Source organism: Barbus barbus, assembly GCF_936440315.1.
Source record: "Barbus barbus genome assembly, chromosome: 12".
In the NCBI taxonomy this organism is placed as follows: domain Eukaryota; kingdom Metazoa; phylum Chordata; class Actinopteri; order Cypriniformes; family Cyprinidae; genus Barbus; species Barbus barbus.
Window position 1 is genome coordinate 2,932,188 of NC_136740.1, and position 60,948 is coordinate 2,993,135.

At 37.9% G+C, this 60,948-nt stretch overlaps 1 protein-coding gene across 1 annotated transcript; it reads left to right on the plus strand.

Moving 5' to 3' along the window:
* Positions 1 to 34,219: 34,219 nt before the first annotated feature.
* Positions 34,220 to 44,070, plus strand: LOC306878037 (vascular endothelial growth factor A-A-like; the record flags this gene model as incomplete). Its single annotated transcript, XM_079430132.1, has 6 exons — positions 34,220 to 34,864; positions 36,631 to 36,673; positions 39,914 to 40,110; positions 40,421 to 40,497; positions 40,798 to 40,830; positions 43,923 to 44,070. Exons 1-6 carry the CDS (start codon positions 34,799 to 34,801, stop codon positions 44,068 to 44,070), a joined length of 564 nt encoding a protein of 187 aa, XP_079286258.1. The 5' UTR covers positions 34,220 to 34,798.
* Positions 44,071 to 60,948: the final 16,878 nt, after the last annotated feature.

Genomic DNA, 60,948 nt, shown 5'->3' on the forward strand with positions numbered 1-60,948 from the left:
ACACCGCAGGAGCAGGTCCTGATAAAGGCCTGGCCGGTATGACAGTTGAACTGTGTGCTCGCTTAAGATTTTGCTGTATCATTTACATGTGAGAGCAACAAAGAAATTTGCAGTAAACTGAAAATATACGTGTCGCAAATAAGCCAACATGAGGAAGATGCTATAGGGATGTAAAGAGAAGTTTAGTTATTTGTTGTTGTCGAGAAGTGTCACAACATGGCACATTAGGGGCAGTCGTGGCCTAATGGATAGAGAGTTGGACTCAAGGTTGCGGGTTCGAGTCTCAGGTCCGGCAGGGATTGTAGGTGTGGGAGTGAATAACCAACACTCTCTCCACCCTCAATACCACGACTGAGGTGAGACCCTTGAGCAAGGCACTGAACCCCCAACTGCTCCCCGGGCCCCGCAGCATTGGCTGCCCACTGCTCCAGGTGTGTGTTCACTACTGTGTGTGTACACTTGGATGGGTTCAATTCTGAGTATGAGTCACCATACCTGGCCACACACCACTTCCCTTTCCCCTATTAATACTGAAAACAACTGATGTGTGGTTACAGCTGTAAGTATATTGATTTAGTATAGATTTGGCAGTGGCTCATCCAATCAGAATTAAGTTTTAAGCTTTAAGTGTTTCATAATGTGAAACATTATATTTGTATTCATGCCAAATTTGTTGATTGGTCATTCATAAAAGTTCCATTAACAGATAATTGAGCACCTTTCAAAGTATTTAATACACTGATATATTCAAAAATAGGTATGTATCAATTGTGAAATGAATTGTTACATTTCTACACCTTCATTATTATTATTATTATTATTATTATTATTTTTTTTAATTAACAGTTTTATTTAACAAGGATTCAATAAACTGATCAAAAGTGACAGGAAATATATTTATGTTCCAAAATATTTATATTTCTCTGTCACTGTCAACTTTCATTTGTATATATAGATTAACGAATTCTGAAAAATAAAAATCAAAGTTTCACAAAAATATTAAAAAGCACAGCCTTCTTTTTCTAGAGCAGCAAATCAGCATAACAGAATGTGACACTGGAGACTGGAGTAGTGATGATGAAAATGCAGCTTTTGTCACAGCAATAAATTACATTTTACAATATATTCACATGGAAAACAGTTATTTTAAATTGTAATAATATTACTGTTTTTTTTTTTTTTTTAAATCAAATAAATGCAGTCTTAACATCAGAACATTAAAAAGACCCAAAACTTATGAACGGTAGTTCATATAAGACATGTATTGTTGAATTCCCAGCAAAGAAAAGTATATTGTGATATACACCATTACATTGACCTTTATTATTGTTTTAAAAATCAGAATTGCATAATATAACGGTTTTGTCTCTACAAGGAAAAAGTTGGCAAATGTGCTTTTGGACTAAATAAAACTTGTTTTAAGAATGTTTTACTATTTTAACCTTAATCAAGAAATATTATTTTGCTGTGCAAAAACCTAACCAGATTTTTTTTTTCACCATGACCTCAACATTTACTGCTTATGTTTCAAAAGATCTGTTGAACTCTGAGAGTATTTAATGTTTTTTTCCTCAGCATGGACTCCAATAACAAACTAGCTCTTTTTTCCTTCTTCATTTCCGACATGGAGGATATCTCTATAGGGCGTTCTCATAACTTCCCAACATATTTTCCATAATCCCCTCTCCCCTGTCAGTGGTCAGAGGGGAGGCTATAGGCTGTCGTATAATTAGCTGTAGCAGGCATGACCTCTCCTGACCCCTGCCCTGTTGACCCTGTCAGGAGCGGGTGGTCCTGTGTGGTCTGCTGAAAACACACACACACACACACACAGGTCTGGTTTTGTGACTGCCCTGAAAACCCACCGAGCTGCTAATCACAACCTCAAGAGCACCCCCTCATCTTTACAAAGCCTCACATTCTCTATTTACTTTCTTTCACACCTCATAGACGTCTTAAGTCTTCATGTACCCGCCTCTTTGTCTTCATGCATTCACAGAAGCACAAAGGCCCACATTAAATTGATTTACCTCATTAGACAGCATAAATTCAGCCTCACGATCCATTTCTTACAATTGACCAAAACTCCAGAAATACTGCATCATAAACTCTCTGCTGGCATCACATCAGCTGCGGAAAAATGGCATAAATGAGACTGCAGAAAGCTGAACTTACAGCTAGTGATCAATACTGCCTATTTTCAAGGTGTCATTGTGCCTAGTGTAGTGTTAGTTCCTATTTTTTTTTAATGCATAAAATATGTGTTTAATAACTTCAAACCATTGCTTGAGTACATAATCCATAATAACGCTTCCTCCAGTGAAAATTTCGGCTGGTCTGAATCTGGAGACAAACCTGCACAGATCAAGCACCATTTACTAGCCAAAACAGCTCTAAACAAATATACGTGGGTGGATTTTGATGGGACAATTTTTCACTGGAGGAAACATTATTGTGGATTATTATGGATTACTTATATTTTAGCAACAGTTTAGCTTTTTGTTGCTTTACAAGATGTTAACTGATGGACTGGAGTGGTGCGGATTACTTGTGGATTATTGTGATGTTTTTCATCAGCTGCAGAGCATCCACTGGTGAGCAAGTGATTCAATGCTACATTTATCCAATAAATCAATAATATGAAGAAACAAACTCATCATTTAGCAATTTTTCATTTTGGGTGAACTTTTCCTTTTTAAATTGTTCTATGAGGCACGTTTCTAAATACATCTTTACTGTTATTTTGGTGATGTTTGAAGATTCAACAAACCTTTTGAGTAAAAACACATCTACAAAATTTGAACTATATTAGCCTACATCTACAAAACTTGTCCAAAAAGAGATGCTGTCAAGGGATTTAGAAGACGAGGTTCTTGTCTAGTCAATTATAATCACTCTAACAATGAGTGATTATAATTGACTAGACAAGAACCTCGTCTTCTAAATATGACTTCCAGAGGCTTCAGGGTGAACTTCACTGGCATCACTCTAATCACAGATTCCCACTTCCCTTAATAAGCCCTGAGATGAGCACTGGCAGCTTCTCAAAACTCAGTCTGGCAAGATCAGTCTAAACAACATTTAATCAAAACGGAATTAACTTTTGCGAAATAGAACAATATAAAGACAGAAAAATAGTCATGTTTTTAATTGCTGTCACGGCTGACTCAAATCGGCTGATTTGAATTTGAGAATATTGTTTTCAAAATTAGTGACAGCCAACCAGCACAACATGTTTAAACAATATTACAAAGTCCCATCTCTACCCTACTTACAGTATATATAAGCACATATAAGTAATGCGGAAGCTGCTGTAACTAGTCACTTTAACTTTTTTTTAAATCAGTTTTGATTAAAATAGTATATTTTAAACACCATTGTGTTCTCTCAGTTAATATGAGACCATGAACTGCATGTTAATACAATTAGAATTAGAATTTGAGCACGTCATACCACTGGACATTTCCAAATGTACACGTACAGCTCAAAAAATTTGAATATCGTGAAAAAGTAGATTTTTTCTTGTAACTTATTTCAAAAAGTGAAACTTGCATATATTTTAGATTCATTACATATAAAGTAAAACATTTCAAAAGTTTTTTTGTTTTAATTTTGATGATTAGAGCTTACAGCTCATGAAAGTCAAAGTTGAGATCAGTATCTCAAAATATTAGAATATTTACATTTGAGTTTCAATTAATGACCATCCCTACAGTATAAATTCCGGGCATTCTTTGAAACCACAATAATGGAGAAGACTGCTGACTTGGCAATGATCCAGAAGACGAACATTGACGCCCTCCACAAAGAGGGTAAGTCACAGAGGGTCATTACTGAAAGGAGTAGCTGCTTACAGAGTGCTGTATCAAAGCATATTAAATGCAAAGTTGACTAGAAGGAAGAATTTGGGTAGGAAAAGGTGCACAAGCAACAGGGATGACCGCAAGCTTGAGAATACTGTCAAGAAAAGCTGATTCAAACACTTGTGAGAGCTTCACAAGGAGTGGACTGAAGCTGGAGTCAGTGCATCAAGAGTCTCCACGCTCAGACGTCTTCAGGAAAAGGGCTACCAAGCCACTTCTGAACAAGAGACAACGTCAGAAGTGTCTTAAGACCAATTCACACTGCACAGACAAACGCCAACAAACTCCAACAAACTAGTCTGTTGGAGTTTGTTGGATCAGTGTGTTACCCCTGTTGGCGTTGGTTGGAGTCAGGGCTTGAAAACTAAAAAAAAAGTCAATCGGTTCACTCCAAGCAGAATGGATATTTTAACGTTTCCGTTCCTGCATTCCTCTGTATTATTACAGTTCCGAAACCGGTTCGAGTAGGAAAAATAACGGTTAATACCGGACAAATATCTAAATATTTGCACAGACAAATATCAAACCATGGTTTTGGCCAACACAAAAATTGACATATTTTATAAAATGACCATAGAATGTTTTTTTTTTTTTAAGTTAATAATTTATACTTAAATGGCTAATTTAAACCAGTTTGAACTAGAATTTTGGGTCACACTTTATTTTAAGGTCCAATTCTCTCTATCAACAAACCATTAACTATGACTTTTGCCTCAATAAACTAATTTGCTTCTTATTAATAGTAAGGTAGCTGTTAAGTTTAGGTATTGGGTAGGGTTAGGGGTGTTCAATATTGTCATGCAGAATAAGGCATTTAAGTGTGACCCTGGACAACAAAACCAGTCATAAGTAGCACAGGTATATTTTTAGCAATAGCCAACAATACATTGCATGGGTCAAAATTATCGATTTTTCTTTTATGCCAAAAATCATTACGATATTAAGTAAAGATCATGTTCCATGGAGATATTTTGTAAATTTCCTACCATAAATATTTCAAAATGTAATTTTCTCGGCCAAATATTGTCATATCCTAACAAACCATCCCTAAATGGAACACTTATTTATTCAGCTTTCAGATGATGTATAAATCTCAATTTAAAAAAAAAAATTACCCTTATGACTGGTTTTGTGGTCCAGGGTCCCATATGTGCTTTATAAGTACTAATAAACACCCAATATGCTAAAAGCAACTAGTTAATAGTGAGAATTTGTCCCTATACTAAAGTGTTACCGAAATCTGAAACCAAACTCTTTGATGCACTCATACTCGTCTCACACTTCACCATGTGACAACTAGCCCCAGGTTCCCGGTTAAAGGGACAAATCTGTCATGAAGACACTGTGAGCTGTAAAATAACGGGGTTTAGTCTGTAGTAAAAGACTGATTTGCGGGGGAAAGGACGTTTATAGGACAGCAGCTCCCAAGAGCGGCATCAGTCTCCTTTGTCTGTATCTTTACAGGGCTAGAGAGATTCATTCAGCCCGGCTCAAATGACATCCACACACATTACTCTTAAACCACACTCCACCACGTGTTTGTGTGGTGGAGCTGGGGTAAGATATGCCTTCTTTTCCATAAGGTTTCTAGAGAAGTCATACAGGTTTGGAAATGCATGTGCTGACTAAATGATGACAGATTTTTCTTTAAATGTTTTTTAGGTGACACTGTTTACCCACTGAAACATCTTAAGCTATTTTACAGAGTCTGTCTGATTAATTGCTTTAGTCATATATATTCACGTTTATTAAATGACCAGTTGCAAAATCTCAGAAATTACCCAGACTGCTGACAAATGCGAAGTCATGCTTTGCCCTATGAAGCACCAGTACTTTCTCTGTCTTAGGGTGTTTTCACACTTGAGTCCTCTTTGAAAGAACTGAACCCAGACCCCTTAAAGTGGACCAAGAGGTAGACCAAGTGGAAAAAGGACCCAGTTTTCTTTGTGTTCACACTATCGCAGTTCCTGAAAGAGGACTTGGATCCTTTTTTGGTCCACTTAAGCAGTACTGGTGCCTCAGACCTCTTTGTGTTCAGACTGTTGCTTTTTGGATCTAGTCCAGTTCAGTGTTTGATAGCTGACATTATGGCCTCCAAAATATATTTGAATATTTGTATCTTTTGCACAAAAATATAAGTTTCGTACACCTTTGTAATATTTATTTTGAATTGTTTTCCTTGTTTATGTAATCATGTTTATTTTATAGCACACAGGATTTCTGCAGGAATTTTAAACTCCAATTTAAGAATTTAAGGCCCGGTTTCACAAACAGGGCTTAGATTAAGCCAGGACTAGGCCTTAGTTAAATTAAGATATTTAAGCAACATTTACAAAAATGCCTTGGAAGAAAACATTAAAGTGTGCATCTTGACACAGAACAATGACACTGACCTATTTTAAGATATGTCAGAGCAAGATATTTTCAATTGAGACAGCTCAAACATGCATTTTAGTCTGGGACTTGCTTAAGCCTTGTCTGTGAAACTGGGGGTAAGACTTTTTTAAAAGCATAATTTACAGTGCAGATACAGTTTTTCACAATATATATATATATATATATATATATATATATATATATATATATATATATATTGTATATAAAATAATAAAACTAAATAAAATTTCAGCCTTTCAAATTTCAAACCATTTTTTAAGAAAAGAGTCAAAAATCTAATGAATTTGTTATTATATTAATGGTTTAATTGCTGGTTTAATATCACTTATTATTATACCAGCAGAAGGGCTGTCAAAAATGCAAATTCATTCTCTGCCAGCAGGTGGCGCTTTCAGAGCTTCATAAAGATAGACTTTGAAACATACAGTGCTCATATTTATCCAATGAAATCATAGCCTTTTTCATTTTAATCATTACATTAAGCTGGCAATTGTCTTTCCATCCCCATTGTACTTTTTATGGCCTTAAATTTGATACAATTAAATTCAAGACTTTTTAAGGACCCGTGGAAAAGGCATGCTGACATTGAAATAAAACATTTAATTGGACAAATGAAATAAAAGAAAATATAATAAACTGATTTATTTTTTTTCCAGATACAGTACAGGTATCCTTTAAATGCAGCATTTAAGTAAGAAATGTACTAATAAAATGAAAAAATAATAATAAAATGAATAATTATTGTATAGATTCTAGGGCTGGGACAATAAATCGATGCAGAAACGATTCATGGATTCTACTGCCCTAATATTCAGCCCTAATAGATTCTACTGATTCTCATTAGGCTGCTGTACTAGAACTACACTAAGAAAAAATGGTGCTATATAGCACCAAAAGTGGTTCCTCTATGATTACGAGCCAAGAACCACTTTTAGTGCTATTTCACGAGTTCACACTTACATATATTTAGCATGAGTTACGTAATGCGTATTTGGCCAGTATGGTAATACGTAGTTGGCGTGCTGTCCTGGGGAAGGGTTCTGAGCTCGGGAATGGCCCAAACCCAGAGTATCCCCCATAGTGTGGTGAGAACTTAGTGATATTGGAGTGGAGAAGGGGTGGTGGAGGGATGCTGATAGACCATCAAATGAGTGGAGGTATGTCAGCTGTATTTATATCCGTGAGTTGATTGACTTGATTGCGTGCCACTTGTGTTTAATTAGGCTAAGTATCTGACGTGCTCCTCCCGGACTTTGTTAATAAAACACAATTTCTTTGCTTGCGTGATTACAAGACAAATCCAATAGCGGTTCCTGATAATGCGTCTGAAAATCTTGGTGCTGCTTGCGTCCGAAGGTTAAGCATACAACAAAATAGAATTCCCTGTGCTGGCGTACCCCGAATTAGTGCAATGAATCTGGATGGATAGGCATGGCTTGGAGGCTGAGGTGATGTCGACTTTTGCCAGCCAGGTGCTAAGCCCTATGATTTTCTCATATGGATTGCATGATCAATGTCCTACTATAAGGAGAGAATTCATCGAGGGGAATCGAGGTGTTTATGCTTGAAACGGGTAGTTATGCAAAGCTGACAAGTCGATTAGAAGGCGTTTCTTACCCCAGAATTTCCCAGCAGCCACTCCAATGGGCTAATGCTGAGACGGTGGTCAATGAAAGATCTGATCATGAACCCTCGTTAAATTTGCACTGCCTATAGGGGAAAGCTGAACAGATTGTTTCAGTGGAACGGCTGAACGTAATGACGAATTTGGAAAAATGGCAACTTTTGATGTCCATTATTCAATGATTTACGACGTTTCTGTCGTAAAGAAATGGCCAAATGTTAGAGATTAAGTGGACATTTCAATTGGATGTTTAGCCAAACTAGGATTAGATCGCACGCCGGCATATAGACCAGCGGTTCCCAAACCTGTCCCGGGGACCCCCAGCCACAGCACGCCCTGCATGCCTCCCCCATTTAACACACCCGATCCAACTCATCAGCTCATTGGTAGAGTCTGCAAGACCTGAAACGGGTGCGGCCCATGAGAGAGACACACAAAACGCATGGCAGCCGAGGGCCCCCAGGACAGGCCCGAGAACCACTGATACAGACGTTTGTCGAGCCATTGGAGCCCTCAGTAGGCTTTGATGTAATGCGTATGTACATAATATTGTATAATACATTATATTAAGTTTCAACAGAACCATGTGTTACTTACTTTTGATACTTTATTCAAAACGATTATTTTGGCCTATGTGGCCTGCAATTGCATCTGTTACCCTATTGATCATTGGTGACAGCCTTGGGTAAGGGATCTATGTCTGCTCCTGCAAGGATCCGCGCTAGGATGTTGTAAGCCACTAGCGCTGGCACCGAGGCAACAGCATTTGGTGGGACGAGCAGTGATGTTGCTGTAAAAGAAGGATATTCTGACGTGAAATTAAGTAGAAAGCTGTGAGGGAGAGGAGCAGGGGCCGCAATTTCTAGCGGAGGCAGCCTCACGCTGAACAATGGCCCCTGGGGCTTGAGATGGGAAACTGATAGAAGCGTAAGAGAAAAAGCAGTAAAAGAAAGATGTGTGGGTCTGTGTTGTGAGCAGAGGCAGCATCGAGCTTGTTTCGCCTGTTGTAGCTGTAGGCCACAGGAAGGGAGTCCTGAAGAGCTATCGTAGCCTGCTCTGCTAAGGGAGGTAGCCTCACGCTAGTGTCTGCTATGGGAGCTGGAGGCCACTGTAAAGGAAAAAGAGGGTTACTCGTAGCGGAAGGAAAAAGACTGAGAGGTGTGGGCCTGAGTTGCAAGCGGAGGCAGCCTCGTGCTTGCTCCTGCTGCTGTAGCTGTAGGTCACGGAAAAATGGTTTGTGACATTTAGCGGGGCATGCTGGAATGACCAGGTAGCCTGCAGTGTTGCCGATTTAGCAATTTGTAGCTAGATTAGCCATTCTTACACTAGCATAGCAACTAGCAACAAATGCCGCGCTCTTCAATTTTTTTTTTTTTTAAATACCTATGATTGTGATCTGAAATTATCCACAAAACAAATTAATCTTATCCATCTTATCTATCCTTTTAAGGAATGCCATGTGTAAATTAAATACTGGTAAGAAATGCTGGTGAAAAATACGGAAAGTTTAAGTAATTCCAGTGTGTATTCTAGGCACTGTGTCGTGGTTACATAGTAACATTAACATCCAATGATGTCGCAACGTCCTTTAACAACTTATCAGCAATTACCTGCCTTAGCGATTTTACCTGAGAATTATTTATATAATGAGTGTACGTTGTGAGTAGCGAATAATTTGAAGAGATCTGCCAGAAGCAGCAGCCACCATGAGCAGCTGATTTGTATGGGAACATCTGAAAGCCAAACTACATCGAAATTCACAAAAGGAAAAATCAAGTGAGCCCGGGCAGATTTGTGTTCACAATGCACATTTTTAGCGAACCGTATCATTAGCTGAAAGAGAACCATACTCAGAGAACCTCCCGAGATGGTCTCGGTTCGGTTAGCTTCTGAGGGGTCTGAGATCGTTCGGAGTGTTCACATATGGGCCAAAAATAATGCGAACCGCGCACAGACCCCTGAAAAGGACCAAGTATGAAAACACTCTTAATTCACTTTCATTATGAACGCAGATGGTGGCTTCATGCCTATTTGACAAGATTTGTGGTCAAACAGCAACTAAGACTCTCCCCTCTGCTTATTTTTTTGTCCTGAGTGCAGGCAACAAAGCAGTGACACGCCATTAAAACTTGAATGTTTTCCAATTCAAGACAAATGAGCATAATTCACATATTGTCTCGTGGCATACATGACTTCTTCCCAATGTCAGATCAAATAAACACATGCTTGGAAAACTGATGCCCATTACGCACCACGGAACATCCATCCCATTAATCACCCTTAAGATGCGTCTCAAGTGTTTCTCTTAATAAAAAATCTATTAAAATATCTTACAATAATAAGTAACACCTATTCTCAGCAGATTTGGGTGTTTTGAAATAGTAGTGAGTGTGCGGGCCATGGACCATGACGCATATACTGTGTGATACTCTTGATTCGGTTTTCACCTCAGATGTGGAATAAGCTGGTCCTTAGGTGAACGGATAGGAGCCTGCTTTACGGTAAAACAGCAGGATGACCGATTGACTTAAATGAGCTATAAAGTACTGGAAAGTATTGCTTTTGGAGGGCAACTAGGATCTTTCTGATTTGTTATAGTTGGCCTCTTTTTCTTAGAGTAATGCAAAATAAACTTTAACCCAAACTACATCATATAGATTATATTGCAATGAGAATAAACATGGTTTGCATTGACCAAAATGTTTTTTTATGCAGTGAATAACCATCAAAATTCAGATGTTTGACATGCTTTATCAAACACTCAAACTATGTAATATATGTTAATAGTTATTGCATATGCAGTTCATGGTAACAGTATTTCTGCCATTTTTGATTACTCAGGGTGGGCCCAGATAATGTGAACCTCCTAATTACTTCAAAAGAAGCACTATTCTGCAGGGACTGCTTACACAACAGAAGGGAGAGTACGACATGGAGCAGCTCTTATGTAAGAGACGTTTTTCTAAAGTAAAAATGTTTTTCTGCGCTGACATTTTGACACTCGTGACTTTTATCGGACTTTTATCAGCAGATTTGCTTTTTCGCACCACAAACAGCTGCTCTGACATGCTGAGAGCAGCTATGGGGAAGAGTTTTATTGCCGTTGAGTACCGTGACGGTACACAAATAGGGCCCTTTTGACTCATGTCCTGTTGGCACTGCTGTCCGACAACAGGTTGCAAATTTATATGAAACACTCAAAGCTCTGATGGATTGGTTTAGACAAATCAGGGAAGTGGTTGTGTTTATCCAGTTATATTTTCCAATCCAGGCTCATTTGGGTAAATGTGCCTCTAATTACATTTTTACAAAACTTTAGTAACATACCTACACAATCAATTCAGTGTAGATTCCAGCTGAAATAAACACCAGTGACAAACAAACTCCATGTCTGTAGCACAAACAATGTGGGATTAGTTAGTTCCTAAGTTCAATACTTAGGGTTAGAGATTTGAACAAAACCCTAACCTTAAGTATGGACAAAGGTAATGGTGTTGCTTGGCTTAGTCAACACCGTTAATGAGCAAAGGATACGATGACCTTTGGAATCTTGACCACACACAGGCACACAAACACAAGTGGTTGTGTGTTTGCCCACTAAGACTGCTAGAAACCCAATTACTGGTGAAAGCAAGGTGAGAACTGGTCAGTAACCCTGGACAAAGCACATTGAGAACGGCACCACAACACACACTCTTTGCTTGTATTTGTATGCTATCAGTAGGGTGTTATTAATGTTGTTTAGTTCTACGAGGTTCCTTTTAAAGCAGTGAAGAATTAGCAGATGGCCTAAAATAAGGTCGCAAAACTCTGGACTTTTGGTAGTACCTAGGATAGCAAAGTCCACTAAAGGAGGTAGAGCTTTTTCACATTTGGCTCCCAAACTCTGGAATAGCCTTCCTGATAATGTTCGGGGTTCAGACACACTCTCTCTGTTCAAATCTAGATTAAAGACACATCTCTTTAGCCAAGCATTCACATAATGCATTTTATAATCTTGTACTGCAGTTATATCTGATCAAATGTACATTATTATTATTCTTTAGCTTGGGTTGAACAAATCATTTTTGCTTAGATGGAACAGCAGCTACGCTAATTATGTCTCTATTTGTTTCTCTGTTGATTAACATCCCGTGGTAACTAGGAATTACAGAAGCTTCAGTCTGGATCCAACCCTTAAATGATCTGAGATGACCGAACACCTGAGAAAAGATAATGCCAACCCCTCAGAGGATGCCAATGCTCAGACAACATACAGAATTACCAAATTTTGCCATAAATTAAATATATTAAGGTTCTGCAATATATAAATATATTGTGAAAACTTAATTTCCTGTAGAGCTGCTTTGCAACGTTTTGTTTTGTAAAAAGCGCTATACAAATAAACAGCCAAAATATATGTTTTTGAAGTTTAAATTGTTACATAACAGTGTAATTTTAAGCATCAGTTCCTGCCGCAGTAACATGATTGATGGAGGTCCCAGATTATCTAGGATTTGCTTCCATGTGCTCGAGTGAGGCTGTGTCAGCAGCATTGTTTACCAAACCACCATTTACAGAAAATCCCTCACTTCAGAGGCATGCTATTTGTGTTTTCAGAGCACAAACTATATTGAATTGAATTTAAAAGAGCGAAGCGGTTGCAGTTTTGGAGCTGTAATTGTGGTTCTTTAAAGGCCACATCGAGTGCATTAGAATCAAATCCTACAGTGAATCCCAAGAGGGCTTATGAAGGAGCTCTACTCTCTTCAAGATCTCGCAGTCTTTAACGCTCAGTCAACCAACAAACCAATACAGACAGATCGGGGAAAAAATCAGCTTTTTATGTTGCAGAAAAGGAAATAACATCATATGGGTTTGAACATGAGTAAGTTATTTGTTCACATTAATTTTTGGGTGAAGTATTACTTTAAGAGGAAATATGATGAAAAGTTACATAATACATCTGACATTACATGTCCTTCCTTTTCAAAAATGCAGTATATTATTGCAAGAGACTATCATGCGTGTAAAAAACCATACTCGTTTATTAATATGATAATTGTTGTTATTTACAACTTAATTTCACAAGGCTGTTTATTACATAAACATTCCTGGGAAAGTAAGTCAAAAACAAACAAAAGGCAGCGACGTCTGGGAAGTTTACTTAACATTTGTATTATTCTTGTAAAGTGATACAAAGAGCATGCTGGGTATGTTTCAGAGTTTTATGACCCATTTATTTGTGTTCTATTGACTGTTGTGTGAAAATAGCAAAGAATGATCTCAATCCCAAAACATTGTTTTTATGAATAGCAAAGACCAAATACTAGTGCAAAGGCATCATGGGCTGTTCCAAAACATACACGGCATAGTTTTGGTGCCTTTTAAGCAACACAGGGAAACTGGAAGGTACGTACACACCGGTTCATAACATCAGCAACCCAGGTACTGTTCGGGGTAGTGAACGGTAAACCGGAAAGAGGAGCATTTGAAGTGAAGTGAAGTGAAGTGAAGTGACATACAGCCAAGTATGGTGACCCATACTCGGAATTCGTGCTCTGCATTTAACCCATCCAACGTGCACACACACACAGCAGTGAACACACACACAGCAGAGAACACACACACACACCGTGAACATACACCCGGAGCAGTGGGCAGCCATTTATGCTGCGGCGCCCGGGGAGCAGTTGGGGGTTCGGTGCCTTGCTCAAGGGCACCTCAGTCATGGTATTGAGGGTGGAGAGAGCGCTGGACATTCACTCCCCCCACCTACAATTCCTGCCGCCCGGAGACTCGAATGCACGAACATGGGAAATGTTACATGTTCTCTGTGTGTGCTTTGCCCTGTTTGTCTCCATAATTACCCTCATTGGTTTCCTTGGCTACTCACTGGCCACACCCCTGCCTTGTTTCTTGCCGTAGTTACTCCTTGGTCCTTTTATTCTCCCTTGTGTAAGCAACTTTAGTGTCTCACTTATCACTTGTCAGTTGGTGCATGTAATGGTACTGTTCTGTTCGTTTTTGTTCCCCGTTCCCCATGTTCTTAATTTTTTGTTCCTTTAGTCTTCCTATTAAAAACCCTACATATAGATCCACGCCTCAACCGGCTAACTCCTGCTTCCTGCATGTTACATGAAACACTGGATTTTCCAACGCTATCTCATGGCAATTCGTACGTATTTTACTAGGTGGCTAATTCATACAAATTCATATGACCTCACTCGTACAATTTAGTACGATTTGTCTAAACTCCAGTGACGGGTAGGTTTAGGGGCGGGGTTAGGTGTAGGTCATTCGTACAAATTCATACGAATTGGCAACTCATAAAATACGTACGATTAAGCAAAAATCGTATGAATTTGTACGAGTGAGGTCGTACGAATTTGTACGAATTAGCCACCTCGTAAAATATGTACGAATTGCCGTGAGATCAGGCTGGATTTTCCTGGTATTATGGTTTAACTGTTTTTTTTCACTGTATAATTTACGCTGAAAAACAAAATGGTGTAGAAACTTGAGGGAGGGTGAAAAGAAATTGCTAGTAAATTTCACAATTAATTACAAATAAATAGTAACTAGTGAAATTTTGACGAGAGAAAGGCTGAAATCGTTTTTTTTTTTCTTGTAACACATGCCAATAATCTTCGTTTTATTCACAAATTTCACAATTCACATTAAAAACTTTTTTTTCTTCACAGTATTTTGTAAATATTTTGTGAGCTATTAGAAAAGAAATACTACTCATGTAGCTGGTTATGAGAAAGCAAAAGTACATTTTCAATGAGTCTCTTGTGGAAGCATGAGCACAACAATGCAAATAATCATAAATAAAACATCGACTACACACCAAATGTGCACCTTTGCTCTTTTTGTTGCATTTGGTTAAAAAGCTTCCACTGTTTGAATCTAAGTGAAAAAGACAGAATAAAACATGCCTGTTGAGCACATCACTGTATTCCTACCAAAATCACTTTAGCGCCTGTCATGTCCCAATAATTCTCAGCTTTCCATTGCAAGCTTCCCAGAAAGCCTTGAAGGCAACAAAATGTCTTTTTTTTAACTGAATTTTTTTTTGCTATAGCTGCCATGTTGAGCGTTATGATCATTCATTCATCTATGAGGGATACATCTCTGTCATATTTCTTACATCAAACACAGCCTGATGAGGTCTCTGGAATTTACACTGTTGCATTGCATTTACAGACAATTTGTTTTCCAAGAAAATGATGCAAGCACACACACGTACACATCAACCTAATACGTCAGGTTTATAATCTAAGATATTACGGGAAAAGCCTAAACGAGGAAATGGAGATGCAGAAGTGGTCATGTATAACTGCGATAATTTTTAAAACATGATTTATCATGCTTACAGTGAAGGAAGAAGGAATATGTTTACCATATAAATTTAGAAGAATAAAACCTGTCTGTTGAAACGGTTATAGGAAACTTTGGAGTTTCTAGAGAATAAGTGACCAATATGAACTAGAATTAGATACATTTCTGAAGAACATGTTTTTATAGATCCAAATTTTGATGACAGAAAAGCTGGAACTGGTTAAAGGAATAACTGCTTTATGAAAAATGTAACTCTTATGAGCAAACTTATGAACAAACACACACAGGTTTTCAGTTCCCTTTCTATTCTTGTTTCTCACTTAAATCAGAAGCAAACTGTTTCTGGACACATTATTGGGAGTACAAATCTGTCAGTGAGGATTCTCCCATCAATTAATTAATACGCACACACACACACACACACATTTAATGCTTAAATACGCACAATAGTCAACTGACTTTACATAATGTCTGGCATTTAGAAAAGGCAACAAATAATCTAAAGTTAATTTAACCCATCCAAGTGTACACACAGTAGTGAACATACCCCCGGAGCAGTGGGCAGCCAATGCTGTGGCGCCCGGGGAGCAGTTGGGGATTCAGTGCTTTGCTCAAGGGTCTCACCTCAGTCGTGGTATTGAGAGTGTTGGTTATTCACTCCCCCCACCTACATTCCCTGCCGGACCCAAGACTCGAACCCACAACCTTCGGGTTACAAGTCCAACTCTCTATCCATTAGGCCACGACTGCCCCTTAGACTTAATGAGAGCATTAGTTGGGAAACACTGGGGAGCAAATAAACAATCATTGATGTATGTTTATAGGGCTCTAATGAGGTCAACAATAGATTATGGATGTTTTGTGTATGACGCAGCAGCGAAAACACATTTAATGAAAATGGATAGCGTCATTAATAAAGCTTTGAGGATTTGTTCTGGTGTGACGAGATCAACACCAACTAAGGCAATCCAGGTAGAGTTAGGAGAAGATAAACTCATGCTTACATACTGGTGTCGTTTATGTGGATGTGGTAATGAAAACCCTAACAATAGTGTTATTATAGTATGTTCGAAGTATAAGGTAATGGTTTTGGATGGGTAACAAAGGCTAAATCAGAGGAATATAGGTTGTATTATCTGTTTTAAAACTTCTACTCCTAATATCCCTATTTGGTTGTTTCCAAAAACTGAAGTAGATTTAAATATAATGGAACTAACGGATAAATGGGAAGAAAGTGAGAAAGGATTTGTGGCAAGTCAATACATAAAAAGCTAATTTTACAGTTATTTAGATATTTATACAGATGGATCCAAAGATGAAGATTATAGGGTAGGTATAGGAATATACATGCCAACATTGAATGTAAGTATTGGGAAAAGATTACCTGATCAGTTGTCAGTTTATACGGCAGAGATGTTGGTGATTATTGTAGGGTTGCAGTGCATGGGTGGAGGAAGTAAAACCAGATAGAGTGGTATGTTGTGTTGACTCTGTAACAGCCCTATACAGTATTCAAAATATGAAATCTAATAGAGAAGATTTAATGCTATAAATCCATCAAAATTTATTTAGATTGTGAAGGCTTCAGACAGATGTGAGATTCTACTGGGTACCTCCTCATGTGTATATAAAAGGGAATGAGAAAGCAGACAAAATAGCAAAGAAATCAACCAGGGTGAGCGAAATAATAAATATTCCCAAAGGAGAAGCTAAGGCAATAATTAAAAAAGAAATGATGAAGAAATGGCAGGACAGGTGCGACATGGATAATAGTGGAAGAAAATATTATAGTACACATGCATTTATTAATGCACAGGGTGTGAATGGAAGGAATAGAAGGGAGGAGACCGTTTTAACCAGGCTGAGGTTTGACCATACAGGGTTAAATAAAACATTGTTTTTGTTAGGTAAAAGTAAATCAGATGAATGTATTGCATGTAAAATCACAGAAAATGCAGAACATATACTGTTGAATTGAAGGAAGTATAGAGAAGAGAGGATTAGATTAAAGCAGAAGATAAATCAGAAAGAAAATGGAACCTTGAGGGTGTTTTGGGAACAACAGGAGAAGGGTAAAAGATGCACAGGATGCTATTGTGGAATATCTGAAGGATACAGGGGTATATTATAGGATTTAGATAGTAGTGGGGTAAAATTTAAATTATTACGAAGACATATATATAATTAATTTTATTTATTTTTTTGTTTTTGAGTGGAATCATTGAGATATAGGCTAATCCATGCTGCATACTCCGGTACAGTAGGTGGTGGTATGCACCTGATAAGTCATGATTGCAATCCGCCATAAAACCAATAATAATAAGAAGTGGTTCTTTGTCCGGTCTCCTCGATGTATACGTGTGTTTGTTGCCTTCCTGATATGAATTATCCTTATGTGGATTATTAAAGACTGTTGATCGTTATTCTTCTTCTTTGTGCGTTCACTCCTGCACCACACCGTGACAGAAGACCTTACAAAGTAAAGAAGGTGAAGGTGTAAAGAAAGGTGTGTTTCCTGTTTTTTTGTTTTTGTCAGTTTTTGTTTAGTTTATCATGAATGACCCTGCCGTCCTCGTCCTCCTGTTTGAGCAGGGGGACCGTTCTCTCGAGGACCACACCGAAGACTTTGTGACTTTGTGCGTTCACTCCTGCACCACACCGTGACAATTATATTTAAGATTAGTTTTTATCGATACTTTCCTCACACTATATTCACTTAGTCATTATAAAGTGTGGCACATTCTTAACAGGTTGGAGGTCAGAAGGAGAACGAACTGACTTGCTCTGCTCTACAGAAATTGATTTATTCAGTCTGGCTCTCTCTACAGCTGTCTGACTACATTATATGCAAAAAGACAAAGAGGGCTCCTTTCAAAGCAATGCGGCAGAGTTGGGTAAGATGTGCCACGTTTTACTTCAGTAGACCTCTACACTAAAAATGTGAAATGACTGTGTCATTTATTATAATTTATCACATGTATATTATATATGTGTGTATATATATATATATATATATACAGGTCCTTCTCAAAAAATTAGCATATTGTGATAAAGTTCATTATTTTCTGTAATGTACTGATAAACATTAGACTTTCATATATTTTAGATTCATTACAACACAACTGAAGTAGTTCAAGCCTTTTATTGTTTTAATATTGATGATTTTGGCATACAGCTCATGAAAACCCAAAATTCCTATCTCAAAAAATTAGCATATTTCATCCGACCAATAAAAGAAAAGTGTTTTTAATACAAAAAAAGTCAACCTTCAAATAATTATGTTCAGTTATGCACTCAATACTTGGTCGGGAATCCTTTTGCAGAAATGACTGCTTCAATGCGGCGTGGCATGGAGGCAATCAGCCTGTGGCACTGCTGAGGTGTTATGGAGGCCCAGGATGCTTCGATAGCGGCCTTAAGCTCATCCAGAGTGTTGGGTCTTGCGTCTCTCAACTTTCTCTTCACAATATCCCACAGATTCTCTATGGGGTTCAGGTCAGGAGAGTTGGCAGGCCAATTGAGCACAGTAATACCATGGTCAGTAAACCATTTACCAGTGGTTTTGGCACTGTGAGCAGGTGCCAGGTCGTGCTGAAAAATGAAATCATCTCCATAAAGCTTTTCAGCAGATGGAAGCATGAAGTGCTCCAAAATCTCCTGATAGCTAGCTGCATTGACCCTGCCCTTGATAAAACACAGTGGACCAACACCAGCATCACTGACTGTGGGTACTTGACACTGGACTTCAGGCATTTTGGCATTTCCCTCTCCCCAGTCTTCCTCCAGACTCTGGCACCTTGATTTCCGAATGACATGCACAATTTGCTTTCATCCGAAAAAAGTACTTTGGACCACTGAGCAACAGTCCAGTGCTGCTTCTCTGTAGCCCAGGTCAGGCGCTTCTGCCGCTGTTTCTGGTTCAAAAGTGGCTTGACCTGGGGAATGCGGCACCTGTAGCCCATTTCCTGCACACGCCTGTACACGGTGGCTCTGGATGTTTCTACTCCAGACTCAGTCCACTGCTTCCGCAGGTCCCCCAAGGTCTGGAATCGGTCCTTCTCCACAATCTTCCTCAGGGTCCGGTCACCTCTTCTCGTTGTGCTGCGTTTTCTGCCACACTTTTTCCTTCCCACAGACTTCCCACTGAGGTGCCTTGATACAGCACTCTGGGAACAGCCTATTCGTTCAGAAATTTCTTTCTGTGTCTTACCCTCTTGCTTGAGGGTGTCAATGATGGCCTTCTGGACAGCAGTCAGGTCGGCAGTCTTACCCATGATTGCGGTTATGAGTAATGAACCAGGCTGGGAGTTTTTAAAAGCCTCAGGAATCTTTTGCAGGTGTTTAGAGTTAATTAGTTGATTCAGATGATTAGGTTAATAGCTCGTTTAGAGAACCTTTTCATGATATGCTAATTTTTTGAGATAGGAATTTTGGGTTTTCATGAGCTGTATGCCAAAATCATCAATATTAAAACAATCATAGGCTTGAACTACTTCAGTTGTGTTGTAATGAATCTAAAATATATGAAAGTCTAATGTTTATCAGTACATTACAGAAAATAATGAACTTTATCACAATATGCTAATTTTTTGAGAAGGACCTGTATATATATATATATATATATATTGGTCTAATACAAAATAATTCTGACAGGTTTAAACCTGTTTTGTTCAGTTTGTCTAAAACTAACACTCCTCATCTGAGAAAAAAAGTCAGAATTGTGAGAAGTGTTTTATTTTTAAGTATATTTAGTGTCAGAAACGGGCTTTCATACAGAACACATGCTGGCTACTTTTTTAACGACACAATATGATGCATACTTTAAATAGACATCACAAAATATTATGATCATTTGAAGTTTTGAAATTAAACTGACTAACAAAATGTTTTTAGTTTTATCTTAAGTGAAAATTCTACTTGAGCTTGACTGAGTGACTGAAGGTCTATTAACCTGAAATTTGGAATGTGTCCTTTTCTTTAACCTTGAGTCCCTTTGAAAGGATGAGAGCGGCAGGACGGTGGTGACAGGCGGAGGAGAAATGGGATGAGAGAGGTCAGGGGTGGAGCTATGAACCATGTCACCGTGTGTTAAACAATCGGGAACCTGCTCTTTCTCTTGCTGTTTGTTTGTTCATGGCTTGTCTGTGGAGAAGATTAATATGTGTAAGACTGCAGGACGGAATGGCTGGAATTTCTATTATACATGCATTCATTATTTTGAGGAGAATCCTTGAATAGCATTGTGTAGTTTGCACAAAGACTATGTTCACGATGAAGAACTAGCATGCTCCTTGCTGCATAATACATGCCGTAGTATACACTGTTTACTACTGGCTATTTATGTAAAGATCATGTTAAATAGTATGCAACAATAAATGACTATCATTTATGCAGTATAGTATTTGAATTATGCTTTACAAAGTATGCAAACTTTATGTATCAGAATCAGATTCAGGCTCATTATTTGATCAAACTGCCTAAAGTTATTTTAGACATTTAAAAAGTCTTAAAGACAAAAATATCAAAATATATGGTGAAAAATATTGACCATTTTTGTACCACATTTTGGATAAACTTGACAGCCCAAACAAAAATGTCAGGAAAGACAACTGCTGTTGATAGGCTATCATCATTTGGAGTTTATTTATCTCTCTGGACATGGATTCTTTTAAAGTATATTATTTCCTTTATAATTACCCTTTTTAAAAGTATGCTAAAGTGAATGTCTTTTTCGAAAGGCAATCAATGCTGAATTCATTAGCGGCCTCTGCTCAACAATCTCTGATTGTTTTTCCTGCTAGTTTTATAGATGAAGACACGCTTTGTTCACTTGTCCACAGATTATACTTTCTACAGAGTCAGATGGAGTGGTAGGACAGCACTTTCTTATCTCTCTTTATTTTCCATAATTCCCTAAATCCTGTCCTAACATTCCCCTTCCTGCTGTTCAGTTAAATGCAAGCTGACAAGTGATCTGCTAACATCACTCAAAAACTGCAAAGACACTTATTTATTCAAGGAAATCTCATTGTATCCTCCTCAAAGAACACCGATAATCCAGGTGACAAGTGACTAGCATTCTTGTTGGCATAATCTGCTTTAAACGGATGGGACAATGCTACATTTCGTGTCTTTGTTGTCCCACCTGTGTTTTCCTAAAGGATATCACATGCTAAGCTAAAGTCATCATGCTAAGTGTGGCGTGCAAACATTAACCTTCCTTTCAAGTCAATGCTCTTCTGGGTCAGGGAGGAAGGAATGTTTTGAGTCTTATCAGCAGGTTTTGTCGTTTGTGGCATTATGATTTTCTGCAGTCTTCGATTGCGTGACCGGCTCAGCCCAATAAGTGGTTGAGGTATTGCTGAAGAACCGTCAGGTATGTGCACCATCCAGACCTGAGAAAACTCAACGCAAGCAAGAAAAAAGTATTGATAGAAAGGAAGGAGGATTAAAAATGGAGAGCAGATGTTATGATTTTGCCTTAGTCGCCTGTCAACATGTTCAGAAAACTCCACTAGCATCGGGAGGCTTGTTAGTTCATTTCCTTGTGCATTTAAAGCAGTGGTTCTCAACCTTTTTGACTCCAATATCCTTAACTGATCTCATGAAAGTGCTTTTCAATGTGACGATTTTCTGTTTCTATTTGGCGTACTATTTATATGCAGAAATTGACTTTGGCGTGCATATGATACGCAATGGTTAGGTTTAGGGGTGTGGGGTAGGTGCGTATTATATGCACGCCAACAAAGTGCGTATCATATGCAGGCAAAAACTGTGTATTTTATGCACGTCAAACACATGCGTACACTGTAAACACCTTTTCCCCGTCTAAATACTGTAAAGCTGATATAAAACCACCCAGCTTTATATCAAGCTGATGTATAGCTGCTTTGACACAATTTGTATTGTTAAAAGCGCTATACAAATAATAGTGACTTGACTTGACTTGATTAAAATAGTGAACACTCTCAGAAAAAAAGGTACAAAAGCTGTCATTGGGGTAGTACCTTTTAACATGGGACACTTTTGTACCATTTAGGTATTGATATGTACACTTTATGTTGTAAAATATACCTTTAAGGTACCAGCATACTGTAGACCCTTTTTCTGAGAGCATATTGAATATTTTCCATCAATACTTTTTCATAATTTTCATTTTACAGACCATTAAGAAAACTTACAGAATGGAAACCGTAAAATAGAACACAATAAGTGATTCCAGTGACCAGTGAAATTCCTCTTCCTGTCTTTTCAATTCAAATTTCAATTCAGGTACCTGTGGGGTGTGGCTAATTCAATTCATCACAAATGCACAAAGGACTGAGAGGGAATAAATCAAGAAAACTAATAGTAACATAATTGTAATTTATTGTAATGCATTTTAACTATTTTCAAATAATATTTTTATTTTTTTAAATATGCATACATTCACTCTTAATTGCTTGATTAATATGAAGGACCTTGTTTGTCTATTATTATGTCAGTATGTCTTTTATTAGTTGTCAAATATTAAATGTTAAGTTACTTCTTTCCTCATACTCTTTCATCATTGAGACAGAAGCCCTCACAGTTTAAAAACGGATTATTTCAAATTGTTACCATATTTCAATGTTTTTGGATTGATTCAGTGATATTCAATAAAAGTTTTGACTTGAATCATACCAGTTAATTTAGATGCTACCATTTTTTTTAGGTTACCATTTTTTATAGCACTTCAAATCAGGGACCAGTTTTTAAGTAGGTGCTTTTTATTATGCATATAGCATATTTTTTGTTTATTACTACTTATAAAGCACATATAAATGCTTTATTCTGCATGACCATGTTTTAGATCCCCTAATCCTTAAATCCCATACCTAAATTGAACAACTACCGTACTAATTATAAGCAGCAAATTTGGAGTTTATTGAAGCAACAATAGTGAGAATTTTTTAAGTGCAGTTTTTGTTAACAGTAAAGTCCACCTTCTTTTATTTGATTTGGCCATCTCAATAATTTTGACATTGACAAGTGCTAATAGACTGTTGAGTCAAATTGACCTAAAAATGTACATTTTGGCCATATCTGATTATTGCAACCTAGTCATTTTTGCCCCCCTCACTGTCTATGGTGGTTACGGCCCATTATGTAATGATCAGTTGGAGTCAGCTGAATACTTGCTCTTGCTTTCATGGGGCTGTTCATCAGACGTAAAGAAGTACTTTACTTGACCACAGTTTGATACTATTGTGTCACATGAAATTATGCAGAGAAAGGCTATGAGTTTGACTCTTGAGTGTTTGTCCTTTTTCCTCGATTTTCAGGTTTGTAAATTGCACACGTCTTTAAATAATCAAATTTACTCATCCTGTCATTCGAAATCTGTAAGCCTTTTAGTCATCTTTCTAAACACAAATTAAGATATTTGGAATGAAACCCAAGAGATTTCTGTCCCTTCATTTATAATCTATCCCATTTTGTAAAAAATACTATACCATCGAATATGATAAACGGTAGCTCAACCGCACTCGTGCGACACACTTAAACAAACCTCACTGGTTTTCACATGAGCTGCTGTTTACCATAGCTCTATGTATTTGCATCAATCAGTGTATATGTATGAATAAAAGCCTAAACTACTCTGTTCATCATATAAAACGACTGTCTCTTCAGAAGACTTGGACTAAACAGCTTGATTTAGGTTACTTTTACAATGTCTTTTTGTACTTTTTGATAAGTGGAAGCTTTGGTTGCACTGACTTTCAATGGATGGACATAAATGATGATAAAGTAATGAAAACCATTATTTGTGGTTCAAACATGGGTTTGGAATGGCATAAGGATGAGAAGATCAGTTTTGGGAGAACTATCCCTTTAAAGCTCCAGATACTGGCATCCTGGAATCTGCCAAGCTATAATTTATATAGCACTAGAGACAGTAAATTACTGATTGTATTTCTGTACCATTTATTTACAGTAGTGGTTCTCACTGGTAAGTTGCAACCCAAAATTGGATTGCAGGTCTGTTTCTGACAACAGGGAAAATTATTTAATGGTTGATGCAAATAGGCTAATAAAACAAAACTAACCATAATCATGATTCATGCATATGATAAGAAAATAAATAATGCAAATAAACGTTTAAAAAAAGGAGAGGAGAACGCTTCACATATTTGTTGTTGATATCAAATGCTGTGCATTCAGTCTCTACATTTTGCTTGATTGCATTTTGGTGCATTTATAGAAGCTACCCAAATGAGACAGATGGACAGATTGTATGACATGATAATGCAACCCAGACTACATTAAATAAATGAATACGTACAGAATCTTTTTGTTTTATTTATTTATTTTAGTTAGTCTAATTTTAATCACTTCAATATAATCACAGGCTCTATTGCACAGTAAGGAAATGCATTGTGATTTTATTATCCAGTTGTGTCTGCACTGCTCTATCGGATGTGCTGATGTTTAGTCTTCTTTTTGCTGTATTGTGGGTAAATAAATCCTATTTTGAGATAGTATCCATGGTCCGAATTGACTGGTGAATTGTGATTGTTACAGAATGTGCTATGTGTTCCTCTGGTCTATTCTTATCAGGTAGTTCTGTGACAATATATCATCAGGACCTTGCTAAACCCGCGCTAATGAAAATTTCTACAAGTCAGTTTTGATGCGTGTTGCGTTCTATAAGACATTTTAAACAACTAGAGAATTAAGGAGACACTGAAATTCAGCCTAGATGAACCTAGAACCCAGTAAAATGAAAGATTAGCACTAGATATGAAGCTGCCAGGTCAGATTTTCTTCATTCACAAGAATGCACTGACTTCTAGACATGGTTTTTAGGCATGTCAGGGCGCCGTTGTGCACTTGGTATACTGTGACACCATCTGGGGTCTTGGCTCAGAGTGCTGGGAACTGGCTTACAATATTACATTTATGATGGCTATAGCCTATTAGACCTTATACAGGGGGGTCAACAGGACTTTTTGGTTTTATGAAACAAATTCCTGTGGATTCCATGCCATATGTTTGAGATAAACCTATAGTAAATCACTCCACCAGCATGTAACCTCTTTCCTAGCTTAATCAAATCGGCATTTATTCAATATCTACATTATATATCCCTCTTTTATTTTCATAATTCTCTTAAAGCTGCAGTCACTGTTAAACATCTCAGGCCAAAAGAAGAGTGAGCATTTGCTCTCAATTATTTTGTGCTGTTTTATGTGGCCATTAAGAAAACCTATTGCAGAACTGTACACCAGGGAACATGTGAGATGTGAATGTAACACTAATAAGTAACACACATAAGTAATGGTGCAGCTGTTAGGTGTCTTCATTACATTTGGAGTGTTTAGATCTCAGCTTTATAGTATATACAAACGCAGTGTTTGTATACATATGGTGTTCGTTTAAAATCTTAGAGGGCACGTGGTAAACTCAGTGATGTTAAATTCAACATTTTAAATGCAGTCCAAAACTACAGTTTGGGAGGTGCATGATTATAATTCCCCAAATTACAATGGAAAGATATATTACCTCACTCAAAAAAAAAAAATTGCACTGGCCCTGCCTGAATAATCTTGCTTGGGAGTAACACATGGCAAGGCTTGGACACTTTCACCAACAATTTGGCATTTCTTTTTCAAACAGTATTTCCAACCTCTCCATTTGTCTTCCTAAATCAGTCTTTTCTTTTCAGTGTGTCTCCTCAGAAACAGCTAAATGGTACTCCTCCCTTTTACTCCAAAAATAAAAGATGCCTTTTTTGCTCTTTAATTTGTTAGCTTTTGAGTTTGAATTTAGCTTCTGAATTTGAATTCTGAATTTTTACTTGAATAAAACCAGTTAATTTAGATGTTACCATATTTCTAGCAACAGAACCTGAAATGCTAACACTTTAGTATAGGGACCAATTCTCACTTTTAACTAGTTATTAGCATGCCTATTAATAACATGTTGGCTGTTTATTAGTACACATATTCTGCATGACCATATTCTACATCCCTAATCCAACCCAATACCTAAACTTAACAACTACCTTACTATCAATAAGCAGCAAATTAGGAGTTTATTGAGGCAAAAGTCAGCGAAAATTGGACCTTAAAATAAAGTGTGACCCCTAAATCATAACAATCCATTCATTTGCCAATCCAGACCTCGTTTTATCGCTCTCCATCACTTGCTTCATTTCTTACCAGGCCATATTCCAAAGCTACTCAACTTGAGCCATAAAGAGTTCTCAACAGCACAAACTTATGTCAGATCCTTACCTCTCTTTAAATCTCTCAGCTGGCCAAAAGAATCAAACACTTGTTTTAAAGCATTTCTAAGCAGTTTTCCCAAATCCTACACATAAACAATTCACACACTAGCAAATTTGCACGTTTAAAACCTACTCAATGCAGCTTCAGTTAACACACACACACACACACACACACTCATGTTTGTTTTTGTGAAAAGTGGGGACATCCAATAGGCGTAATGGTTTTATACTGTACAAACTGTATGTCCTTTTGCCCTACACCTAAACTTAGCCCTCACAGGAAACTGTTCATTCTGTATGAGTTATAACCCTTTTTGAAATATGGGGACATGTGGAAATGTCCTCATCACCTTCACCTTGTAATGTCATACCCATGTCATTATACAAATTTGTTTCCTCATATGTCACAAAAATGCGTGCGCGCACACACACACACACACACACACAAGCTTTCTGCAACTTAAACTCCCTCACTTACTGTTGTTACAACTTGAATACACCTGCATTGTTTCCACTTTCTGCTCCTTTCTAATTCAATTATTTTCTCATTTGAAATTCGTCTGGTTGCTGCAGAACTTGCTGCATTTACTTTCGCTTGCCCTAGTGAAAAACGAATATACTTAAATGTATTTGAAATACATTTATTTCATGTTCGTTATACTACAAATACATTTACGTTCTTAATAAAAAGACCATACAATTGTACTTTTAGCATACTAAACTGGTATACTTAAAGTCTGCTAAATTGGAACAACTAATTTTGTGCTTAATACACTTTAATTGTGTGGAAGTAGTGCTGAAGTCCAACTAAAGAAATACTGAAGCATATCTGGTTGTGCTAAAAAGCAAGTATGCTTCAGGTACACTTTAATTATCTTGCATTTAAAGACAGATATTATTCAAAGATCATACAATCCTTATCAATAGTGACATTAAAACACATTTTAAACTTAACGATAAGAAATGTGCATTGCGCAGAAGTAGTACTCCAAATAAAGTTGAATTATTATCATTTTTATATCAGAAGGCTTAAGTCTCAAGCGATGTGTCAGTAAATATGTTAATAGATTTTAACTATACTAAGCATGAAATAAATGTATTTTAAATATATTACTATTAGGGTGTGCCACATAAGTAAGAGAAACCCAAAGTGAAGACCACCATATAACAAATGCACTTCAGTGTTAAAACTGTAGCTTATCAAACTGTAAAATAGTTTAAAATCATAATAAAGAAATATAAACTCATAGTACAGTATTGAATAGCATTTAATAAAATAAGATCATTTTGAAATGATTAAAAAAATAACTAAACGTGTTTTTAGTTTGTTTTAAATAACGTAAAATAACTAATTCAAATAAAGGGTCTCGATAAACTGATAGATTGCCTAATGCAAGTTTTTTTTTTTTTTTTTTTTTTTTTTCACTGTTATTTTGGACTCCATTAACTTTCATTGTGTGGTCAAAAAATCTTAGATTTTTAATAATATCTTTTTGTGTGTGTTTCACATAAAACAGAAAGATGAAAGAAAATTAGGATGAGAATTTTCATGTCAATTTTCATTTTTGGGTGAGCTGTCTCTTTAAATGATTTAGCAACGTCACTACTTTTAGCTAGTTGCTTCTAGCACAACTATAAATACTACGTTCTCTTAGCTTGAATTGAGTATCTTTATAAAGACCTCCAACCAAGCCAGCTGAACACTCATGATCAGCCCTGAGTCAGTTATAGGACAGAGAAAGAGCTCAAGACTCTGTGGGACACGCTGACCACCGGTTTGTATTTATGCAGCAGCTGCGATTCAACAGAATGCCCCAGCAGGCCTGTGTGTGTTTAGTGTGGGTGTTGATGCTGACAGGGCTCATTAAGTTTCTCTGCCCATACGTTAACATGCTCCTGACATCAGCAAAAGCTAGGGAGGCCGATGAACCTGCATGTTGTTCTTCAATTAAATCCTGTAAGGAACGCCACACCAGTTCACCACGTCTCCCTGCTCACGTCATTTCACCACCGAAGGAACTTCCCCAATTCAGCATCTCTGTCTTTCACACTTTTCAGTTCCTCGCTGACCCTGTCTTCCTCGCTGTAACTCTCTCCATTATTATGCAATGCGTTGGCAAGCTCTGTCTTGATCTGCAGCAGCTCATGTTATCGTTGTGACTCCCTTGGACATGAGGCCCAGACTAAATATTTTCACAGAAAGCATGTGAGACGTCTTAAAGAACTCCGATCGGCCTTTTGGATTAAGGAGCGGCGTTTGTGGATAGTTAATGCCGTGGGTAGGGTCAGTCCAGCAGAGTAGGTGCGTCCAGTCCCGAGAGAGCGGGTTCGGATATCTGCCTTAATTTCACATATCAATATTTTGCAGCTTTGCATTTTATTTGGAGTGCAGCTGTGAGCAGTAAGCTTGCAGATACTCGTGATGTGAATTATCAGAATGTGTCCTCCGCTCTGTGTCAGAAACTATCAGGCCATTTACGGAGACATAATATGCTCAGACTTAGACTGTTGGACAAGGTGACAGATAAACCTGGCAGACAGATCTTGGCTGGAGTGAGGTTTTCAATACAAAAATCACTTATTTAAAAATAGAGCAGGAGACTGAAGTGTGAGCTCATGGACAGTGTGTCCATGAGACGGATAGTATCAAAGAAAAGTCTGAGAAAAAGATTTAATTTAAACCAAAATATACATTATAAAATGGATTTGAAAGTTGAAAACAAAGATTAGTGGATTACTTATTACAATTTCATCCCATGTTTATTTCAATGTTTCTCGTATTTTTTTTTAAGTGTAGAAATTAAATCTAATCAGAGTTTGGATCCTCATATTAAAATCAGAATTAATTTCTTGCTCATTTTGTCATCCTGCTTGATTCAGACAGTCAACAAGATCATTCCATAACAGTTTTGTGTAAATATGCCTTGGTTATGATCAGTTCAGTTATTCATAGTTAACTGTATAACTGAGACCAGCTGTGATTATTAGAACAAGAAATGTTCTGAATAAAATTATTCAGAATTTTGAAGTATTCCTTTATTTGGCAGTAGAAATGCAAGAATCCACATTTGGCAGAAACATGCTTTCAAAACAACCTGTGGAAAGGCACAAATCAGGAATATTGGTATAAAACGTCCCAAAAGCATAATATGAGATGGAATACAGTCAAGTTTTAAGAGTGTATGGATTCATCTTTCCCCAAAAAAGACACTCCTAGAAACTTTCAATAAGCCACAGGACCTTAGAGCAAAGACTGATCATTGTGTGTGACATCAATATCAAAAGTGCTCCAAAGATCCAGACTGTATTACATTTTGTCAGTAAATAAATAAAGAATACTTAAAACAACTCAAAGAGGCCTTCAGAAGGTACAGAAAAAAGTACAAATTTCACAATTTTGGTTTCGAGATGGTAAGCCGAGGTTTAAGCACAGCAAGATTAATGTCCTTGAATGACCCTGTTAAAGACACAACCTTAATCCAAATGATCTGGAGTGACTTTAAAAGGATTCTGCACACTTTAAGTTCAAATAATTGTGAAAAAATGTCCAGCCTTGATGGTGCAAAGTTGGTAAAGATGCTACCATTTACATTAACTCTTACATAATTACATAATATTGATCAGTGCACATTTTGGGTTACTTTTTGTGTAGTGGTTTCTAGATCATTCAGCTGAACACATACTGATGCGCTGTCAAATAAAATGACACTGTTACTTTTGAACATAAGAGTATTTGTGTATAGATTAGATTGGGTTACGTGCACTGTAAAAATTAACTCTGAAAGCTATTTCTACCTGATTCAACCCATAAAATTTAATTTTGTTGGAATAAATTCATGTATTTGGGTTGATTCGGTGATATTAAATTATATTTTTGACTTAATTAAAACCAATTAATTTAGATGTTGCCATTTTATGTAACTTTTTTCAGTCTGGTTTGCTGAATTGTATGGTAATGGGTTCTATTGATGTGACTGTGAGGGCTTTACAGAGCTATTAAACACAACATATATAGTTTGAAAAGTAGTAGCTGCTTTTAATATGCAAACACTTGCAAAGTTATTATTTCTTTAGATTGTCAGAATGCTAGGCAGTGTCTACACAGTGCCCTCTATGGGTAAAACTGAATAAATGGCCTATGTGAGGAGCAACAGAACAAATTAATTCATTAATTTCTTTATATGAACACAAGCTCTTTCTCCTCTCTACTAGCATAAGATAATTCATTCTCACTTAAGTCCAGAAAGCTATTGAAACGTTTTGCCTTCTTCTTTAAATGCAGTGGCTGCTTATTGTCTGTTGGGTCGTTCTTTAGATTTTCAGTCGATGCCCCCAAACATGCTTATTAAAGTTTTACTAAGAGCTAATTCATTATATGAAATCAGTTTTTCTCCAGGATGACATTTAATCAATGAATACCTAGTACTGTTATTGTGCCAAAGTATGAGTGCATGGTTTACTAGTTTAACAGGCTAAAAAGTCCCATAGTGAGAAACAGCAGCGGTGCACCCGTCCTATTACACTTATCACTCGAGGATCAAGTTAGCGAGGATAAGGACAGAGCATAAAGAGAAGGAGACTTTAAGTGGCTGGCAACCATAGTAACAGAGTAAAGTGTCTGACTCTGAACGCTGTGGGAGAGAAGGCCGTGACCCATCTGTGTCGGGAACATGGGGAATGAGTATTTTGTGTGTGTGTGTGTGTGTGTGTGTGTGTGAGAGAGAAAGAGGTCATGGTGATTTCGAAGGGAAATGAAGCTACGTCTAAATCTCCCATCTTTCAACTGGGGCGCCATCCTTGAGTCTTCACGTACCAGCTGACTGTATTAGATTTTCTCAGCAGTTGCACTCATGGGAACTTGGAAGCCCCACTTCCTACGGCCCGCAGGGGAGTAAACATCAGCTCAAATTTTCATTCACCAACATAGGTTTTTTTTTTTCTTTCTGCAGGTTTCAAAATATGACCGGACTGCCAAACACAGGTATCTGTGACCAGTGAGCACATGAGTGACAGGCACATTTGTGAAAATGAAAAACATTTTCATGTTTACACACCCACTGTATTTAATAAGATCAAATTAGACATGCATGTGAACCCGTAAGGCTGTAAATATTATTGTGGTAGTTTAAATGTTTATCACAATGTAAAAAGTTTTGTGCAACCTCTGTGTGACATACTTCAACCTTATATGAAGTTATATTGTAACTTTAAAACTCAGTCAGTATTTAAGAATCAGGTTTAATAACTGATGACTAATTTATTTTCTTTTGCTTTATTCGATGATTGATTCATCACGGGTTCCCTCTTTCGTCATACTCCGGGGTTCCCTTAGGCATTTATACGCACTCTTCAAAAATGGCGCTTATAAAGGACGTGCTAATGTACATTGATTTAAATGCATTTATATTCAGATAGAATGGAAGATATAGATTGTACTGCATGTTAGCTTGCTTATTGTGCCCAAGAGCATATTTATTTATGCCCATATGTCTTACTAACAAGAAACTATGCTTCTAACCACAGGTCGAGAGCTGTAGTTCCAACCACGTACGTTTGCAATGCTGTTTGTGAATGTTCATATGAACTATGGTTTCGGGAAACACTGCATCGTTGAACTAAGTTGGAAATTACGGAACGTGTGACCATAGTTGGCTAATGATGCTTTTGGGAAACGCTCCCTAGATCAATTGGATGAATTTGGCATTGACATGTAATGATTTATCAGTAATATTTTACTGGGACATAGCTTGTGCCACAGTAAAATAGGTTTAGCAACAACACTGGCATCAACTTTGTGCTAGTGTCCATATATGTGATGTCTGAATGCATCCATGTTCATGAAACAGCTGTTGAACAAGATCCTGATGATATACTGAAAACATGATGGTGAACTGTGATCCTGGTGGCTCTGCTCAAGTGCACATGCTACAGATAAAACTCTTCATCATTTTGCTATTATTATGGTATGTAATAGTCAAAGAATCAATATGGACTTTTTAATCGGCAATCATATTATTTCTCAGTCATATGCACCTTTCGCTGTACTGTAAGTTTGCCATTCTTGATTCATTTGTGTGCCGTGCCAATTAAATGATGTCTTATGGCACAAAGCAAATAGTCCTGTCTTCCCTGAGGACAGTCAGCAGTCGAGTTGTCGCTCACTCGCTCCACAGCTCTTATCTGATACACCCCAGTAACATGTGTCACACAGATTAGCCTCCCAAATGGACCAGCATCACTTAATTAACCGCAGAACTGAGATCAGCGTCTCAGGAGAAGAGGAGGACAGAACGGGATGGATAAACAGCATCTGTGGAGCTTCGTCATTCTGAATGAACCGGTCTGGCAGTCTGTCTGATACAAATGAGGCAGAAATAACCTAATGGTTCGAACATGCACTGAATGATAAAGCTGAGTGATTCCTGAGTAACTGGGATGAAGATTCAACATGAACCGTGAACAGGAGCTGTGCACCAATCTCTGACTGTAACAGTCATAATATAATGCTGAAAAAATCAGTTTGGACCAGCTTGAGTTCTGAAATGGTCTTAAACAGACTAGATGGTAGAGCTGGGTAGATTACTTACAAACTGTATTCCGTTACTGATTAAAAATTACATGACAAAAATTATAGTCAGTAACAATCCATTACATTACACATAATATAATCAGGCTACTTTTTAATTGCTTTAAGATTACTTTTGACATAATGTGTTTATCACTTTTATTTCCATTGGATAATCTTGTACAATATTGAATAAAAAAAAAAAAAAAAAAAAAAAATCCATTCATTGTTATTCACATGATTAAGTCATAAAATTTAAAATTATAATAAATAATTTGCTTGTTTGAAAAACATTTTCAAAAGTTGACCTGCGTCTCATGTGACTATTATCCAGCGTCAGAGAACCGTGAACATGCAAATGTGTTCATTATTAACTTTACTTTAAAATCTCAGGGGTTATTTCAAGTAAATATATTAGGTGAAAGCGGTTCAGCGGACAAACAAGTTTAGTAATCCCTACTGTAGAATATCAGAGACTGAATCAGACAAATTTAAGATGCATCAGAACATTGAAACCTGAGGAGCTGGAAGTCAGAGAGGCCCCAAGGAAACAGCACAATGCCATCAATTACATTCTGCACCACTAGTCTGAAGCAAGCAAACTAACCAACTTTAACATGAGCTAACATATTTCTAAAATATTTATTTCTTCACGCTTTATGAATAAATTACTGAATCTGTCTGTTGATATTGTTTAATGGACCTGAACATGAACTATCAATGAACTAACATTACCACAGATTATTAAATACTGTAATGGTTTAAATGTATTGTGCATTACAATAAGTCTAATTTGTTAACATTTATTGACAAAGTAATTATTACATATGAATGTCCGTATGAAGTCGCTAAAGAAAGAACGACTAATGGTTAATTAGCATGAATCACCAATTATTAAGAGTCACATCCTTAAAGTAGCTACAAACTGGTCAAACCTGTACAAAACGAATTGGAAGATGTATGAGAAAATAGCCTAGTGGACCTAGTATAGGCTAAGGATTTAATACAGTTCAAATGCTTTCGTAAACATACCTATTTTTGTACTAGCCTATCTATGAAGATGAATAATCCACACGCAGTGGGAATAACGCACACTTTCCCTTCTGAAGCCTCTCGCATTGGAGCATCATCATTACGTAGACTCCTGTTGACCAATCAGCGCTCTCGCCGCCTGTGTGCCGATACTCTCAAGATCTGCAGCGATTGAGCACTAGAAGCGCAAAGTGACCAGAGCTCTCCATACCGCCAGATAACATCCACAACGAGCAGAAACCAAAGCAATAACGGAAATAAGACGAGGAAAGACGGAAACGTCTGCTGCAGCTGAACCAGGGATTGCCATCGGATCACTTTATACCAGAACATGTAGCGTCTTGCTCTTGATGATAAGCATAAGCGCAGAAGCCGTGCTCTGGCCCCTATAGAGGCTGCGCTTGGAAGTCTACGAAACTTTTTTTCTGTTTTGTTTTGGAATTAGATTTATTAAACGTCTGCTTTCCGTTATACTGTGGATTTTAGGAGGACCAATATAGTGTGGATTGTCTCCTTTTCTTTGTTATTCGTTTATTTCACTGTTATTGCTATTATTTATATTACGTTATATTTTCTGGAGGAGCGCTAACGTTGAAGAAGTTGATTTTAGTGGATTCGACGCAGGTGCTCCGGTCCTGAAGGGCAGAATGGAATTGTTACTTTGACCCACGTTATCATATTCAGCAGCTGCGCTTTTAATTGTTCTGAGAGACTCGCCGCGACACACCACTGGAATTACAACCATGAACTTTGTTGTTTATTCGATACAGTTATTTTTTGCGGCTCTCCTTCATCTGTCTGCTGTAAAGGTAAGGGGCTGTGCTGTGCTGGCTTTGAAATTGTGGAAGAATAAAGCCATTCATTTTGTATTAATGTGTAAACGGAGGTCAGATTACACTGATGAGGACATAATGCACTTGTCCAGTGCCATTACAGCATTTATACACCTGGTTACCTGAAGTTTCACCTGGAATTTCCTGCTTAAAATAATACTCAGGAATATTTATCTATCGATACTGCGTAGCCCGACCAGTTCCTATTCTGAGAAGTACAGAGATTGGACATAAATTAGTCAATGGGTTTGGTTAATATGCAAATGACTATAAAACAGACTACGTGCTGTAACGGGAGTATACGTGTATATGGGAGGCGTTCTGTAACAAATACAGACACAACATTGACTTTCTGCATTTTATTAGTGCTCGCGATACCTTAAGACTTGCAATACTGCAACCAGCTGCTCTCTCGGCGAGAATAATGACAAGATATTACCTGAACACCTTCGTTTCTTTATCTCCCGCCTAATTAATTCATTTAGGCTACTTGAATCGTGATATGGCAACACACGTATGTTTGATGTCGTGAAACACATTTGTATGAGTTAAACTGCCGTCGTTTGTTTGTTTGTCGTAATTGTCCTAATGTTGGGTGCAGAATATGAAAAATGTCTGCTTGGATATGAAGCAGATGGCCTGTGAGGCAAACCGGCGAGATTCTCACGCAACACCGAGAGCTGTTGCACCAGTCCACGCCACCTGCAGTAGCGCCCGATCACGCGCTCTCTCCCCAGCGAGACTAATCTGTAGGCGGGGGAACAATAGTCTGAGTTGTAGCAGCAGCTCTCCTTGAATGACAAATTAACTCCCTTACTAGGAATCTTTTAAAAAAAATGGAATTTCATCTTCTAAATTCTAAGAGATTATATACCCTGAAAAAAAAAAAAAAAAAAAAAAAAAATTCTGAAACTGCTTTCTGAAAGCATTCAAACTCCCTTACTTTGAAAGCCTCTCTGATTTTTATGGGTCCGGGGCCCACTAGAGGGCCTCAGCAAACTTCCAAGGGGACCATAGTGTGACTTAAAATACTTGTAACTTAATTTAGCTAAGTTCAAATTTGAAAAGGGTACAGTTGGGGTGTATTTGCGATTACAGGGCTGTGTACACACACTGGATCATAGTTAAGGTACTAATATGTCCTCTATGGGGGTTGATAAGATACAAATACCGATACCCATATTAAAGGGTACAGCGGGTGTAGCTTTGAGGTGACAAGCCCTATAAAGGTTTTCTCTGACATTGCCAATAAATTTACTTTTTTGATTTGTACCATCAACAGCTGTCGATTTTTACTGAAGGACATATGGTTCTCGAAACTAATGGAATCATGAAATCAACTGATGTTTATTATCTATTGAGACTGCAAGTTTATGTTAATTAGAAGCTTAGAAAACAAGCAACTTTTTCATCATTAGCTACAGAAGTGCCAGAGGAAATCTTTTAGCCTAAATATTGGCAGCTCTAAATATTTTCTTGGCCAATGGGAGTCAAAAAGGTTGAGAACGACTACTTTAAACCCCTAAGAGTCTAAAATCCTTACATATGCATCTAATTCTAGATTCTGACCATGTATAGAGTCAATAAAGTGCTTTTGGTTGTGTAAAACTTAATGAAATGTTCCCTTTTGAGAGTTTCCCAAGCATTACTATTGGTTTCTTTCAGTGGTGTATAACATAGGTCAGATTGAACTTGTTTTAGGTGTTCTGTGACTTACAATTGCCACTTTTCTGTCCTGACAGGCTGCCCACATACCCAAAGAAGGGATGAATAGCAAAAATGAGGGTAAGTCTCTTTATATGTGCAGTGTTCGTAAATGTTGCAGTGTGTGTGATAGAGCCCTGCACGGGCCTCAGATTTAGGCCCTAGCCCGGCCCAAGTCCGACAGCTTATCAGAATTACCGGCCCGAGTCCGACCCGAGTCCGTCTTTTTTTCCCCCTGAAAAAAGTTTATACTACTGTTTCGGCTATTAAAATAGTTCAGTTTTGTGTGTAATGGCAAAATTAATATATATATATATATATATATATTTTTTTTTTTATTAAGTTAATTTAGAAAAACGTTTGGAGCATTTTTGTTCATTAAATAGCCTATAAGTTTTTGTTTTTATAAAGTAACGACCAAGCGGCCAGCTGCAGATAGTGAGCTGATCATAGCTTATGTTTGATCAATTTAGCCTTCTCATATCATCACGACTTGCCTAAAATAAAATCTATAGATATACTAAAACAGTTCAAGTATATAACAATGTTTAAACGTTAAACCTGCGCTATAATAATAATGTGCTCTAGCCTATATGTAAGTTTGTGCGGAGAGTGGAAGCTAAAGCGCGCTCTGCAGGACATGGAGGCACCAGCAAACACTTGGATTGTTTTCAGTGGAAACAAATTAAAATAGCCTACGCTGTCTTTTTTTTTTTTTTTTTGATAAAGGTAAGAGTAATACATCATTCGGACCTGTATAGGGTCTACTTGTATTTGTGTGCACTCACAATACCAACAAAAGGTAGTTCTTTTATAAAACAAACATGATGCGCTTTCTGCCGTCTTCAACAGGAGCGCTTCACAAAAATGAACCGAAGCTGAGCGAATACATGCCTCACAGACATGATAAATATATCTATACAAAGCTTTAAATTATCACTTAACGATATAAAAAAATACGAAAACAAAAACTCTTTTATTATAATCTTAATCATAATCAATAAAGATGCATTTCTCTCTAAAGGCGCGTCTAATGAGGAGACGGCGATCAGCAACTTCATCCTTGCGACACAGACTCAGAAAACATTAGTTTATTAGTAAATAATTCAAATATCTCCTTACTATTTCCCGCAGACACATTCGTGGTTATGTTTGCTGGGGTTTTGCAGCAAGCTTTAGCCTATTGCGTGCATTTGAACGCAGAACTATTCATCTGCGCTGAAGTCACTTGAGCACCTGCTGCTGCTGCGGGACACTAAACACCATCGAGCTGCTCTCAGTCGCGGCACGGTCTCGTCTTGTTTCCACCAGCGCTGCAATTTTTTTCATCACTAATCGATAGATGTCTACAATATAAAAATAAGGAGAAACTATGTCTGAACTATGACGTGAACATTGGCCCGAAGCCCGGCCCTAGAGCTGTAAAAAAGTCGGGGCACGTCGGGCCCGGGCCGAGATGCAGGGCTCTAGTGTATGATATGAACATTTTTTGGAAATGGGGCTAAGAGTCCAGCACCACCTGGAGGAGGTATATGTAATGACATTCTCAAGGCAAAGATTAAACTGCGAATGGTTTTATCCCAGTTCTGAAGCAGGTAACAGGCCTACAGTACATAGCCCATCCAATACTGTATGTTTGCTGTTCTCTGTTGTTACGCAACACTCTCTCCTTACTAAATATCACTTACATAAATATTTGCATGGACACTCAAGATTAGCAGTCAGGGTATATTTCCCACCCTCATTAGGATCGTCAAAGTGAATAATTTATTCTACCCGCAAGCAACCTTGTGTGGAGTCATTGACCATGGCTGTGTTTGTTTATTAACAAAGATTGCGTGATTTATTCCTGATTTGCCCTCAAAGTCACAATTATTTGTTAGCAGTGGACCTGGTTGTTTGTATAGAGTCCCTGTTACGTTTCTGGGGGAACGTGTATTGTTATTTTTACGTCATTCACAATCTGCTTCCATTCATAAACACTTTCCCACAATGTAGAGCTCCTATGCTGGACGGTTTTGCTTTGCATTAAATGAACCTATTGAATCCTGGTTAGTAGTAGTCAGTCCGTTTATATTTGACTTTGCACTTTGCTAAATAAAGATATGAGATACAAACATCATGGCCATAAACAAAGAAGTGCCATGATAGGGCGCTGGGTGAAATGTGGCTGGTACCACCAACTAATTACTAGCAGTTACTGACTTTATCATGATCAGCATCATGAATACAGTTGTGTCTGGTTTTCTTGCATGGCTCTGGGGCACTGACAGATTCATGGGTGGCAGGGAGTGTCTCGCAGGGTGGGCTTCTCATGGAGGTCAGGTGTCTGCAGTGAAGTCTGGCGTCACACTGCCTGAGGTCACGCTTTTCCCTGGCAGTCTGTGGGTCATGAGGCACTGGGGTCAGAATGAATAATGGGAAGCCAGTTAAAGGAGGTGTACAGATTAGGGTGGACGTGCAAGTGGGGTGTGACATGCCTTTTTTGCCCACTTGGGAAAGTCAAGTCCCCAGTGAGCAGAACAGACCTGTGTTATGCCATGGATGTGACTTTAATGGTGGGCCTTGCTCAGGAAATATTAGTTTTTGTAAAGAATGGAAATGATTTACTCACTCTAATTTTATTCCAAACCCGTATGCTGTTATTGTGACCAAGTAACGCAAAAGGAGAAGAATCTTCTCGCCGCTCTTTTCACAGTTACCATGACTGCTGGCTATAAATTAAAACAAATTAGTGAAATAAAAATATAGTAACTTTACATGTAATCTTGAATAACATATTAAGGTTAAAAGTACTTTACATGTGGTTTAGTATGTTAGTTAAGACATCAACATAAGTGCACTTCTTTAAAGCACAACAAAAGATTAATAAAATGTACTTCAGATTTAAACTTTTAATGTGACGCTACTACATGTGCACTTTTTTAAAAGTGTACTTAAGAATGTTAAGGAACAGTCATGAAATTTGCCTTTAGTTACATTAATATTATGTCTAAATAAATACTTTTTAAAGATTTGTACATTACAAGTGCACATTAAATACAATTAAGTGCACTTCTTTTTCACAAGGGTCATGACTTCTGAAATAGCTTTTATGAGAGACAGACTCAGTCATGGTCATTATGAGCTGTCATTACATGGAAAAGAGCTGCATGAAGATACAGAAAAACATAACAGCATACAGGTTTAGAACGGTATGACGGTAAGTAAATAATGAGAGAACTTCATGTAAACTGTACCTTTAATTTGAAAAAAAAAGAAAAGTAAAGAAGACATCAGTAGCATGATAGTGACTGAACTCTCACTTTGCTTCCTCTTTAGTGATTCCCTTCATGGATGTGTTCAAAAAGAGTGCGTGTAAGACGCGAGAGATGCTGGTAGACATCATTCAGGAGTATCCTGATGAGATCGAGCACACCTACATCCCGTCCTGTGTGGTTCTCATGCGCTGCGCAGGCTGCTGCAACGACGAGGCGCTCGAGTGTGTCCCTACAGAGACCCGCAACGTCACCATGGAGGTGAGACTGGTTCAATCCAGTGCATGCAGTCCTTCACCCTGCTTCCTATGACTTCATGCTTGCCCAACATGGGGACAGTGAGGCGGTGTTAACTGGCATGTCAGCTATGTTGTTTACCGCTGCACACTGTGTTTACACACCGTTTATGTGGCTGAAGTTGCTCTTTGCTACAATTGAGGCCTGGTCTTATAATTTTTTCAACAGTGTGTAAAATAAAATTAAAATGACAAAGTACAATCATATAGTGCATGAATGCATGCTTACATACTAAATGTGATTTAAAATGTTCTTTTCTTGCAAATTCCTGTAGGTACTGCGAGTCAAACAACGCGTAACGCAGCATAATTTCCAACTGAGTTTCACAGAACACACCAAGTGTGAATGCAGGTACGTCTCTAAAACTGAGATTAAATGCATCTTCAAGAAATTGTCCATTATTCACTATTTATTCTGTTAGAGCACAACATCTTCAATAATTCAATACACATTAAGATATTTATCGGCATCTATGGTTACATGAAGAGCTTTTAACATCCATGAAAACTTTTCATTGGACAAAAGCTTCTTTATAGTGGAAAAAGTATCTTTAGATTATTAAATTGTCCAAAAAATATTTATTTTGAGTGAACTGTTCCCTTTACATCATGAAAATTGAATTAAACATCTGTTGCATCTCTCTTTTTTTAGGCAAAAGGTAGAAGTCAAATCAAAGAAAGAAAAGTAAGTTGAGTTTTATTTTTATATTATTATTATTTCCTATGTCAAGCTTTTGGGTGATTTTAAGATAACAGATCTTTCTGAAATGGTCAATTCTTCCATTTTTCAACTTTGTGGGACATTGTGGGATTTGGTTAAGATTCATATGTTGACAGTGTGGACGGTTCTAGATGGTGCAGGGCGTTTCTAAACACACGGCTAAAAATTGCAATGACTGGGTTGATTGAACGCCGATGAGAAGCAGCCAGCTGGACACTTTGTTAGCAGTTAGCACTTAGCAGTGAGACTATTAGCAGTAAAGCTCAAGTGATGTAGTATATCTCTCGCTGCACGCCTGGACTGACCAATCAAATTGAGAGCATAACATACATTTAGGACTGCGTTCCAGTTGGAGCTAGTTGTTCAGACTTGATTAGTCAGTGGGTCAGTGTTTATATTATGCACATGACTCACAGTAAGTGCAGCTTCAGCAGTCTTTACTGTCTGTATGTGAGTGGAGCGAATGACAGCTGAGATGATGTGGGTGAGAAATGAAAGCGTGCATATCTTCATCATTGCCAGATTCACGCTGCTTGCTTTGTCACAACTGATGCATCCCATTTGCTTATTGTTTAACACTAGTGTTAGGGTGTTTCACAAGAATTTTGCCATGTGTGAGAGCACTCTAAATGAACTCAGATGTCCGCAGCGCCAGTACAGTTCACTTTGTAAACACACAGTACTGTGAGTTTACTTTATTTGCACTTAAATGTAATTCCAAATATAATGTTCCAGGAAATCCAGCTCACAGCATCTGTCCCTGTTTAAAAAATAAATATTATAAGTAATATATATGTCAATCTGCAGCCCTTAAATTAATCTTAAACTTATTTTATTTCAGCTTAATAAAACTTAATAAAAACTCATATAGAAATATACAAAAGAGCCAAAGCATTAAAAATGTATTACTTCAACCAAAATTAAATCTAGATCAAAATATTATCAGAAATTATACAAGTATATAAATGATACTACAATGACCCTGTCGAGTCCTTCAGCGCTCCCTCTAAAGGATCAGTATCGCACACTGAGTACCAAAAGTTCACAAGCATTGTCCTTGCATAAACGAGTACATATTAAGTATAACAAAACCATGTTATTCATTAAGATGCTCAATAATTGTTTGCTAATTTTGTCGCAAATATGTTGTGAGAATACATTACATCGCCCAGTTTACTACTGCAACCGTCATGAGTCCCGCAGCACGCCTCAACACACCCTCAACCCCGTTTACCCTCAACAAAGCTGATAAAGTGAAACACTTGACTGTTCTCACACCCATACAGTCAAATCAGCTTTGACTAAATGATACAACAGCCGGATCCCTCCTAATCCTCAGGCGCAAATTCAAGACTCACTGCTTTCAACAGGACTTAATTATGACACAACACCCAAAACAAAACCTGCTTTTCCTTTTATTTGTGTTCGATGTCTTTTTATAGCTGGTGCATCTCTATTTCTGGCAGATAACCATTCATAATTTAATGCTTCCCATCTGCTGAACATGGCAGAATCATAAAGAAATAGTAATTATGCAAGTCATTTTGGATAAAAGCATGTGCTTGGGGCAGTCGTGGCCTAATGGATAGAGAGTTGGACTTATAACCTGAAGGTTGTGGGTTCGAGTCTCAGGTCCGGCAGGGATTGTAGGGGGGGGGGAGGGAATAACCAACACTCTCTCCACCCTCAATACCACGACTGAGGTGAGACCCTTGAGCAAGGCACTGGACCCCCAACTGCACATTTTTTAAAATGTTCGAATAATATGCCTTCAAGTGTGGTAAATCTAATTTTAGATGAACAAGTCGAGTGTTGAGCTGGTCAGGTGTCGGCCAGGCCTCTCTGAGGTTTTTCATCCCATGCTGCTTGTGTTAAAGCCTGGATTGCTCCATATATATCTCTGCTATATCTAGCTCTGACCTGCCGATAACGAAGTCTTTTATAGGATTGTTTCAGTTTATCTTTTGGGGTGAGTCTCTGGTGCTTTTTGGCAGCTGTAAGATGGGGTCTGTGAAGACCACCCGGTGCTCTCCTCACACCGCAGTTGCTCAAGTCTGACCCTTGCCTGCTTCCCCACACTAATCATAGCAACAAGTTTTCTGTCGTTAAACCACTTTTATTTTTAGCCTTTTAAATAGTAGGTGATCCTCCATTGTTGGTTACCTTGAGCTGTTTCACAAACCTCATTTAGTGCTATTGTGTGTTAAAGGGAGAGTTCTCCTAAAATGAGGCTCACCCTCAACTTGTATGAATTTCTTTCTTCTGATGAACTCAAAAGAAGATTGCCAAAGTCAAAGGGGACCAGCAACTGTTTGGTTAACTTAATTTATTCAAGTCAAAATATGATTTAATATTGATGAATCAACCTAAATAGATTAATTTATACCAATAAATCCTCATTTTATGAGTAAATACCTCTTGAAGGTAACAATTGCAGTGTATATAACAGAAATATCAGATCAAATATTCTGAAAAAAAGTCGGTAGGTTCAGGTCAGGGAATGTTCCCGGTTTAATTGGATGAGTGGCGGCCGTGTGCGTTTCTGCACCTATAGGTTAATGCGAGCGTACAGAGATGGATGGGGTTAGCTGAGAGGGCTAAATGAAATCCGTTGGTCATGGGGCTAAGCGCCAGCTCTCTGCATGCCGTCTCTCTCAGCACGTAGGCAGGCGCTCACGCGGGGGGCGGGGAGCCCAGCGACTCTCGCTTCTGATTCACAAGCTCAAGTTCAGCTCCTTGTACTTTCGATCCTTACCTCTAAGCTCCTCAAACACACACACACATGCTACGGCTCAGTTCCTTCAGCTGCATATTTGGACTGTAGAGTCTGCCGTTGATTCCTCATGAGGACTGTCCTCTGCTGCTCGCTTTAATTGCTAGCAGGTTGTTAAATTATTTAAAAATATATATAAAAAGTCTTCTAAAACGTTGTTTTTTTTTTTTTTTGTATCAAATTGGTATTTTTGACATCCCTAGTGCTGATTGATCTTTCTCAGCATGACTGTCCGCAGCTTCATTTAGATGTCCTTTTCTTGCGTTATTTTCCTGTTTTGCAGAAAACCCAGAGTGGGGAGGGTTAAAAGCCGAAAGAGAGCGAGAGAGGGAGATTCGGGCGATCTCAGCGCCTCGGCTCACCTGCGCTCAAGCAGTATTTTGCTCTCAGTCATTGGCTTTATTTCAGGGCAGCTTGTTTGCTCTTTGTAATCTCAATTGTCCTGTCGGCTTAAAGCCCCAGTCTGCATTTATTTGTACTCTAATTCACACTGTTGGCCCACGGCCCGCAAAGAGGAAAGTAACCAAAGGTAAATAAACAGAGGTTGCATGGCTGTCTCTGTCATTATCGTACTAATGTGCCACCACAGCTGGGATGACACCATGCTCATGTGATCCCTCACCTGTATTTCGGCCCCTTTGATGTTTCTGAGAAAAGCAGTTGAATTTCTCTCCTGTAGATGGGCTTGTCTTTACTGCACTGAAAACAGTCATTTATTTAAAGTGCATTTTTATTATTGGTCTAATTGAAAATCCAGTTTAATCCTCTTTTGTTCAGGTCAAGGCAAATAACACTCCTCATAGAAAAATAAAAATAAATAAAAGAAACAATAAAAATTGTATTTTGTGTATGTTGATGTGCAGAACACATACTATTTTTTTTTCATTTTTATTAATTTCATTTATTTTTTGGCGCATAAAAGAAAAGTATGATGCATATTTTAAAACAACATCACTATAAAAAATAAGGTCTTTCAAAGTTGCCTTTATATTAACTAAACTAAATGAAACATTGACTAACAAAATGTTTTTAGTTTTACTGTAAGTGAAAATTTTACTTTCACATTACAGCTGGTTTTGATTTTATGTTTTTATTATATTGACCTACATTAAATGACATTTTGGCTTATGTCTAAAGAAAATATATTGATTAAGTACGGTATGGTCATTATAATAAATACAATTTTTACTTTGTGTTTTGTCTTTGGGAAAATATTCATATTAAACCAAAATGTAAGGTTTGAACCAAACCAAAAAAAATAATAAATTTTTACACAATTATTACACAATTAAAAAAAGTCAAATTTCAGAACAGATAATGTATCTATGAAATTGTTTTAGTTCAAAACTTGTGCTTCTGTGTCAAGTTTCTATTGAACAAACCACTTTAGCAGACATTGCTTCATCCTGCTTTCATTCGTGTATGTGAATGTGTGTATGTGAATGCACTTGTCTGTCAGTCCAATAACTGTTCCTGTCTGATTTCAATGTTGCAGCTATTCACTGTCTCATGTATGCTCACTGATGGATGAATGAATGAAGTCATTATTCGCTCTCATCACACACAATCTGCCACTAATGCTACCCATCTTCAAAACAAAGCAAAAAATGACCCACATTTCTGCAATGAATGGAGGTAGTGAGTGATGACGAGGTGCATGAGTGTGTGTGTGTCTCCAGCTCTCTGGCCAAATCACTAGTGCTTAGATGTCTCTCTGTCTCTCCCTTCTGCTTCCCTTGCAGCCACTGTGAGCCTTGCTCAGAGAGAAGAAAGCGCTTGTATGTGCAGGACCCCCTCACCTGTAAATGCTCCTGCAAATTCACACAATTGCAATGCAAGTCCAGACAACTTGAGTTAAACGAAAGAACTTGCAGGTTTGTTTATGAACTGTCACCACGTGCAACATGCATCTTCTCATCCAGTCCCATATGAAGATCTGAAATGTGCATGCAGCATATAGCGCTTATTGCATTTTACCTTCTATACTGTATATGCATGGTGACGTAGTGTGCGTGTGTGTATGTGGTGTATTGCAGTGAGACATTTGATGTCTGAATCTGGTGCATTACTGCTGCGCACTAATAGTGACATCATGTTTTGGTGTTGAGCATAGAAGTGGTTAATAGTGTACATAAACTGAATTTGCTGGTATTCTGTCAGCAAGCAACATGATTTTGTGTTTTTGAGTAAACAGGCAGGGATGCTGCATATGTGTGTGCGTTTGTGAAGTGCAACTCACATATCCTGCTCTCAGTAATTCCTTTTTTTATCTTGTCATTTAATGTTCATAATAGGTCAGAATTAAATTTGGTATTACTGATTTTGCCATTACGTGCAAAATTATGTTTCATGTTTCAGATAGCTAATATGAGATCTTGTTGAATTATATATGTGAATATGTGTCCATGCTGTTTGCTTCTCATCAACTGTCCCACTAATTTAAACTGTGTGATCGTATGTTAGCATTCTGTATATGTTGTATCCTGATTGAAATTTTTTACCCCATTCAAAATTCCAACAACTGAACATTTTTACATAACCACTATACAGATAAACAATGTTTTTGATCAAACTGCCAGAAATATAAAATTACTGAATTTAGTTTGCGCTTAAGTATTAAGTGCTCTTAATTGTACTGAATATTCACTTGTAGTGTAGGCTACTTCAAATCTTAAAAGCATATACAAAACTGTTCTTGCTGATAATCTAATATTAATTAAATAAAAGGCCGCTTAAGTGAATTAAAGCGAAGGACTATCATGACTGTTTCATAACATACTTAAGTATACTTTTAAAAAGTAATGACAAATTTTAAGTTTTAAAAATAATTGTTTTACTTTTTTAAATAAGTACAGTTATTTTTATGTGATGACTAACACACTAAAGCACTGAAAAGTACTTGATTATAATTTTATACAGTGTCTTATTCAGTTGCTATTACTTAAAGTTAATATATTTTAAATGTATAAATGTGTAATTAGAGATTCAACATAAATGACATTAAAATATATTTTAGTTTACCATAGATGCTTGTGCACTTTAATTATACAACTACATATAAAGATATACTTAAGTCCTACTTAAGTGGATCAAAAAAATCCTTGTAATGTTCAAATAACTGCAATTTAAACTTAAATTTAGCATGCAATTAAATGTCATAAAACATTACGTCACACTTATAGTACATTCTTTGAAAGAAAAAATATATATATATGAGTTATTTATTTATTTAGTTTTTCCAAAGAATATACTATAAGTGTGAAATGTAATGTTTTATGATTTCAATGTGAGCACTACTTTTCTACTGTAAACACAGTAGTGTGGGAAAAGAGGCTTAACTCTGATTGGTTGGGTGGCTAAAAAACACAGATCAATAAGCGCATAGGCTTTTCCTGACATATATTGCCACACATTTCAAGCAGATCTCTAACCAGCCCATTGTTCTCTTTCAGATGTGAAAAGCCGAGATGATGAGCGCTGGGCAGAACAATGAATGAAGGAAATTTATTTTATGGCACAGCACTTTTTAAACCTGAGGATGCATTCCCTGGACGAACTGCAAACACTAGCCTGAACGAAAGACAGAATGAAACGAGGGCAGGAGATACCATCCCGATGTAAATTTTTAAGATATTAATATATGAATATATAGAATATCTATTATATATATTAAATGACAATGTGTGTCGCTGCTATCACCTACAAGTAAACGAAGACGCTGCTTGGCGTGTGAATGGGATATATTTCTGTGTCACTGCACCTGGGCCTGTGATTGGACAGAACTCGGGATCTAGAACTAGGATCCCGCTGTGGATTCATATTTAAAGACTCGCATCGAATGTCCAAGACTTCACTGACAGGTGCAAACGACAGCCTCCAACCCTTTCCATGAAGAGTTACAGACTGTCAATCAAAGGAGAGGAAGTGACATAATAACGATTCTTTCCGGAATGTTCGGAACAGTGGGTCCAGGCACGGGATACAAATGCGGAACTCTTTCTGTGATGTCACTCTCACTAGGGAGAAGTCTTAGTCACCCTGTACTGACTAACATCCAATAGGACTTGGTGTGATAATACTAAAGGGATATTACAAATATGTACATATGGAGATAAAAAAACATGTGACAAAATGCAAATCGATTCTGACTTTTGCTGAGGAACAGACTCGTTCCATTCACCGCAGTAGTAAAAGATAACTCAAATATGTATGTTTGTAACGTTTTCCAAAGAGAATATTGCACACGACTTTAGGAACTGTTCATTACCACACAATAGCTGTGTATACATATCTAATATCCCTTTGTGTAGTTCACTACATCTAATTTATAATGTTAGAATATGTTCAGTATTCTGTGTATTTAATTTGATCTATTTATATGCAGTGTTACTGTTGATATTTCTTTTATTTGTTTCCTATCGACATTGTCACCAAACTGAAAAACTGTGGATGGCTTTATAGAACAAAAGACAAAAGAGAAACAAACACTTCAACATTCCTGAAAGCGCCGTTTTTTTAGTTTATTGTAACGTTTTTGTATGAGCGATCAGTTTGGTGGAGATATGAGGCCTGCAGACGAGGTTTTATGATCGAAAAACAAACATTCTCTTTGTGTGAAAGTGCCAGAAATTATTTTTTGTTTGTTTGTTTGTTTGTTTGCCATGTACAGCCACATTTTCAGTATATTTTCACAGTAATATATTTATTGGTGCCGTTAAATATTAACATCCTTTTGTGTTTTTAGTATAACTATTAAACATTTATTTTCAAATGATATTGTTTTTTATTAAAGCAAAAATGGATTTCTGTTTGGGGTGTGTGCTGTTCTTGTCAGTCAAACAGTTTACAGTTGCATGCACTGACTTTATTTCCAAAATGTTGGTACATTTATAAAAGAAATAATAAATTATGCACATGTGCACTCACTGTAGGACAAAGCAACTGCAAATGACACAAGTCAAGGTGCTGTAAAATAATAAAAATGATGCCTACTGTCACACATTCCATAAAAAATATTTTATGAAACACTTTCAGATGTATAAAACAAAAAGAAAAGAAAAAGAAGGAAATACTAGGGTAAAATACATGGAAACTGCATAACAATCATCACTGTGTGTGCTCACATCATCATTTTTTTCTCAAAGATCTGTGAAGAATTACCATCATTTACACAGCCTCATGTCATTCTGATCTTGTTCTGTTTTCTTTATTCTATAAAAACTAGCTTCTCTTTTCCATATAAAAATAGTGGATGGTTATTTATGCTTCCAAGCTCCAACAAGCACCAAAAAGTCATACTGACTCATACTCTTTATATCTTCCGAAGCCTTTTGATAAGTTTGTGTGAGGGGGAAAAATTCTGATGTCATTTCTTTTAAAAAATAAATGAATGATGTAGCATGTGCTGTAGAATAAAACCATGTGTTAACCATATTTCAAACATTTAACAAAAATAAGTCTTTAAATCATTAAAGACCAGGCCATTAAATATACAATATGTCAATATGTAGACATACAAAAGAAGAATGAAATTTATAGAAAGAGGACCATGATTTTTCTGCATTGAATACCAAACTATTGATCCAGACAGCACAAAAATGAAACTGAGAATAAACTGAATCCCAAGGTTAATTACACAAGCTTGTTAGATAATAAGACTTTAAAGATCAATTTACTCATTAAACATCCTTATGAAGGTTAATAATATAGATTACAGCACCTTTTACACTCGCCATGTGACTGATTCAAAATTCAAAACTGATCAGGATTATGAGCACTGCTTTGTGTCCTTGACCTTTGGTTGTGTCTAATGAATGTGAGGAGATTCAAACCAACGTTCACCAACAGAAAGCTCTGAGAAGCTGTGTTGTTTGGCTTTTAAATCAATAGTTTACCCCAAAATAGATTTTTTTTTCCAACCCTAAAAATTTCTGTGAATAACATTTTTTATTTCTTTGAAATAAAATATTTTCCAGAATGGCAAAGCTTCTTTTCACCACACAAGAAAAGTGTATATTGATTTATAGTGCCAAAAGAACAACAAAACACCATTCAAGTACAATACATTCTGAGCCCTCTGAAATCATATTTCAGAAAAAAATAGTTTTTGGTTTCGGTAATTTATTTTATTTTTTAGGTTGAGCTGTAGGTGATGTTCTTTCATCCATGCCGAGATGTCCGCCAGGCAGCCTGAGATCCGTGCAGCTACCGTTGGGTCATCTGGTTGAAAAGAGAGATAGAGCTGTGTGTCATCGGCGTAGCAGTGATAGGAGAAGCCATGTGCATGTATGATGGGACCCAGCGATGTAGTGTATGTGGAGAAGAGGAGGGGTCCAAGAACCGATCCCTGAGGAACTCCAGTGACCAGTTGATGTGGTTTGGATACCTCCCCTCCCCAGGCCACCCTGAAAGATCTACCGGTGAGATAGGATTCAAACCAGCGAAGTGGAATCCCAGTGATGCCCAGTGATGAGAGGGTAGACAGGAGAATCTGATGATTGACAGTGTCAAAAGCAGCAGAAAGATCCAGCAGAATGAGGACTGATGATTTGGAATCGGCCTTTGCAATTCGCAGGGCTTCAGTGACTGAGAGTAGCGCAGTCTGCTGTGGGGAAGATGCCTGTGAGGAGAGATGTGTTGATAATGTGTGTGAGTGCCGGTAAGGGTGTGGGAGAGATTGTTTGGAAAAGATGTGAGGGGATTGGGTCGAGAGGACATGTTGTAGGATGGCTGGAGAGGAGAAGTTTGGATACTTCTGCCTCGGTGAGGGGACAGAAGGAGAAGATGGGAGTTAGAGCATTGGATGTGGTTGATTGGAGGTCCTGTGGAGTTGAGAACTGGTTACTGATTGTTCTAGATTTGTCTGTGAAAAAAGAGGCAAAGTCATCATCGGTTATCAAACTGGTGGGAGGTGGAGGAGGGGGACAGAGGAGAGAATTAAATGTACTGAAGAGATTACGCATGTCTGGAGCGCTGTTGATCTTGTTGTGGAAATGTGAGGATTTGGCAGTGTGGACTTCAGTAGAGAAAGATGAAAGCAAAGATTGATACCTACTCAGGTCCGATGGATCGTTTGATTTGCGCCATTTTCTCTCTGCCACTCTGAGTTTGGTCCGATTCTCACGAAGAACATCGGATAACCAGGGGTTAGAAGGGGCAGCCCGTGCTGGCCTGGAGGAGAGAGGACAGATGTCGTCTAGACAAGAGGTTAAGGTAGAGCATAAAGTGTCAGTGGCTGCATTCACATCCAGAGACGAGAAATGGGTAGGCGAGGGAAGAGAGGAGGATACTACAGAGGAAAGAAGGGAGGGGGAAAGGGAGTGTAGGTTGCGTCTGAAAGTAACCGGTAAGGGAGATGGTGGCACCTGGGTAGCAAAATGTAAAGTAAATGTAATGAAGAAATGGTCAGAGATATGTAGTGGTTGTACCAGAATGTTATCTGTAGAACAATTGCGTGTGTAAATTAAGTCGAGTTGGTTGCCTGATTTGTGCGTGCTAGTAGTGGTGAGGCGTTTGAGATCAACTGAAGCTAGGAGTGACTGGAAGTCTGTAGCATAAGGCCTGTCTAGGTGAATGTTGAAATCGACTAAGAGTGACTAAGACTAAGAGTGGAGTGCCATTCTCCATGAAAGTGGACAGCAGTCCACTCAACCGTCCAGCTCATCTAGGAAGGTTGGTAGAATTTGGCCAGGGAGACGATAGATTACCACAATCTGGAGTCTTATAGGAGATGTTACAGTAACGGCATGAGATTCGAATGAGTTGAGATTGCCTAGGGGAGAGTGGGTAGAGTATTTCCAATTGTTAGAAATGAGCAAACCAGTGCCCCCACCCTGGCCAACTTGCCTAGGGGTGTGAGAGAAAGAGAAATTGTGAGAGAGAGCAGCTGGGGTTGCCGAGTCTTCTGGACGAATCCAGGTCTCAGTCAAGCCCAAGATGCTGAGTGTGGAATGTAAGGAAAAAGCAGAAATGAAGTCAGCTTTGTTGACAGCTGACTGGCAATTCCAAAGACCTACAGAGAAAGAAAGAGGTGCAGTGGAAGATGTAGAGATAGGGCGCAGGTTAGCAGGGTTACGTAACCTTCTGCGTGTGTTTTTAGAGCGAGGTTGAGAGAGAACCGGAATGGTTTGGAAACACATAATAGACGTGGAAGGATAGAGGATAGGAAAGTGTGAGGGAAGATAAAAACGATACTTAAGTGTGTGCTCGGTGTCGTTGCTCGGTCAAAGTCGCGCAGGAAAAAGTTGTCTGACTTTACACTCGTTGGTTTTCACACGAGGAGGCTAAACGCTTCCGCTCTGACATCAAATAAATACAGTCTAAGAAACTAGAGTGAAAACAGCTGTGGCCGGCTTCTGATCAGCCCAGCCAATAAGGTAAATGAAAATCAACGAAAATGCAGAGTAGAAATAGGTAGGAAACAAACTATTCCTTCCTAGCAGCAAGTAAATAATTTAAACAACAGAACTGCACCTCAGTCCTCGGGCACTCTGGCTCCACTTTAGACACTCGTCGCTGTGGCTTCGCCTTGGTCTCCTGTGCCAGAGATGTCACTCAAGTCCATCGGCTCTCCATCTGCGCCCTGGGATCCATCGGCTCCTTCTCCATCGGTCGTCTCTCGGATGTCTTCGGCCACATCTTCCTTCCTCCGTTGACTTTGCCGTTGACTATTGTCATGGCTGAGCTCTGACCTCCTGGCCATTCCTCCTGTCATATCTGCTTCACCCATTGGCTCCTCCCTGGTCTCCTCCATCTGTCTGCCTACCTGTTTTCACCATCCCTTCTCCAGCCCTCCCTAATCTTGGCTTCACAGGGCAGGGGGCATAGTGTCACAGACTTTAAATAATTTTTTGTCTTATTTTCAATTTTATTTGACATTGTAGAGTTTGTTTTATTAGTTCCTGTTGTCCTTTGTTCTAGTTTCCCACTACGTAATAGGTGTCAAGACTACTCATTTGATTGTCACAGGTGTTTGTCATTATTTCCCTCATTTGCCCTTTATTTGAGTTGTTGGTTGTTGTTTGTGTTTAAGTACACACTGTTGCACCTGTTTGTTCCTTATTTAATAAACCACACTTGTATTTTTAACTGGCTTTCATCTTCTTCATCTTTGGACCTTCCTTGACAGTGGCAGGAAACAAGCTTCCATACATTTTTGCTTAAAAGTCAATGAAAAATTCTCAATCTAGTGCACGTTATATGGACTTTTATATGTTCGTTTTATAGTTTGGCATTTTAAATCATCTGCTTTGATGATAATATGGGGTCATAATGTCATTATGGTGATTAAATTTTAATTTATCTCGTTTTGTGATACAACATTATCTTTTCTTTGCCAGCGAACCTGAGATCCAGAGGCATCTCTGCTATTGTTGTCTCTTTATTTAAGTGTCTGTGGCCAGGTTACACAAAACGCTGCACCGAATGTGGCCACTGACTCAGCAAATAACACAATTCAACCCAGAGGATCCGCAGACAGACAAAGGTTTGCTCTTTAGTAAGCAATACATAGTTGCGGCGTTCAGTTGTAACAGTCATGTCTCTGGAGGCAGCGAGCGCCTGACGGGTGAGAGATTAAATGCTCCCTAAACAGCCCTTGTGTAAACCTGTCTGTTGTAACCACGAACCCTACACCCCATGCAATGTCTAAGAAAGTAAGCCAGCAATATTAAATCCTGAAAATGGCTTCAGTCTCGTAACCGATTATTTTTCAACTAGATGTTGAATGTGTACCAAGTGAATTAAAAGTGTCGCTTCAGGAGTCCATCTGAGATTTCCCAGTCCACACGTTGTCACCAGAGCAACGTGCCTGCGATCAGGTATTCTGCTGTGGAAACTGCCCTCACAAGGATCCAGCGTACGTCATCCAGTCACCTGCTCTGAAAGTGTAGCTCAGCCATCCTCTAGAGTCACTGTGAGTGTATGTGTGTGTGTGTGTGAGAGAGAGAGAGAAACTGTTCTCTCATGCTGCTAGGAAGGACTGACCTATATTTAGCTGCATAGGAAATATACCAAGTCATCTGTCATCTGATCTAAAGCAGAACACAGACAAAGATAAAGGTCTTTTTCTTTATATCACTCGTTCACACTATTTTTCTAAATTAGAGAGGTAGTACTTCAGAATAATTAATCCAGACCCAGATCCATGCCACTTCTGTCATCGTTACCCTGTAACCCTTTTATTTTTATAGTAAAATGAACAATTGCATAAATTATGCATAATGGCCTCACCATTAAAGAAAAACGAATAATTTTTGGAACTATAATGTTTTGTTTGTCAGTATAGGTATGATTTTAAAAGGTCAACTCTGTTACCATAATTTTGTGTACAGTAGTTATACTACTGTAAAGCTGATTCTAAGAACATTTTTCATGACATAACTTGTCAAATAAAAAATTAAATGGTCAACCCTGTTACATTTATGAAAGCAAAGCTGAATTTTCAGGATCATTACTTGGTCTTCAGTGTCATATGATCTTCAGAAATCCTTCTGATATGCTGATTTGCTTCTCAAGAAAGATTTTTGATTATAATCAATGTTGAAAACAGTTGTGCTGCTTCATATTTTTGTGGAAAATGTGATATAGTTTTTTGATGATGAAATAAAAATTATTTCTTAAAATTTTTAAGAGCAATGTGATTAAGTTCCAAGAGATATTAAAATGTATTAGAATAATCTGTTTTATTTTGATTCAGATTAATTTATTTACACTTAAAAACATTTATTTTTTACAAAATGTTATAATAACATTTTAGTCACTGGCTGACTCACTGAATGAATAGCTAGCACTGAGTGATAGAATAATAAATACAGTACATTTTTCCCTTTTCCCATTTATCAGACTTTGGAGTAGATTGAGTAACTGTTGCTCGTGATACTGTACATGCTTGAGTAATTATTGGAGCGTAAAGTCAGTGCTTAAGCAAACAATGCTGGTGTCACATTTTCCTGTCTGGAGGGCAGTTCAGACCAGCACTGACTGGAGACGATGGACTGAATCCAGATCATATATCAGCCGCTGACAATAGACACTGAAGGTTAAGAGTGACTTTATTCTTCCCTATATGTCTGACAAGTCTTATGAAATTCTATTATCTCTAGATCTTTATGACTTCTGTGTAGGGAAGGGAAAAAATGTAAATGAAAGTTATAAGTTTATGTGGGGCATTCGTGGCCTAATGGATAGAGAGTTGGACTTGTAACCCGAAGGTTGTGGGTTCGAGTCTCAGGTCCGGCAGTGATTGTAGGTGGGGGAGTGAATAACCAACACTCTCTCCACCTTCAATACCCCCAACTGCTCCCCGGACACCGCAGAATTGGCTGCCCACTGCTCCGGGTGTGTGTTCACTACTGTGGATGGGTTAAATGCAGAGCACAAATTCATAGTATGGGTCACCATACTTGGCCACACACCACTTCCCTTTCCCCCCTTTCCTTTATAGAATACATTTTGTTAAATAAAATTTGTTTCAATTATGACTTTAAAGACAACTAATTATTTATTATTATTATTAGTAGTAGTAGTATATAATAAAATAAATCAATTCATGGCATTTTAAAATACAGTTTTATAAAACACAACTAAGAAATTTAGACAGCATGGCTGTAATAAACATCTCAAATAGCACTAAACTTAATTTCCCGAGGATAAACAATGTTTTAATCAGTGACTAAATTACCCTTTAATTGACCCTAAAAAACTAAACAAAACACAACAATGGTATTGTCATGGTAGTGTCCAAAAACAATGTCATGTACACAAAAGGCTGGTTTCTATGCATGTTGTCTATACATGCTTTTTGTTATTTTGACTGGTTAAGTAGCACGTGAGAGGAATCAAACCGATTGATTTTCCGGGTGGCTGGCACACACACACTCACACACACACACACATACACAGGCAGACAGACAGAGTGTTTTGTGGATAAGGGAATCAACATGAATGACCTAATGTGGGGGTTGAGCAGTGATTTTAATAGGATCCTGTTGTAAACCTGCCTGTTTCCCTGCCGATAAGACCCATGTATGGAACACTTTTAAAGACATCTCGCCCCTTTTTCAACCTGTCAAACACATTTTGTAGGATTGGGCAAAACATTTATCCAACACATTGCATATTTTTTTTTATAAAAAATAGACTAAATTTCACTCTACTGATTATCTAATGAGTACTAATAAAAATCTGAATATTCCATAATCCCATAAATTAATTCATAATATAGTTAATTCATATAGGCTACATTCACAACATCATTCAAAAGTTTGGCGTCTATACGTTTTTTTGTTTGTTTAATATATTTTTGAAAGACGTCTCTCATATGCTCCCCAAGGTTGCATTTATTTAATCAAAAAGAGAGTAGAGGCTTGGATTAATCTGCAGCACTAGTGTTTTATTTACAAAAATAAAAACAAACAATAAATAAATCTGGAGCATGGGATCCGGAGAATGCTAAAAAAAAAAAAAAAGGGGGTGCTGGGGGAGCAGGGGGCCACTATGGTCAGTGGAGAAAGGAGGCCAAGGAGTCCTGAGCTCGAAAAGATGATTCCTTCAACCACGGTTGATTCAGAGACTGTGATTGTGCCAGTGGTGACCGAGGACTGGGGAGAGCCAGCTGAGCAGGAGGACAATAGCTGCTTTTCCACTGTCAGACCAATGCAAGCCAGTGCTTTCAATGGGTGGGCGGGGCTAATAGCCTCGGACCTGTAGCACCGAGCCCAAAATAATTCTGCGTTTCCACTGTTGGGCAAGATGCTCCGCAGCGCTTCACTAAAACCCGCCCTTTACATGCCTCTCTGGAACAAAGTCACACAATCCTATTATTTCACCAACAAAGACAAGTTATCAGCAAACGAATTAGAAATAAATCACTTTAGCTAGCGCAATCAGAAAACTAACATGATAAATGCTGTTTACTTAATGATTTAAATCCAAAATCTTTGATGTTTTACCAGTTTTACAATAAGAAGTGATACATTGATCTTAATGAATTAATTTGTCAGGATTGAAAATTAGTCAGAAATAAAGTAGTATTTAAGATGACACTTATTCAGTCGCGTCTGTTTCTGTTTATTCGTAGTCACAGTACACATCACAGTTAGAAAGAATGATACTTTCTATAATTTTCTATAATAATAAAAATATGACCTGAGTAGCAGAGGGAGCTCCCAACAAAAACAATTATTATGATATATTTTATGACATAGGCCTATGTGGAGCTAAATATGAACATCAGACAGTCAGGTATAAAGAGACGAGAATTAATGACAGATAAAATATATTACTAAATAAATACACAATTGTGATAGCCTATATGATTTGTCTGATTTCTTCAAGCAGTCGTTTTTACCATGTTTACTATGGTAATGGCTAGTGTTAGGGTGGCCTTTGCATCGCTTATAAATATTTCTGCTTTGTATGGTGATCATAATCCACATCGGATCTCAAACAGAATTTATTTCAAACACTCGCTGCTGTCGGAAAGTGAGTTTTGAGCTAAGATTATATGAAAAGTCTTTAATGCTGATGTTACAGCTGTTGACTATATTAAATAGTCTACGGCACTGACATACTCCAGACACGGCGAAACTCCGCCTTTGTTCATAGCCACTCCTTAAGCCCGAGCTGGCCCGCTTTGGCCAGTTTTCGGCAGGCCAAAAATCCCTGGCTTTTGGCCCAGAGGAAGCCCTGAATAGGCACGATCAAACCCCAGAAGTGACAGTGGAAACGCGACTGGCAAGCACTAGCATGCCCGCTTTTGTCCCAACAGTGGAAATGCAGCTATGAGGATCTAAGGGGCTGCACAGAAACAGATGAAGCAGGAAGGAGTTGAGAGTGGGCTGGGGACTGGTTCTGTGGAAACAGGTGAATCAGTAACTCCTCCAATGGTAGTTCTGAGGCAGACACGGCAGCAAGCTCTGGCTCCGGGTTGGACATGGCGGCAAGCTCTAGTCTAGCAAGCTCCATAATTCAGTGGACTCTGGCTCCAGGATTGATTTTGCTTTGACTTGTGATCTGTAGCAGGCTCTGGGTCTGTTGTGGCTGGAGACATCCTAGACCTGCCCTCTGCAAGCAAGACCTCAAAGCTGCATCAAGCCATGTTGCAACTTCCCACAACTCTCCCGACTACCACTGAGTCAGAATAACATTTTTGGTGTTCCTCTTCAACCCGGAAAAGCTCAATCACATCTCCAATGCCACTGAACTGTTGAACCATCAAGGCTTTCATCCGAGCATGCATCCGGACGCTCGATACAAGTATCATACATTTAAATAAACTAAACAGCAGTATTGTTTAGTTTTAGTAGTAAGCTGTACATCCCTATTCCATGACTCCTTTTCCATAGCTTCATTCCCTAATTTCTATAATGGTTTCATTCATTCACTTTTACTTCCCTTTCTACCCATGTACTGTATATATGTGTGATGTGTGTATATGTTTGTTTATACTAGTTATTTATTAGTGTTTTAGTTAATAAAGCTTTTGTGCATGCTTTCATGAGTTTCTGTGGTGCTGTAAGAAAGTTATTTTCTGTGGCCATGAAAATAACATTTCTTAGAGTTGATATAAAATTACACTGAATGTTCGCTGGACAAACAGGTTAGTTGACTGTAATATTCATTATGCTACAATTACTTCTGGCAGCTAATATACAGGTATGGTAAATAATTGTATTCAATTATAATTATTTATATGATCTCCATTTTGGGCTAATTAGTTACAACTATGTAGAGTGTGTGTTGGTCAACTGCGTGGGGATGAAACAATATCAAAATCTCACGATACGATAATATAATGATATGAAGTCCATGATACAATATTTATTTCGATATTTAAAAAAAAAAAAAGACAAATGAAGAATTGGAAAAAAATAATAATTTTGTACATTTTGTAAATTATTCTATCTAATGCACTTTGAGAGTTCAAAATTAAGAGCTCCAACCCATGTTCTTAAAGGGGTCATCGGATGCCCATTTTACACAAGTTGATATGATTCTTTAGGGTCTTAATGAAAACAAGCGGATAACTTGCTGTTGTAGACGTACATAGTCAATGCGCTCAAAGATTCACAGACCATTCCAAAAATGGCGGATGGCTTACGTATCGCGGCCCATTGAAACAGTCGATAATGAGGCATCTAGGTATATATATAGACGCATTTAGATCGGGGATCGGCGCATTCACTTCAAAGCGAAAGTAACATTTATTCTTTGCATCTTCAGCGGCTCAGATGTCGGGAGTAAATGATGACTGCTATATTCATTATTACATCCAACAACTAAACACTTCAATCGCTTAATCTAAGACATCTTGTCTTTCCCTGCACCAGAGTCGGTCGGACTGTTTACAGCTCAATCAGGGCGGGTCTAAGGTAAGACGGACTTGTCAATCAACTATCGTTGGAGGGCCTGTACAGAACTACGTCATTCTAACAGGAACCTCAGAACAGCCTGATTTGAGAAATGGTATTTTAAAATAGGGATATTAAAAAAACCACTGCGTGCATTTTTATTATTATAGGATGGATAATCCTATAATAATTCCAACACACATTTATGTTCAAACAACTTGTAAAGTGAATTTTGCATCCGATGACCCCTTTAACTAAGAAAACTTAAGTCAGAAAAAAAGTCAATCGACTTGTACCTGAACTTTAAAGGGGACTCAACCCTCTATTTATTTTTGAAAGACTGTCTCAGTCTAAATTACATTCGCACAGGTGTTTTAGGAAGCCAAACAAATAATAATAATAATAATATATAATAATATCACGGCTAATCTAGTGATAAGCTGTAATCATCTGCCGTGAAAATAAAGATAACTGCATTCGCAAACACGTACTAAACTCACAGCATGTGCAATAAACGAGTTCACTGCATTCATTCACTGTGAACAGAGCTGTTCTGAAGCGCGGAAAAAAAACGGATCACGAGCTGATCGCCTGAAGGAAGTGTGCGCTTCTGAGCCGTATTGTGCTTTCGGTTTTATTTCGTTTGACAAATACTGTGCCAAAGCATGATATCCTAAAACCCAACTTTAAAGAACTTTTATGTTAGAATAAGTTTAAATATATTTTAAAAACTACACTTTTTGCCCAGAAAACCTATCGCTTTATATCGTCATGTGACCACAATAATATTGAGACAGTTTTGCTATTGCGATATCACGATATTGATAATATCGTTACATCCCTACAACTGGCTTGGCCTTAAACTTCACGGTCCCAATCTCCGACTCCACCTCAAGCCTCCGAGCCCATGACTCCACCTTGGCCTATCAACCCATTGGCTCGACCTTGGCCTTTTGTTCCCTGGGCTCTACCATCGGTCCTCATCCCTCAGGCTCTGTCATCTCCCTCAGTCCTCTAACCCTCTGGCTCTGCCAGGTTCCTCCTTCCCTTCGGCTCTACCTTTGTCCTCGCTCCCACTGGCTTCTCCTCTGTGAGCTAATCCATGGTCTTGGCGAGGCTGCAGCTACACCTTCCTTGCTTTGCCTCGGTTAGTGCATGTTTCCTTTGTCCCTGTTCATATGATGTTGTAGTTACTCATTTGTTAATTGATTAACCCCACCTGTTCCTTGTTTTGTTTTTTTTCCCTTGTCCTTTCCCTTAAACCTTTCCCTTAGTGTATTCATAGCCCTCACTTTAAGATGTTCTTTGTTTGTTCTCATCTGTGTTATGTAGGGTTGCTCTATCTCCTGAGTTATTTTTGTTTTCAGCATGTTTCTTTTTTGGATTATTATTTTAAATAAAGTTACTACTACAAATGTGTCCTGCCTCTATTCTCCTATCCTGCAACCAGTGTTGTGCTGCTTAAAATGTTTGTGAAAACTATGATATATTTTCTTGAGTATAACATAGAAAGTTAATAGAAAGAACGTCATATCAGAAAGACAGACTGTTCACAAGTTTCTCCCCAGAATCATGTCTACTGCATCACTGTCTTTCGCTCTGTGAAGTTGAAAGGGGTTTCCATGCTGAGTTTGGATACCTGAGAGGTATGAACTTCCCTGCTACTTCATCTCTTACCCAGCATGCCCCCGAGACTCTTAAAAAAATATCTAGTAGCACAAGCAATAAAAGTGCTGTGCCACAGTGAAGTGACTTCATCTCACAGTAAACCTCTCGGTGATATATGACACCAAGGGCAAAAAGGGGATCCCTTTGTAATTTAACGCAGAAAAGTGGAGAACAGCTGTTACTCTCTACAGAAGCTTCATAAATTTGCTAATATCCATTGGGATCCTGATTTTACTACAGGAAGGTATGTTTTAATGCTCTTCACAAAAACACCACACTTATTCAGAGAGC